The sequence below is a fragment of the Pituophis catenifer genome, unplaced genomic scaffold, assembly GCF_029215685.1.
Source record: "Pituophis catenifer annectens isolate HBS135680 unplaced genomic scaffold, rPitCat1.0.hap2 SCAF_1, whole genome shotgun sequence".
In the NCBI taxonomy this organism is placed as follows: domain Eukaryota; kingdom Metazoa; phylum Chordata; class Lepidosauria; order Squamata; family Colubridae; genus Pituophis; species Pituophis catenifer.
This window is the reverse complement of record NW_027256881.1, coordinates 241,117,704-241,189,792: the sequence shown is the minus strand read 5'-3', so window position 1 is coordinate 241,189,792 and position 72,089 is coordinate 241,117,704. Positions and strand designations below refer to the sequence as shown.

The window sequence follows — 72,089 nt, the reverse complement described above, 5'->3', positions numbered from 1 at the left end:
GAAATGTAGCAACATGTCACTAAGAAGAATTATTAACATATGGATTCTTTTTTTCCCCAGTATTCTTCCCCTTAACTGTGCCATTTGTACTTTGGAAGATGGGAAGAGCATAAACATTAAACACAACAGCAAAGTGGTTGATATAAACTATATGTATTAAAAAATATGTTCTCAAATATTATATTTTTTCCACTCTTGAAGGCTCGGGATCAGAAGGTGACTGGGGATCTGGAAGCTGCTCATCGCTATAGTTCCAAAGCCAAATGCTACAACATCCTTGCCACAATGTGGAGTGTGGTGCTGCCATTGGTGCTCATTGCTTTGGTGATTACAGGTGTCCTTCACCTTTCAAAGCTGGCTCAGGAGTCCATGGACTATTTGGCTTACAGACTTTTCCCAGAGGATGTTGAGGACAAAAAGTGAGGGGGGAAACAAGAGTTGGGTATAACTCAAGCACTGCACAATACAAAACCTCTACCTGCTTCTGATCTGAATCTTCTGGTTCATTACAGTAAAGCATTAAACAAGCCTAGGACTCCTTTCTCAGAAAATCCTGCAGATGTTCATCCTTGGTGTCTTTCATAAACTCTGAATTGTTCTATCTCTACCCTGTCTCACACTTCTCTTTTTTGAGGCTCTTTTCTTCCTAGCTTTCTGTACATTCTGCTGGATCTGCACATATTTTGAGTAAGCAGACTTGCAGAATTAAAAGAAAGCAGGTAGAAAAGGTAGCCTAATAAAAAATAATTATTATAATGCTTCTGGAAACTGATTTGTATTTACAAAAATAGCCTTGTTTCTTTCAAATTACTTGCTAGTATGTTTCTATCTATAGGCTTACTATCAAGATATATTAGCTAAAACAGATTTTTTAAAAAGCTCATCTAGGTTTTTTTGGTACCATTTATGTATTATTGACGGTGAGATCCCAGGACAAGCGATCTGGAAATGAATAGTTAATGGAGTTTGATCAATCTGGCATATGCAGAAAACCAATGGGAGGGTTTATTTTGTTCTTGTTTTTTTTTTTTTTTAACAAAGGTGTAACTTAAACACAATAATAAAATTTCTCAACCAAGAGTAGATCCCAATTGAACTTGGTGGTATTTTCTTCTTAATAGCATTTTAAAACATCGCACAGTTAATCTATACGCCAGAAAACTAAGTAATAAAATGTTTTACCATGCATTGATAGAATAGGTGGAGAATCTCTTACAAAAGTCTTTCCCAATTTACTATAATATTTGCTAAGTGAGGCTGAGGCAAGTCAGAAATATCTAAAAGGCATTAGCCTAGTTGGTTGCCAGAGAAAGAACATTTGTCAGCTCGGCTTTTTTAGTTAATATAGACTACAAGGTCAGCCACCATTGAATAGTTCTAAGGGTTTGGCATTGGTGGTGGTGGGCTCTCTTAGATGTTAGATTACTTAGGAGCAAGCCCTCAAATCTTCCTTAGAGCCCTATTTGGTTCCTTACCTGTTGTTGATGTCAATTTCTCTTTATATAAATAGTCCTTGATTTACAACCATTTGTTTAGTGACTGTTTGAAGTTACAACGGCACTGAAAAAAGTGACTTATGACAATTTTTCACATTTATGACCACTGTCATGTGATCAAAATTTGGACACTTGGCAACCAGTTCATATTTATAATGGTTGCAGTGTCCCGGGGTCACGTGATCACCTTTTGCGACCTTCTGACAAGCAAATTCAACGGGGAAGCCAGATTTACTTTGCAACTGTGTTAGTTAACAACTGCAGTTATTCACTTAACAACTGTGGCAAGAAAGGCCATAAAATCTTGCTTACAACTGTTTTGCTTACCAACAGAAATTTTGGGCTCAATTGTGGTCGTATGTCGAGGACTACCTGTGGTTGCTATTTAAGTATAGAACTGAGACAACACACTAGTCTTCTTTGCATTTCAGTGTTAATATAAGTAATTATTTTAATCTTGGTCATTTTTCAGCCTATGATTTATTCTAACCCAAATAAAAGAGAGAGGGAGGGAGAGAGAGAGAGAGAGAGAAAACTTGGATCACCTCTGTCTAAAAGTCCAGTGGACATGACAGCCGTGCTTAAAATCTGTAAGCCTTGAAGGCTCCAACTGTAATATACACTTGAAGGTATAAAATTGTACAGAATAGTGTGTGAAGCAGACGTGTTAGGGATATCTGCTGGAAGTGCTGTCCAAAAAAAGTGAAGCTGACACATAATTGTTCAAAAATAGTGACGCTGACACATAAAAAAGAACGTGGCTTTGATTATGTGGTAGTGGCAGCCATCTTGCCTCTTTGACACTCTTTATTCTTTCCCTGGAGATGCCCTTGAGAAGAACTATTGTTACCAAGTAGAAAAGAAAATCCTTGACTGTTTAGAACAGGGGTCCCCAACCTCTGGGCTGCGGCCCCACGGCCCACTACCGGGCTGTGGCCCATTTGCAACCAGGCCGCGTGAGCGGTGGACTGGCACACATGCATGCATGCGTGTGCACACTGGCTCGCTGCTTGCATGAGTTGTGCTGTGTGCATGAGTGCTGGCCTGCAGCTCACATGGCCTGGTTCTCCTCTACCTTCCCAGCCAGGCCGCCAAGCCACAAAGGTTGGGGACCGCTGGTTTAGAGTAAAAGTGGTTACTTCCATGTGTGCTTGTGGCTGCAATCTCAGAGTCTTTCAAAACTAGCTATAGGAGAGATAATAGAATCTACTGCAAATGTAATTTGGACTCAAAATCTATTTTTTCTAAATAGTCATGACTTAAATGGGCCTGTAGCTTTGACTGAATAACTTCCTTAACATACAATAAAGGCAATTTTAGGCAAATCAATCAATCATTTGTATTATACTTTTCTTTACATTATCAATGTGATGTGCTGCAATGTTGAAGCTGGATCAGGATACATCATACTAATCTCTGCTTAATAAAATGCATTAACGATGCACCTATTCTTTTTTTTTTTTTTTAATTTGATTTATATGCCGCCCTTCTCCGAAGACTCAGGGCGGCTTACAATGTGCTCAGCAATAGCCTTCATCCTTTTGTATATTTATACAAAGTCAGCTTATTGCCCCCACAAACTGGGTCCTCATTTCACCTACCTTAGAAAGGATGGAAGGCTGAGTCAACCTTGAGCCTTGGCGAGATTCGAACCCTGCAGTAATTGCAGGCAGCTGGTCTTAAGCAGCTTAATAACAGGGTGCCTTAAACCCTTGTACTACCAAGGCTCTTTTCAGATCCAGATGGAGCAATTTGAATATTTGTAGTGATCCACCAGCTGGAGACTGCTGCTGTATCCTCAGACATTTCTTAACCAAGTTTTTATTATAACAACTGGCATGTGTTAACTTTCTTTCACTTAGCAAAGGAGGAAAATGTAGTCCAATTATATTATTACAGAGATATAGTACTTGCATTTATTACCAATATAGAACTATAATAAAATAACTCAAAATTCATCTACCAAGCTCTTCTGCTTTCCCTTGCCATTTTGGGAGATGTTTTACAAAATGTCCATTGATTCACAACCTCTACTTAACATTCCTCTGAGGCTCATCCATCTTTAGATTCTTGGTTATGCCGAGGAACAAGGATTGCAATGTAGTGCAAAGCTCTGTAATTTACTAGTTTCTCTTCTCTTTTGCCTCGACCATTTGTTTTAAAAACACTCCCTAGCATAAAATGTCCTCTTTAATTTTGGATGCACATGGCCCCCACTAGTTTGTTTGCCCTGGCTATGTGTTAGCCCTTTGACATCCTGGGCTGAAAATTTATTGCATGGCTATTTCAGGATAATAGCAGAGAAGCTGCTGTTGCTGCTCTTTGAAGCCTTTGTGGCTAATAGCTACCTTGTTTACTATTGCTGGAACATCTTACCAAGCACCATGTTTCCAGCTGTTTTGCTGGATGGTGGCAAGGAACGTGTGAGCTGTGTTAAAAGCCAATCATTATCTCATTATTATCAGCTAAATGTTGCAATCTGTGGGCATGGGAAACCATTGGGATACACCATTTGCTAACAGCTCCTTTTCATTTTCTGGTGTCTTGACTGAGCAACATGGAAGAACTGGGTGGGCAGAATTTTCAATTTATTTAACTTCTAGGTTGATTTCTAGATACTGTATCTGTGTGGTCAATATTATTCTGGTGTATACAGGATTTAGAACTTCTGTTTAGTCAGGTTGCCTTTGAATGTGAGCTCCTCTTGTTCAGCATTTTATTAAGGCTGAAATCTTAGATACCCTTTTTTGTGAATGCAGTGGGGCTTCCTTCTGAGCAAGCCTGCAGGGTAAATGGCTGTTTATAACTAGAAATCTCCCAGAAGAGCAACTCACAGCCATTTCTACTTACATGCTCAACATATTGCCTTTTATAATGTCAACTATTATTACAAGATAGCAATCCTGAAATCACACTGAAAGAAATAACTTGCTGTGAGTGAGTGTTTTGATTTGTTCCCGTGCATTTTTAGAAGAATACAGCTGTTCAAGAAATAGTAACAATTTCAACAAGCTTAAATGTTTTTTTTCCACACAAAATCAATGGAGTTTAAAAAGGACTGACATTGGATTTTGCTTCACATATATCAAACTTAGATAAGTGGCAGAACTGCTATAAGTTACATGGAGGTTCCTGCTGTCAGTCATAAAAATTACCTTAGATGGGAGAAAGATTTCTCAAATTAAAACAAATTTAAAAGGCCATTTATAATGCTTCGGTCCTACACGTTACTTCAAAGTAAATAATCCTCCCTCCGCAGCTCAGTGAAGAAAAAGATAGACAACCTCCATTCCTTGAACCTGCCCTAAAGGGCTTCAGAACAGTTGTGGGCATTTGGTGATTAAGGGACGAGCATTTCCTCTACTAAAGACAGGTCCTGAGTTGCCGCCAGCCTAATTACAGGGCACTGAAGGTTCATTTCATTCCCTTGTTAAACGTTCCCACATGATGGCTTGATGGTCACAGCAGTTCTGTGCTTTTTATGTATAAGGTCTAGTTTGAACTTGTGGGATTTGTTTGGATAAAACCAGATTTTAGCAAAAGAAAAACTGGTGTGTGAATGCCTGTTAGAGAAACATGATACTGCTTGGGTAGAAATAAGTACGCAGCCAAAATAACAAGTGCCCATAATCTGGTATGAGCACCAGTTTACCTTTGTCACCAACTAACTGCAGTCTAGGCTGAAATTTCTGAAGCTGGCTTAAGAAATGACTGGGAGCAGCATGGCGAATAAGCAGTTTACCCTGCAGTACAGAACTGATAACCTGCTCAGGACCTGAATGCCATTTGTAAAAAAAAAAAAAAAAAAAAAAAAAGGATGGCTGTAATTCTTGTAAATATGATTGAGGGCTGCCTTTGGAGTAGAATAAAATAGATTAGAGCTGGAAGAGACCTTGGAGGTCTTCTAGTCCAGCCCGCTGCTCAAGCAGGAGAATATATACCATCTCAGATAAGTGACTGTCCAGTCTCTTCTTAAAAACCTCCAATGAGCGTCCACGATTTCTGTAGGCAAGCTGTTCCACTAGTGAATTGTCCTCACTGTTAGAAAGTTTCTCCTTAATTCCAGGTTGCTCTCTTTTATTAGTTTCCAACCATTATATCTTGTCCTGCTCTCTGATGCTTTGGAGAATAGTTTGCCACCCTCTTCTTTGTGGCAGCCCTTCAAATACTGGAATTCTGCTATCATGTCACCCCTGATTTTTCTTTTCTTTAGACTAACCAGACCCAAAACCTACAGCCGTTCTTCATATGGTTTAGTCTCCAGGTCTTTGATCATTTTAGTTGCTTTTCTCTGAACTTTTTCCAAAGTCTTAGCATCTTTTTGGCCAGCAAAATTGGTTGCAGTATTGCAGGTGTGGTTTTTTTTTTTTTTAATTTGATTTATATGCCGCCCTTCTCCGGAGACTCAGGGTGGCTTACAATGTGCTAAGCAATAGCCTTCATTCTTTTGTATATTTATACAAAGTCAGCTTATTGCCCCCACAACTGGGTCCTCAATTTACCTACCTTAGAAAGGATGGAAGGCTGAGTCAACCTTGAGCCTTGGCGAGATTCGAACCTGCAGTAATTGCAGGCAGCTGTTCTTAATAACAGGGTGCTTTGGACCACTGTACTACCAAGGTCTTAGTAGGTTTTTGTAAAATGGCACTAATACTTCATGTGATCTTGATTGTATGTCTCTGTTTATACAACCCAGGATTGTATTAGCTTTTTTGGCTGCTGCTGCACATTGCTGGCTCAGATGATCATCCACTAGGACTCCAAGGTCCCTCTCACAGTTACTGTTTTTGAGCCAGGTCTTGCCTAATCTATACTTATACCTTTGATTTTTCTTGCCTAAATGTAAACCTTTCCTTTTCTCCACATTAAATTTCATTTTGTTGGATATGGCCCATTCTTCAAGTTTGTCAAGATCTTTTTGGATCCTGAATTTGTCTTCTGGGGTGTTGGCTATTCCTGCCAGTTTAGTATCATCTGCAAATTTGATGAGTTCTCCTTCTATTCTCTCATCTAAGTCATTTATAAAAATATTGAAGAGTACTGGGCCTAAAACGGAGCCTTGTGGTACTCCACTGCTTACTTCTCTCCATGTGGATGTAGTACCACATGAGAGAAATAGACAAAAATCCATTATGATTTGTCCTACATGAGTGGGGGGAGGCAGAGAAGGAGAAAGGTTATCCTTGAATGTCGGAAAAGTGGACATCTCCCTATGAATCAATTTGAATAATCTGCATCTATGGGAAGTGCTTTGTCCTTAGCAAAAGAAAGTGACAGAAACTACGGCAAAATGCTTTACTAGTATAGTAACAACAGAGACAATATGCTCCACTTCTTTACATAGACGCTTTGAGTGTTCAGGAATTTTAAAATATCCCAAATGCAGCATAAGGGAATTTGTTGTAAGAGATTTTCATATAAAAATCAGCTGATGTTCATTTAGGATAAAAAATTCACCTGGAAGGCAATCTAAAGTCCATCATTGGAAAAGGAAAATGTCTAATTCCAGCGTGACAGGGAGCAAATTTCATAATGCACAATGAATAGCCATTACAAAATCTATATATATTAGATGTGTTAATTATGCACTTTAAGTCACTACTTGTAAGTGAGAAATGCAGTTTTGAGTCATGGAGTCTGATCCACTTGTAAAATATTTGGGATACTGGGACTCATTCAGAGGCTCAAAGTATTTGATCTTGTCCAGATCATTCTTCATTGCAAAACAACCTCCTTCCAGATTGAAGAGTAAGATATTGCTATATCCAAAGTTAGTATACATTAGCATTAGATTGTAAACTTTTGTCTTCTCCTACTTGGAGTATCCTGCAATTACAGATTTAATAAAACAATATTCTTTTCAGCTATGTCAGCTTTATTGCCCTAAATTAGGTCTGAGAGCAGTGGTGGGTTGCCCCCGGTTCGGACTGGTTCACAAGAACTGGTAGTAAAACTGGTGGGACGCCCCGCTCACCACCCCAGATGTCGTCATTGCTGATCTGCGCATGCACAGAAGCTTCACACCAGCGCGATCCCGTTGAGAACCGGTAGTAAAGGTAAGTAGAACCCATCCCTGACTGAGAGGACTGTTTTCCTACCACCTCATTAGTAAAAAGCTATACTTTGCTTCTCATTAAGGTGTGACTGTAATCTTGGAATCACTTCAGCTGAATATTTAAATCTAAATATATTTAGATAAACAAAGAGAATATATATATATATATATATATATATTGCAGTCACTAGCTTTGCATCCCATTTTTTTTCTTAAATTTTTTATTGAAAATTATTAAAAATTACAGAAAAAAGTATAGCAATATGGATAGAATTGCAGAGAGTAATATAATACATATAGAGTTTTAAAGTATCAATTTTCACCTAGAGATAGTACAAACCTCCATTAAACCAACTCATAAAAAAAAAAAAAATTATCCAGAAGAAAAAATTCTCAACTGCCATGCAATGCTCCTATAAATATTTACCCACGTTCACACTAAGATTAATATTTTACATTCTTTTTAAGATTTCTTTTCTTGTAGCCAAGCATACCACCTGTCCCAGCTTCTATATAACCCCAATTCTTGTCTATCTCGCAAAAGTCCAGTAAGCTTGTCTGCTTCTGCACAGTCCATGATCTTTGCGGTTAACGTAGCCTCCGATGGAGTATTTTTGGATTTCCATTCTTGCGCAAACGAGATCCTGGTTGCAATGATGATGTGGAGAGCGAGATACCAATTAGATTTGTTTAAGTTCTCTGGTTTCATGGCTAGTAAAAACATTTCTGGGTTCAATTCTATCCTACATCCTATGATTTCTAAAATCCATTTTTGAATTCTAGCCCAATATTCTTTTGCTCAGGGACAGGTCCACCAGCTATGAAAATAAGTTCCCATAGCGGCGTTGCATTTTCAACAAACCGGAGAGGTTCCCGGGAACATCTTCGATAATCTAGCCGGAGACAGGTGCCATCTATACAGCATTTTGTATATATTTTCCTATAGAAAACCGACTTTGTTAGTTTTAAGGTTTTCCCCCAAATTTCTTCCCATTTTTCAAGTTCAATTGAATATCCCAAATTTCTTGAATCTTGGGGAAAAACAAGATTAGTCATATAGATAACCATCCATCTACCCAGAACGCCAAGCTGCAAGCAAAACACAAAACATAGCCATACCATATAAATCCAATTTGTATGCTGCACAAAGCATTATAAACCCTTTCTTCTTTGTGATGCATATGGTAAAGAGCAAGAAAACCATAGAAGAGCACATTCTATGTAATTAACAACTTTTGCCCATTCAACACCATGCTGTTTATAGGGTGTCTTTTCCCTGGCTCAATACACTAAGTTTTTGTACTGGTTTATTTATATATTACTCCACCATAATTACAAATCATAAGTTTAGGAATTTTTTGTTACCATAACATTTTTACATCTTGTACAGTATACAGTAGTATATAATCTTTCTAGCTTGGACTACATCAATTAAATTGTACTACATCAATTAAAAAAAACCACAGTGTAGAACCATAAACACTGGTATATATTTTAAAAAGGTGGATAAAATAATACATCAAGTCTGGGTGACTTGAAACAGCTTTGATCAGCTAACATTGCAATAACCAGAAAGACAGCAGCTGACTTTTCAAGAGCCAAGTTGCTACTTCAAAGAGGATGTTTTTCTGATTTTTATCTTCAATTTATAGGGGATCTGGAGTTAGGGTCCAAAGAAGTTGTGCTGTCTGAGGAATTCTGGGAGCTGAAGTCCACTAGTCTTAAAGTTTCCAAGGTTGGAGACTCCTGCAAAAGCCTTGCTCCAGGCTTTAAAACTGAAGAGCAGGATTGCTGGCAGCTCATGATGGGATCAGACTGGGATAGCCTCTTGTGTGACCCATGATGAGAACCACAGTTTCACATTCTCCAAGGCTATAAAAATCCAGCTGCTTGGTGAGCTTCTGTTGAATGGTCTTCCTTCTTGAAGCAGGATAGTTGGGGGAGAATAGTTGCCTGTGGTTATTCCTTCAAGGAAGTACAGAATTGGCCACCAAAATAATGAGTACTGAAATTACTCTTATTGGAGGGATATGGTAATCTTGCAATTCTGAATGGGTTTCCATTCTCCCATGCTTTTATTTTAAGAGAGAACTAGGAAGGATTTGGTCTGAGAACCCTTACTCAAATATAATTTTCTGCTATGGAGGATTTCTTACCTGACCATTGCTTTGCCTGCCATTCTTCCTCAAGCTTATTCTCACAGCACGTTATATCTATGGGCCTCATTTAGCAACCACAAAACTTACTTGTATGTTTGTACGTGCACACAGCAGAAATAATAGCTATGCAGAAATGCATGCAATATATCTAAATATATATTTAACCTATCTACTGTAGTAATCCAGGCAATCTCAAGCAAGAAGTTGTGTCCACTGCTTAAAAGTGGATACTTAGAATCTGAAATGGATTGGCAACCTGTGGAGTTGCCAAAAGCATAGGAACGTGATGCTAAATAACTTTTGAAAATCTCCTCTTGATCATCATCAGTTTCTGAACCATTTTTAAAGGGAGCTCCATGGAAGATGGATTACAGAAATCTAAAAACGTTAAGAAAAAAACTACTTACTTTTTCTTCACCCGAGGAAGCAAGTGGAAGCCCATTTGCTGCACAGCAAATGAGCAAGATTGGACAAATGAAATTGCAGTTGTGTCTTCCTCCTAGCTGTACTGGAGAATGGAAAGACCCAGGCCTGACTACCACCCTGCAAACTGGCACCCAGTCTCCCTATGCTGGTCGCATTTCCCAACAGTGAATTCCCAAGTATTACTGAACCATATAGCTCACATCCCACATAGTCACTATAGTACTGTACAATCAAAAATCAGGAATGCTGCAAGCTATTGCCAACAACCCATCATGTCAAGGTTTTCACAGGTTAAGCCAGAGCAACCAGATGCAAATTGTTTTTTCTTGGATAACTTAGGTTACAGCTGTGGTTTGGGTGCCATCATGTGGTTCCTTTGTTGACTTTCAAAGGCTAAAAATAGATAGAAGTGATGCCTCCCAAATGCCTTTAAATAGCCTCCTGGTTGCTGTTCACAGAAGGCTTCTCTCACTGCTGAGCTCCTCTTGCAGACACTGCCCCATTATTTGGAAAGAAGGAAGGTTTTCTTCCTCCCAGTGAAGGGGCTAGATGGGATTCCTGACCTAAACCGATCCTGAAATCCACAGATCGCCTTCTGTGCTCAAAAAAGCCCCTGCTTCATTCCAAACATTCGCAACCCCCACAGATGTGCGAGTCCACACAGAAGAACGCCACAGGAGGTAAAAGAGGGCCAGTGTCACAAAATACAACACAAGGAGTTAGAACTCCCTCAGTACTGGTTCCATTAGGCAGGAAGTCAGAAAAAAATAGGATTGATGAACAACTTCAGGAGGAAGGAATATCTGTTTACAATACATGTTTCTCTTGAGACTGACTGAAGTTCAGAGCTTAAGGATGAAATGTCTGACTTAATTATTTGGGAGCATTTTCCCTTATGATTACATTTTAATGGGTGAATGACATTATTATGGAGATTTCTAGAGAATTTAATTTGCATATTCTTTTGAGATTGTTTAGTTTGGACCCAAGATAGAGGCTATCCAAATATGGATTTCCCTCCCTCCCCCAAAGATATTATCAGACTGAATAATGCCTCAGTGTAGATTTTGACTCCCACTAGGCATGAGTTAGATAGGATTAGATTCCAGCCTAATGACCACAGAACTGATACTGAAAAGCAGAGCTTTCACGTCAGTGAGGAAACATTTTAGGCGTTTCATGAGCTCTAGATCCTCATTTCAGAAACTGATTGTCGTAAATGTCTGGATAACAAGGAAAAATAAATTGGAAATATTGGAAAACCACAAGAAGGCCCTTCACAAACACGTTACCAAAGAAATGGAAATAACTTATATACCACCAGTTATTTACAATGTCATCTATTGTGGTAATTTGGCTAGCAAGATAATATTGTATTTTATAATTCTGATGAGTTGCAAAGAGAGAATAGTTAGTCCTCAATTTACGACAACAATTGAGCCCAAAATTTTTGTTGCTAAGGGAAAATTTGTTAAGTGAATTTTGTCCCGTTTTATGACCTGTTTTTGCCACAGTTGTTAAATGAATCACTGTAATTGTTAAGTTAGTAACATGGTTTTTAATGAATCTAGTGAATTTAGTTAAGTGAATCTGGTTTTCCTATTGACTTTGCTTGTCAGAAGGTCGCAGAAGTTGATCACATGACCCCAAGGCACTTCAACCATCATAAATATGAGTCAGTTGCCAAGCATCTGGATTTGATCACGTGACCATGGGGATGTTGCAATGGTTGTTAGTGTGAAAAATGGTCATAAATCAGTTTTTTCAGTGCTATTGTAACTTCAAACGGTCACTAAATGAACTGTTGTAAGTCAATGACTACCTCTAATGCAAGAATTACGCTGTACAAATGATGATATAAATGTTCCATGCCCAGTTGCATTGCTACAACACAATAATATTAAAGCAGAAAGGCATAATTTTTCAATAAAGTATCCATGGAATTTGTATTATCTCAGTCTGTATAACATTATGTACTGATTAAAGAAACATTTCTCCAGTAATATTGCTGAGACTTACAAATTAATGTCTCTGTAATATGTCAGTAAAGAAAATTATCAACTCTTGCTCGATAGTTTTTATAAGAGTCATAAATTTTATTTAAATTGTACCCCCCTTTTATTATTTTTACAAATAATTCAGAGAGGCAAACTTATCCAATACACCTTCCTCTTCCTATTTTCCCCACAACAACAACCCTGTGAAGTAGGTTGGGCTGAGAGAGAGAGCGACTGGCCCAAAGTCACCCAGCCGGCTTTCATGGCAGAACAGATTCTTTTTGAATCCAACCAGCAGTTGTAAAGAAGGACACACTTTGCCCTGAAATGAAAAGAAAGGCAGAGTGTGTAAAATCGTGATTGAAACCTCTTCCAGTTTCCATCCTTCATTTATGTTACTTCTCCATGTAGACCTGTAAGACAGAATTGGAGAATCTATACATTTCCAGCTGTTATTAATTCCTACTTCCATAAGCCACATTGCTGGCCAAAAGTCAGGAATAAAGCTTGTTGTAGTCCAGGTCCTACAAAATGCTCTCCCTTCTAGAAATTTGAATTTCAAAATTTCCTGTTAGCAACTGGGGAACACTGTTGCACTCAACATGATCTGGTAGGTCAGACAGATTCCATCCTGAAGAGCGTCTATACCTTTCCCCACACAAAGCAATGGGTACTGCCTAACATTATTTCTAGGTGTCAATATCTGGTGGCCTAGTAGATCTTAGCTAAGCAGGGTTCTTGCTATGCATTTTCTTCTAGGAGCTCTGGAACAACAGTTGGAACTCAAGGAATTCCATCAACACCTGAAGTTCTCAAGGGCTCCAGCTATAATTCTTTAACTGGGTTTGCTTTCACTGGATTCCCACATGGAAAATCAAGAGAAGATATAGAGCTATGTCTTATGAAAAGAGGGGAAATCATCAGAGAAATTGTGTCATAGATATGTTTGGCATTCACTTATCAGATTCTTCAGCTGTCCTGAACCAGTGACTACATATACTCTTATATAGACTCTGTTTTTCATCTATAGGGACTGATCTCAGTTTTTAGCTGGTTATGGATATAGATTGGCTCAGTTATAGCTTTAACAAATATGAATGCCCAAAGGCCATCCTGAGTGCTAGTCTAGTAGTGCTAGTGATATAAAGTTCTTAAATGTTCTTAAGGGACAATGTGGGGTATTCATATTATAGCCAACAATGTAACACCTTCTTTTAAGGACAGATGCTCTCCTGTTCTAGCCAGTACCACCTCTAGAACAGATAAGTGTAAATTGGGAGAAGACTTGGTCATTTTGATGGTGGTTTTCTCTTTGGTGAGGGTGAAATTCAGCTTGCTTCCTAAGTAGCAAATTCCAGTAATATTCAGCTGCTTTATGTCATCAGGATAAACAGGGTCAAACTTCAAGCGGCTTCTGGAGATCCTAGGAAGAGCAAAAAGAACTCAGTGGCTAGAATAGGGAATCCCATACATTATCACGAGCCTTGAGACAGGATACAGATAATGATACACGCTATCATTCACGATTACTATTCTTTCTTGAACAAGTGATTTTAAAGCAGAGTCCAAGAATAAGTTCTTCCAAAGCTTGATGGGAGTGGTAGTGGTGGGATGGCAAAGAAAATTATTAAGGTTCAAGTTAAATTAACTAGTTTTTAAAAGGAATGTTAAAGCCAAAAAGCCAGAGCTTAGAGTACATTTCCAGAAACTCTGGAGAGTTACCAGATCAAAGTTGATCCTACTGGCTAGAATGGCCAATGCCTTTTGCAACTTGATTTTTGCATTATCTATGCACATAGTATTCTGTGGAGCAACATGAGCAAAACAACACAAAGTACTGATGGAAGAGAATATTTGTAGCTCAGGGTTCAATTTTGACGTCCTTGGTGCTCTCTGAGCTTGGTTGTTTTCCTGCAGATGTTTCATTACCAAACTAGGTAACATTATCAGTGCACTTGGTGGGAAAAGACAATATTGTCTTAATCTCGGTATCCCTGCTTGAGGGATACTGGCTGCTCAGCTAATGGTATTTCCGGTTAGCAGAAACAAAAGGTGTTTGATTACTGCAGTTAGAAGCACTTGCCCATGCACAGCTCCTGCAGTGGGAAAAGCTTGTTCCCCCCCCCACCTTGACTTCTAAAAATAGTTATATAGTTAGTAATTTTAATACAATTATATATTTATACATGTGTGTGTAGTGAGACAGAAAAGGGACTTTTGAATAGATAGTAATCACTCATAGCAAGTGCTAAATGAATTCATTCTATCAAATGTTTGTATTGCTTTACAAAATATTTTTAGTCACAAAACTCGCACTATATTTATTTTTAGATGTGACTTTTCTAACCCATATCATTGCTATGTTTTTATAAGGACTTATTCCCAGTTACACATACCCTATATGCAAATTTTTCTGAACATATGGAGATACATTTTAAGTCAAATTCACAATAAGATAGCTAAGAAATAGATTATAAGAAACTCTAGGGTTAGGGAAGCAGGGATGAAATCCAGCAGGTTCTGACAGGTTCTGGAGAACCAGTAGCGGAAATTTTGAGTAGTTCGGAGAACCGGCAAATGTCACCTCTGGCTAGCCCCAGAGTGGGGTGGGAATGGAGATTTTGAAATATCCTTCCCCTGTCTTGCCCACCAAGCCACATCACACCCAACAAGCCATGTCCACAGAACCGGTAGTAAAAAAATTTGGATTTCACCACTGTAGGGAAGCTATGTCTCCATTCATTCTGCATCACAATATGTTCTGGTACATCATATGATTTTGACTAGGAAGAAAACTGTGATAATTTCTTTCACCATTCCTAATTTATACCTGAACCCAGCATATCCAAAAAAGATGGCTTGCAGAAATCCACCCATCCCGGTCAAGAAATTTACAGCTCCTGATCCATCAGAGTTTTCCACCCAGATCTAAGAAAAAGAATAATATATATACATATGTGTAGATGATTGTTGTCAAGAGTACAAGAACTTAAAAGACAGGAATAAAATGTGCCCAAATGCTTGACCTTGAATGGCTCGGTGATGTTGCTGAAACATTTGTTGATTTGTTGTTGTGCTCTTTTGATTTCCTTCAGCTCCAACCAGCCAATTGCAAACATGCTCTGAAGGGAGAAAGACACTGGTAACACTGAGGATGCACTCAATCATCAACACACCCCTTATTCAAACAGAAGCACTGCAGATGGGCAGGACCCCACATTTTTAGGACGGAAAGCACTTGCTCCCTTCCTCAAGGTCAGCTTTTTACCCAAGTCATGGCTGGCCCCTGGGGATCAGTCACAGGCTCATAGATCTCAAGATCATTCCTTCTGACTTCTGGGTCCATGGGGTACATGAGAGGAAACCCAAGCAAGACAACATCAGCTTGTTTCACTGGCTCACCTGTGGGAAGAGGCATGAAGCAAAGCTCTGAGGTGACCAAGATGTGGGATGGCAATCACCAAGTAAATGGAACCTCTTGTTTTCATACCACATTACCTTTGATGGCGAAGGGGATACAGAAAGCCTCTACTTATGTCAAAGAATCTTGATGTACAGGAAGCAAAGGTGCAGCTGCTGTCACAATACATTAACATGCTGAGAAAAGCTCACTTGTTTTTTTTTTTTTAGCCCTACAGCAATAAAGCTCTAGGAGCCTGCTAAAATGTCCATTTGAAGAAGCAACTTGCTGATATTCTATTATCTGGTCCACCAGTTTAAATACTAATTTAACCAATATGTGAGAGTTATCTCTTTCCAACTCATTCCCTCTTGAAGGGGTAAAGGTAAAGGTTCCCCACACACATATGTGCTAGTCGTTCCTGACTCTAGGGGGCGGTGCTCATCTCCGTTTCAAAGTCGAAGAGCCAGCGCTGTCCGAAGATGTCTCCGTGGTCATGTGGCCGGCATGACTAAACATCAAAGGTACACAGAATGCTGTTACCTTCCCATAAAATGTGGTCCCTATTTTTCTACTTGCTTTCGAACTGCTAGGTTGGCAGAAGCTGGGACAAGTAACGGGAGTTCACCCCATTATGTAGCACTAGGGATTCGAACTGCTGAACTGCCGACTTTTCGATCAACAAGCTCAGCCACTGAGCCACTGCGTCCCCTTCTTGAAGGGGTGGACAAGTCATAATCAAAAGCCACATGTAGTGTCAAAAGCCTGTGTTGCCTTTGACACAACCAATGCAGTCCTAATGGTTTCAAGCAGTTTCAGGCAATCAGAGGATTCCAGGGGATAACTGGAAGGAACGGGAAAACAAAGGTTTCCATTTCCTTCTGGCAAAGAAATCACTGTGTTCCCAAATATCTATGAAAGTGAGAATAGAACAATTTTGCCTTTTTTTTTTTCTCGGTGAGAGGAAAAGGAAAATCTCTTGGCTTTGCACTATTCTTCTCCTCATCCCCATTCCCCAAGTGGAAAAAGTACATCCCTGAGCAAGAATGCAAAAATATTGAATACTGGGCAAAAGATTAATTTGATGCCCCCCACATTAGCATGCAAGCTGAGTGATGGTTACATTTCCATGATTAGGTGAACACTTGATATGCAGTGCAGTTGGTTTTAAAGTTAGGATGAACATCTTGGTTTATTCTTCTGAATCCCTCACCTGGACAATATCCATCATATTCTGGATGATAACATCTGCTCTTATCCAAAGGCACTTTAAGTTTCTTCATAATCTCCTTCCACTCTCCGGGCACAACAAAATGCAACTGGGAGCCCAAGTCAATTGCAAATTTCAAGCTGAAATGGTGTGGAGGGAAAAAGATCTAGCTGAGTTAACCTAACAGAGAATTATAAATTGGAAAAAGGTTGACATTTAGCATTTTAAAAGACAACAGTTATTTTTCTTTGAGGTTGCTCCTGACTTGGTATTAAAGAGGTATTAAATTATTCCTCCCAACACATGTTTTAATCTCTTTGATGTCATACTTGCTTAATGTTTTCTTCTGTGAAATTAAATGGCATCCCAAAGGTACAACAGTATACATTTTGTTGCAGAAGACAAATCAGTTATATGCCACTTAAAGAAGTTTTGGTGACTTCCTCTAGTACTGGGGTAAAGACAGGCAGAATTTGTTCAAAAAATGTTACATTAAAAAGTATCTATACAAGGTTTGCAATTGTATTTAAACTTTTCTGCTTTTTACCAGTATTACTTGGGAGCAGAGTATTGATTTCTGAACAATGCTGTTGCTTTTTCATACATTTCAAAGAGATGGTGTCTAGTGAAACCAAGAAAATCAGCAGCAACATTTTCAAGTTTATCATCTGTGTATTTACATTCCTTTTTCTTTAGAGTGTCTTTAAATGAACATGGGGCCTGAGATCTTGGACAGCCAACACTCATGGATTGCTTAATTGGTTATTATTATTTTTTTTGGTACAATGTGGAAGATTAGATTGAACCCTTCCAAATTTGGAATGATCTGATTCCATAACTGGCCCACACTAGGGACATCTTCTCTGGCATTAACTGTTAGGGATGTAATGACAAAATCTAAAGCTAGAGAAACACATTTGTAGACAACAGTCACACTGATGAACTGAATTTTAAAAAGATTCCCAAATAATCCTTAAAGTACTTGGAAATTTGTGCTTCATTTTATATTATTCAAACCAATTAGAAGTTTTTCAATTGCATTTACAATTTGCATTTACAATTTGCAAAGAAGCAATATATATTTTATAAGACAGAGTATCCTTACAAAAAATATTACTCTATTTCTATTTGATTGGCCTCCTTTTCCTTTCTTTACATGGGCAGTATCTTTCTCAAAGGAGGTGAGGAGGGAACGAAAGGGAAAGGTTAATCTTAAACCATCGCTGCATTTGAAAGTCAACTCCTCCTGGAAACCAGAGAGTAAATTCTGTGTGAACTGGAAGTGGGAAGGAAGAGGGAGTTGACAAATATAGTGCACTTGATTTGGACTTCAGACCAGAAATTTCAGAACATCTTCCCAAGAGCTGGGCTGAAGAGATGAAACTCCCTAGCAAGACAGACAAAAAAATATGACACGAGGCTCAGCCTATGGCAATTATCCTTTATCTCCCTGAAGGATAGAGTATGCCAATGAGCTTTTAAATTACAGGTAGTCCTCAACTTACGACCACAATTGAGCCCAAAATTTCTGTTGCTAAGTGAAACATTTGTCAAGTGAGTTTTGCCCCATTTTGCAACTTTTCTTGTCACCATTGTTAAGTGAATCACCGCAGTTATTAAATTAGTAACACGGTTACTAAGTGAACCTGGCTTCCCCATTGACTTGGCTTGTCAGAAGGTCGCAAAATGGGATCTGGGACCCCACAACTGTCATAAATATGAACCAGCTGCCAAACATTTGAATTTTGATCATGTGACCACGGGGCTGCAGCAACAGTCATGTGGAAAATGGTCACGTCGTTTTTTTTCAGTGATGCTGTAACTTTGAACGGTCAGTAAATGAACTGTTGTAAGTCGAGGACTACCTGTATTTAAGTTTATAATAGATAACAAATGCATTGAGAAAGTGAATTCAATGTTAACCATAAAAAAGTCTAAAGTAGAAAAAAGCCAAAGGACATAGAAGAAAAGAACAGCAATTCTGGAAGAAGAGAAGGACAGTGAAGAATTTCCGGAAGGGGAAGGGCAGAGAAGCAGGATCAGCGATTCTGGAAATCTCTTACCTCCTCTGGGCAACTGCATTTGTATAGACAGAATTATCTACAGTGCAATGATATTCATCTGGGGGCATAACACCTGAAAGGAGGCAGACATTTTTAGAACTCAGCAGCCCTTCCATAGGCACCACTGTGATGTCCTCACGGTTAGGAATGGACACCTATAACCTGTCCAATCCTTTTTTTCCTCCCAGAATAACTGTTAGAATAAGTATTGATGGGTAAAGGTTGAAGGGTGCATTTTGGTTACAATCCATTTGGGCATTAAAAAAAAAAACCCTTTATTGCTCTTCCTTCTGTCTCCCAAGGTCATTCCCACCTATCATTACAAGTTCTGCCTCATCAACTGTAGCTGCTAGAGGACATGCACTGAGCTGGCTTCTATCCCTGCTCAGGAGTTCCCTTACACACTTACCAACAATGTGATAGTTTTCTTCCTCAGAGTTCCACACAACTCGGCTGCACCAGTATTGAGCAATGGCCTGGACTACATCCCAGCCACCTTCCTGCTGAAAGAGCTTCAAGTCCTAGAAGCGCATCAGGAGAGATTCCATTGACCCTGGAGTGACCCATCTGATTCAGACAGGCTAACCGGGTTTGCTGGCAAAAACAGGACCAGGACAGGAGGCAACAGTGGCTACTCCAAGCCCAACCCCAGCTACCTGAGTGATGCAGAAATATTGCTCGAATGCCAGCATCACATCTCCATTGATGTGGATCTCCTCGTCTCCATAAATTTTCTCAGGGCAGACCTCTCGGCCCGTTGCTGCACTCTCCCAGGGAAACTTTGCACCCTGCCAAAACCAAAACCAAAGCCAAAATAAAATAAAATATCTTGATAAACTCAAGGCATATTAAATAGTAAAATGTTTCCTTTCTTTGAGGGCTTTCAAATCCAGAGCATCCTTGTTCAGGAATGGGCAGCTTTTTCTTGCATGACAGAAGAGTCTGCTAGAAAACGGCCACTGGCCTCGTTTGCTCAATCCAGTTTCCGTCCTCAGTGAGGGAAGGCAACTTTTCAAAGTCATTCTGTGCCTTGTTCAGTTGACAAAAAATAGTTCTTGCTGTTGTTAAGTTGTGGTTCCTCACAAAACTCTCCACTTGGGTCAAATGGGGTAAAAACTCATGGGGGAGGGGTTGAATCGAGCACCTTCACTATTCAGCGACATGTTCATAGGAAAGAAGAGAACACCGGGAAGATGGCACACGAAGGCCATTGTCTGGATCCAATAGGCAAGTCAAGAGGTTTTCTGTTGTGATGCCAATACTGCAGGTTAGATGTTGCCAGGCTTTATAGCCAGTCTGGAGCAATGGTTAAGGCATCAGGCTAGAAATCAGGAATTTCTGAGTTCTAGTATCCCCTTAGGAAGCAATCTAGTTGGGTGATCTTGGGCCAGTTGTTTATTCTCAGCTCTAGAAAGAAGGCAATAGCAAGCCACTTCCAAAGTCTTGCCAAGAAAACTGCAGAGATTAGTCCAGAGAGTCACCAGGAGTTAAGACTGTTTCAAAGGCATAACTCCCACCCCACCTCTATAGCTTACCATAAGATTTACTGAGACTTAAATTAACTGATTTTAAATCCTCGGTATCAAGTAGCACATTTGAAAAATGCTTAACATACTTGTGCCCTCTGAATCCCTGTATGTTACACAAGCATCACTGGAGTTTTAGCAGCCAACTTCTGAAGGAAGTCTGCTCTTCAGAATTATGACCTTAGAAATTGTTACTACTGTGTTCATTGTTCATTGTTGTTTAAGCACATTGCCATAACACTGAGCACTAGAAACTTACTCCAATAGCACTAGCATTTAGACTTATATATTGCTCCATAGTACTTTATTGCACTCTCTAAGCGGTTCACAGAATCAGTGTATTGCCCCTAACAATCTGAGTCCTCATTTTACTGACCTCAGAAAGATGGAAGGCTGAGTCAACCTAGAGCCGGTGAGAATCAAACTGCTGGCAGTCAGCAGAATTAGAGTGCAATATTGCATTCTAACCACCATGCCATTAGGGCTACAACAATTTATCTAGCTTAATTTCAAATTATATATTCATGTGGTATTACTGCTGGTTGGTCTAAATTACTTTATTTAATAAATTCTAGACAACGCTAGAAACTCACCCTGAATTTTCCATTGTGCTACTTCAGAAATTCTTCCATAAATTATTTTCAAATTAGTCTGTTGAAATTTGGAGCACCTGGCCTGTTCTAACCATTTATGCTTTCTGAAGAACAGAGAAGAGATCCCTGACTTGTCTTCAAAGCAAGGTCCGAATCCGGAAAATCTAACTCCTGAGTCATCTAACTTCTGAGAAAGAGTTAAAATCTCCTCAATTTAGACACCACTCCCTGCCCTTTTACTTCCAGTATGTATGTATGTATGTATGTATGTATGTATGTATGTATGTATGTATGTACGTACGTACTTATTGGTTCGATTTATATGCTGCCCTTCTCTGGAGACTCAGGGTGGCTTACAATGCGTTAAGCAATAGCCTTCATACTTTTGTATATACCTGCTTAGTAGGGCTTTCAGCCCCCCCAAGCGGTGTTCTTTTTTATACAAAGTCAGCTTATTGCCCCCACAATCCGGGTCCTCATTTTACCTACCATCGAAAGAATAGAAGGCTGAGTCAACCTTGAGCCTGGTGAGATTTGAACTTGCAGTAATTGCAGGCAGCTGGTGCTACTTAACAGCACTTTAGTCTGCTGCGCCACCAAGGCTCTTCCCCACTTCAGATTGAAAGAGCTGCTTCTGAATATCATCAAGGCTTTCATAACTGTTTAGAGCCACTCTTGTTTCAAAGGAGTTTCTGCTGCTGTACCAGAATTTTACTTTTGTTTTTTGAAAACTTGCCGAAATGCTAAAATTAAAAACCATTCAAGTCAAGGGGAACCTCTGTGTGGATCCCTGCCATGACTAAAGGAAATAATGAACGAAACTGGTTCCAAGCCTTCTGTGGAAAGAGATGCCGTATTTCCTCTTGCCTATGTAAGTGGCTTCTACCTTGTATCCTTGTTCCCGTGCATTGTGTAGAGCTCCCTCTAGTGTTTGGATCCTGTATTTTAAGATAGCACAAGCCGCTTCTGGATAGAAAAGCAGGATGTTCGGATAGATCCAGGTATCCTAGGTTTAACAACAAAAAAGGACAATATATGTAAATATTGCCACCAAATGAAAAAGATCTGCAAATTAGAGTAAAGCCAGCACTTATTCCTTTCCCATAAGGGCTCCCCACTTCAGATGAGGGTGAGATGGAGAGCGGGAGACAAGTTTCTTCAACCCCACCCTCAAAACAAAATCTGGGCCCTAGGAATGATGTTGCTTCAGTTTAAAAACTAAACTAGAGAACCACATGATGAATATTCTTCTCTGGGGCAGGAGGCTGGTGGAAAGTTGGTATCAAATCCTCCTCAGGAGACTGTGGAAGAAAAAATGATGGGCCCAGAATCTTAAAGTGAATATGCATAGTTAATTCCAATGCACATCACAATTTAGGGGACAGTGTTTAAAGGAGGAAGTGCAAGAGCAATAATAAAAACATGGGATTTCACACGCCAGATGAAACAATTGGAAGGTTAGCAAAGCTTAAGTTATAAAGAAATGGATAGAGAGGGAGGGAGGGAAGAAATAGAGACAGATCCAGAGCCAGGTCATTTGCTAATAAAACATTGCAATTTGTTGACCATTTTGAAAAGATATTTTATTTGAGAAGCAGAGACTGTGCCTCAGGAGAGAACATAAATAATAGCCAAATTCAATCCATGACCCTCCAATTAAAAAAAATCTCTTGGTTAAAGACACACATACATTGTATCCCATCTATGCCAGGTGAGATGAACTAAGTCTAACTTTCTATCTTCACTTTCCAGATTGAGTCACATATTTAAACTCACAGTTGATTGCATGGTACTTACATCAACCTGCAACAGAGAGAAGCAGAACTGGGCAAAATTTACAACACCTTTTAGTCTTTGCATGCACATTACAGAAAGCTAACAATAGTTGCAGGACAGAAGATGACCAGGACGTTGCCATCCAGGCAGCATCTTCTCAAATTCATCTCTGCTTCATCCAGCAGTAGAAAACTGGGGCGGTTCCCTTTGCTCACCTGGTCCCAGAAGACATGGCCCCAGTAGTCTTCACCGGATGTGCCGTTGGAAAGGCCTCCTGGGCTGATTCCAGAGAAAGGGACATTCACAGAGCCCAGAGGAGGAATGGCACTCAGCAGGTAATACAGGCAGCCATATATGGCCTGGCTGAAGGGAAGAGGCCCGTCCACATCTACACAGCAGCTGTCCCAGAGTGCTGCCCATGCCTGGGTGTGAGACAGATGTAAGGAACCAGAGCCAATCAGGGACATCCCTTCACAAAAGGTCTTTTGCACAACCTCTTCAGACTCTGCTAGGGCAGTGAGGAACTCCCATCTCTGCTCCTTCTGGTCTCCAGGGAGGGTCACTGATTGGGGCACCGGGGTCCAGATCATGTGTACAGTAGGCTGGGGGCCACCCTCTACTTCTGGGACCAATGTCTTTCCATATAGATAGCTAAAGAGAAAGAAAAAATGGGAATCCTTATGTTTCTCTCTGGATATTAGAGGATCTACTAAACAACAGAAACATTTTATACTGGAATTTTATACTCATTGAGCACAAAGACTTTGCTTTGCATACCTTTTGAACTCTAATCTAAACCTTTTCCATCTTCCCATTCTCCTTATTCTTTGTATTTCTGCCTATACCTTTTAAGTGCAGTGGCCAATGGTTCTCTTCTCCCTCAATCACTCTGCCTTGTAGACCAAGCTAGTTGGGATTTCAAGAAATTGTAGAGCCAGCGTATCTGGAGGACAGCAGGTTAGGGAAGGCAATGTTAGACAAAGTCCACCTTTTCTTATAATCCAAAGCACCCTCTTAGCATGATAGGGGTTTCCTGACAGCCTCCCTGTGTCCTCTGGAGGGAACTGCATTTATTCCCTATTCAAAACCACAAGAAAAATGACCAAGCTTTGTTATTGAAGTCTTTCAATGCTTGGCCAGGAGCCACAGAAAACATTCCTACAATAATACTCACTGAGCTCCCAGGAAATCTGGCCCTTTCTGCAAGTCCAGGTCTGGACTCTCTGGTTTGAACTGGGTGTGGAGATTCACTGTGATGGGTTTAGTTTCGAGAGCTGATCTTGTGATTGTTATGCTGAAAGCCAGAAGGTGGACAAGAGACTGGTGGGCATAGACTGTGTGAGTAGCTGTATATTCTGAGCACTGAGCTGTATGGATATACGTCCCTGCAGACGGAAGGAAAGGGTCAGTTTGAATGCATACCCTAAATTCTCATGTCAAATCTATTTTGCAATTTCACATAAGCAAAAGGGTCTGGCATAAGAAATTGAAACATGGCAATATAATCCTTCTGTTATTTGATGAACTGAAATATGAAAGGGGATCTTTGGGATTGTCTGCCTAACCATTCAATTCAATTCAATTCAATTCAATTCAATTCAATTCAATTCAATTCAATTCAATTCAATTCAATTCAATTCAATTCAAGGACTGAAAGGTAATCCATTGTTTTGTAAGTGTCACACAATTGGTCTTTTGGATCCAGAGAGAATAAACATACCAGGGAATAAAGAAATTTTAGGATTTATTATTAACTTAAGCTAACAGCTTTGAAAGCTTAACACAAAAAACATACAAAGCAAGCAAGCTGATATCCAAATTCTTACAAGCTGTTAGGAGCTCCTTAATAAGGACAGCAGTGATACCCCATTGGGGGGGGGATTTTCACAGTACACTGTGCTATTCTGTGCAGAAGCTCCCAGCTTAACATCCAGTACTAGAGTTTTTATTAACTTGACATCGTGACTTTATATGACCCTGTTGCTATGGTATCCAGCCTGCAAGACCTGACCTGGACAGGGTGGCAAATGACTCTGGGATGGAAGCTAAAGAGTCTGAGACTTTTATAGATAAGAAAAGTTTTGCCGCTATGGGAACATTTGCCCCTTCACCTTTGTTCAACAACCAAGAGTGAAAAATAAGCAGGTTAACAGAGAATGAGCTCTACATTTGTGACAACTTTTCTTAAGTATGTCACAAGAAATCAAAATATGTTATTAAATTCCACAAAATACAATTGATTTTCCATATTGCTACCATATCCATTTTCACAGAAAGTGAAAATATTCTCCAGATTTTGAGCACTCTCGTATCTTAAAAATTCTTGCCTTCTTTCAGGTTGAAGGTTTTAGGAGGCTTCCCCGTTGGACAAGACATGCTGGACAACTCATGTCAGCCTGTTGCTAATGGGGACTACTTTGCTGCATCTGGAGATCTAGTTGAAGAGGCTGTTTTAAAATCTGCCTTTCAAAATAGGTTCATTTAAGAGATTTTCAGATTCCTTTATGAGATAGGAAGGGATTCAAACTTCAGAGAACATAGCTCAGTTTGAAATTTCTATTTTCCACCCCTTTTTCTCCTTTTTAAATCTTAGGTTTACATTGTCTTTCAAAACAAAAGCTAATTTCTATATTCAGCATGTGAAAGGAAGAAAGCTGCCCTGACAGGGTAGCAAGAATGTATTAGCCATGGAAACAATGTAGATGAGGAGGGTGGCATTGCCACTTACCTATCCTGGTGTCCAAAGAGAAGGTCTCCCTCAAGTCATCAGCCCCATCTACATCCATTTTGACATTAAGGGGACTGGGGAGATCAGCCCGATGTGTCTGCCCAACTTCTCCATTGTACACCCCATTAACATGAAGGATGTCCCTGTAGACTCGGGTGCCCAGATAGGCATTGGTCAATGTTGGGAGGAGCCTGGCATCAGAAGGCAGAGCATCTGTGGTAAATACAGCAGGGTCTTCACACACTTCTGCCATATCAACAAGAGGGAGGGAGCAATGGCTGGAGTTCTAGCTGGGAAAAAAAAAATAAGGCACACAATATATATATTCTATCTTAGTGTTTCTCACCCTTGGGAATTTATGGGTGGATTTCAACTCTCAGAATTCCCCAGCTACCTGGAATCCACCCATCTTAAAGTTCCCAAGAGTGAGAAAGGCTGCTGTTTGCATGGCATTGTGCCAAGGGATGGATTTCCATGCCCATCCTCTCTCCCCCCACCCACCCCTTGCTCTGGCACTCAGAGCCTGGCACTGAAGATCAGCTTAAAATCCACATGGAAAGAAGGACTCAGATGGATCCATTCTGTGTGGTAAGGGTGTAAAGGAGAGGCAGGCAGGCAAGCCTCCACCAGCAATTCCTGATCAGCTAGTAGGGACTAATGGGAAATATAGTCCAAAATTTCAGGCTGCTGCTCTCTAGGGAAGAAAAGAGCCAGCCCATCTGCACACAAATATTCCAAAGGAACGGAGGAAGTTCTGAAAAGAGGCGCCGCTCATCAAGTCAGAAGCGGGAGGACATCACCTGTCCGGCCCAAGTCAGTCCGTCTAGCCCTCGATTACGGGAACTCCAAAGCTTCAGAGACGAGGAAGTGCGGCAGCTCCGACCCTCCTTCTTCTCTCCAACTCCGGCCAAGCCGCCAATTCGGACACCCACCCACCCCCGCCACCTCTTCCGCCTGGCGAATTGGCTGCTTGGTCCTAAATCCGCGGGGGGGGGGAATAGCTCCAGGCTGAGGAAGGGAGTTTCTTGTAAAAACTCGCCACGCCTTCCGGGCCAAGGGACAGGCGGAGCCCCGCCGTCTCCCCACCTACCACCGGCGTCGCCCCTTTTCTGCCCTTTCCATTTTGTCTTTTTGACACTCTCCCAGTTTGTGTCGCGAGGGGGCAGCATCTGACCGTGCAGAGCCAAATCTGCAAACTTCCGAAGAATTTTCCCTTAGGAAGAGAAAAAGTTTTAAAAGTCTTTGAAAAGAGTTGCGAGCCGAGCGCGAAGAATCCATAGTGTGTTTCCCCCCCCATGTTTAGCTGGAAAATGCCGACCTACAAGAATAAAGATTGGCACCCAAACCATCCATATCACAGAAAGGTAGACAATAAGTCATAGAGATTTTCTATACTGTGAGAGAGTAGTTTCCTTGAAACCTGAAGAAGGAAAGGTAACACATCTGCACTTTCTCATCGTTACTAAACAATAAAAAAACCAATGTAGAAAATCAGCACCCACCCTCCTAGAAAAATGAAATATTTTGGGAAATATTAAAAAGGCAGAATATTGTATTTCCCTAAAGGAGAAATGGAGAAACGTATTTCTTTTAAAGGCAGAAAGCAAACACTCTTTCCTAAGTAGCCCACAGCAGATGTCAGCCCTTAAGCGAGAAAGAGATAGCTCTATTCATAGGTAAAGCAAATACTGCAGGCAGAAATCCATTCAAGACAGGATATTCTGAACAAAGGCAGAATGGGATTAGTCCTCACTCAAGATCTAACACAGGACAAAGCCATTAAGCCACAATAGGAGTCATTGCATCATCTCAGCAGTCCAAACTTCAACCAAACATAGCTCAGAGAAACACGACCCCTATATGACCCCATAGGAATCTGACAACAGCCAATAGAATACATTTTCTTGCACAGGAACAGGAAGCTCAAATACAAATCTCAAAGAAGGTATAAAAACCCATGTGGTTCTGCTCCATCAATAAACCATCTTTCCAATTAACCTCTATGTTTCCAGTGCCTTTATCCCAGCTTGGAACTGAACCAGATGGATATTTCTTCCAACACCAATAAATTTACTTCAATATATAACCATGAAGGAATTCAAATCTTGTCAACAATTACATTTGTAAAATGTACAGATACAAATTACATGAAGAAAAGTTTACATTATTTATATGCACATTTGCTTTTGATTAATTTTTGTGTTATTTTTCTGATGTAGCTTTGTTATAAAAAGTTAATGTCAACCCAGGCAATTTAATAAGCACAGAACATTTAGAAAGAGTGTGTTAATAGTTGTGATTCCAGATCGGAGAAAGCAACTAAAAAGCAATAGAACAAAAAGTTTAATAAAATCTGTTACTAAGGGCAATTCTGTATGGTAGCCTTATTTCCCTGATCCTCTCTGCTGTTTCTTAAAGACAACTTCAGAAATTGCAGTTTAGATTGGATGAGTTGGCAGCCAAATTGGATTTGTGTTTGTTGGAAGAAATATCCATCTGGTTCAGTTCCAAGTGGGCAGAAAGACACTGGAAACATGGAGGCTGATAGGAAAGATGGTTTAATGGTGAAGCAGAACCACTAAGCATGTGTGATTCTAGGTAGGTGACCACATGGAGTGGAGAGTGAGAGGTGTTTATACCCTCTCTTGGGCTTTGAACTTGAACTTCCTGTTCCTGTGCAAGAATATGTATTCTATTGGCTGCTGTCAGACGGCCATGGGGCTATGCAGGGGTCATAGCTGAGATTGTTTGAAATAAGTTTGGTTGAACCTTGTTGGGTGATGCAATGAAGGGGCTTTTTGTGCAGTTTCTATTGTGGTTGAATGGCTTTGCCTTGAAGGATAATCCCATCACCCTGGAGCTGAAGGTCTTTTGTTTGGTAGATAGGTTGGTCCAGTCCTTCTCAATGGGCACCAAATATCTTCTGGAAACAGGAAGCTCTGTGTTTCTGTCTTTAGAAACATGTTTCTCAGCTTTAATTCGTTCAAATGTTTTTAATTTTGAAATATTGTTAGACATAAGGATTTGTTAACAGATAAGGCGGAATTGAAAGGGAAACAAGAACTGGAAGAACAGGGAATTGAAATGGATTGGTATATATATATGCAAATACAAACAAGATATGAAAAAGATGTTAAATGACATGGTTTTTACTTAGAAAAGACTGAGCTGGATAAGATACTCACAGGATCAGAGAATAAATTAATTAAAAAATGTTACAATTTTTTACTAAGTATAGAATTAGAGGAAGAACAAGTAAAAGAAACAATGAAGTTTGGGCAAAAAATTTTGGATGTTCAATTGATTTAGATAAATGGCAACAGTTATGGGAAAGAAATTATAAACTAACAATGTCCACTGCATACAAGAAAAATCAATATAAAATGTTTTACAAATGGCATGTGCCCCCTGAGAAACTGGCAAAAATGTTTAAAGATAAATCAGCTAAATGTTGTGTTGCAATATTTTCAGGATCAGACTCAATAAATTTAGTAAGAGTTAAAGGTTTAAATATTTCTCCTTTTATTTACATTAGGCATTCTATATTCACTGAATATTCACAGATAGAAGCAAGGAAAATGGGTGCATACAGCTCCTTATATATACAATGGGTGGAGCTAGATATGGGAGTGGTGAATTATGAATACATTAAGAAGTGAAGAATAAATTAACCCCTGATACCCCGTTCATATACTATTTACACATTAGAGAATAAGGCATTTACATCTGACAAATCCCCCTCTAAATGCCGATTTGTTATGCTACACCAATTACATTCAGATTCAGGACAGTACAAAACATATAACTTAGAAGTCAAGTATTTATGCTGCTTGGAAGGTAAAGGCTTTGTCAATATGTCAGCTAATTGTTCTGAAGTTTCACAATGCACTGCTTTAATAAATCCATCCTGAGATAATTGTCTCACATGTTTAAATTTTATATCTATGTGTCTGGACCTTTGCCCAATGGCGTCAGATCTAGATATTTCAATAGCTGCTTTATTGTCTTCATGCATAACAAAAGGTAAAGCAGGTTTTTTCCAAACATCTGAAATTAAATCATTAAACCATACAAGGTTATTTGCAGCTTTAGATAAACAAACATATTCTGCTTCTGTCGTTGAAGTGGCCACTAATTCTTGTTTACCAGTGTACCAGTAAACTGGACAGTCATTTAAGAGGAATATATAACCAGATGTACTTTTTCTACATGAGGTGTCTCCAGCCCAATCCGCATCTGCGTAACATGTGAGCTTTGGTTCTTTATTATTGTTAGGTTCTAACATTAAACAAAAGTCTAATGTATTTTTCAGATATCTTAATATTCTTTTAACAGCTTCCCAGTGGTACATTGTTGGCTTGCTGACATGTCTGGATAATAAATTGAGGGGTAAAGCGATATCAGGTCTTGTCCAATTAGAGATATAAAGAAGTGAACCTATGACTGATCTATAAAACGTGTTATCTTTGAATTCAGGGGATGATTCATCAGCATTTCTTAGAAAGTCAGTCTGCATAGGAGTACCACAAGGTTTGGCATCACTTAGATTGCATTTGTTTAAGAGCTCTATGATCTTATCTCTCTGAGTAAGTTTGAATCCTCTTTTAGTCTTATTAATTTGAACACCAAGATACTTATTTACTTTGCCTAAAGATTTCAATGAGAAATGTTCATTTAGCTTAGTTACAAATGTTTCTCTTCTCTCTTTATGTTTTCCTATGTATAAAATGTCATCCACATAGATCAATACAAACTCTATGTAATCATCACCCTTTTTGACAAAGAAACAATTATCAGCGGTGGTGGCATTGAAGTCCATAGTTTTAAGTACTTTTACTAAACAATCATATCATCGTTTACCAGATTGTTTTAACCCGTATAAACTCTTGTTTAACAACCAAGTCTCATTCTTGTTTGTGTATTGACTGTGAGGTGCTCTTACATATATTTCCTTATCTAGTTTTGCGTGTAGATACGCAGTCTGTATGTCATATTGGAATACATCAAGATTGAGTGCTGATGCTACTACTAGAGCTGTTTTGACACTCTCAGTTCTTACTGTGGGGGAATATGTGTCAGTATAGTCCTCCGGATATTTCTGTGCATAACCTTGTGCAACTAGTCTAGCTTAGTATAGGGTATTGCCTCCCTCTAAGTTTTTAATTTTATATATCCATCTAGTACCAATAATTGTTTTATCTTTTGGTGCAATTGCAGGTGTAAATACGTTTAATCCTTGTAAACTTTCCATCTCCTTTTTCATTGCTAATTCCCATTTTTCTTTTTCTTTACGAGGAAGTTTTAACACTTCCTCATATGTATTAGGTGTAGTTGACTCACCATCCATATGCATTATGTAATCTTTGTATTTATTTGGCATCTGATTTCTGGTGTTTCTAATTGTTTTTTCAGGTTTACTATTATTGTCATGCAAATATCTTGCTTCCTTTTTTGTTAGTGTATCTGTCTTTATTTTGTGTTGGCTATTTGTCCATGTTTTGGTTTTGTTTCTATGTTTGTTGATATTTTGCTTTTCTATAGTCCCTTTCTCTTGAGATTTTGTATCTTTGTTGTTATTTGGAAATATTTCATTAAGATGTATTTTAGACCAGTTGGCCTGCTCATGGAACACAGCTGTTCTGGAAACTATAAATTTGTTATTATTATCAATGAATCTGTACCCTTTAGTGCCTGTCTCATATCCCATAAATCTGAGTCTTCTGGACACGTTTTCTCCCTTTCTTCTTAATTGCTTAGGTATGTGTACGTCTGCAGTGACTCCAAATATGTGCATGTGTGCCAATTTTGGTTTCCTATTATACATCACTTCATATGGTGTCTTATTTACAATGCTGGACCAGGTTCTATTCTGTGTGTAATTGGAATAATGTAGGGCTTCTGACCAGAATTGTTTGCTTAAGCCAGCATCTTCCAATGTGCATCTAATCATGGTTTGTAATGTTGAGTTCTTCCTCTCTGCAATTCCATTCTGAAACGCAGAAAATGGACTAGATGTGTAATGTAACATTCCTTTGTCCTTCAACCATTGGGAGAATTCTTTAGACATGAATTCACATCCCCTATCTGTCATGATTTGTTTTATTTTGATATTGTGTTGTGTTTCTATGCGTTTATAAAATTCTTTAAATTTCTGAAAGGTTTCATCTTTGTGTTTTAATGTATAAACAAATCCATAGCGACTATAATCGTCCACTATGGTCAAGAAGTAACGTTTTCTATAAGTGATTGATGGAGTTAGTGGACCAACTAAGTCCATGTGTACTAAATCAAAAATTTTGTTGGTTGACCTAGTAGATTTTCTTGGCCTGGGGCTAGTTTTTAGTTTTGTAGATTTACATACTGAGCATTCCAAATAGTTTTCACAATTTTTAATTTTAACACCTTCTGCGTGTTCAGTCATTTTTTGTACTACAGGGAAACTGGCATGTCCTAACTTCCTATGTAAGATGTGAGCACACTCATCATGAATTGGCTTACCTATTTTTGGTTTTTTTTCATTATGTGCATCTTTGTGATCATGAGATATTTTACATTCATCATTGTCACTGTTGCTAATGTTTTCATCATCTACTTCAATACAATCTTCCATATTTGAATCAATGTTGTGCAACCATTTTTCCTTTGTTATTAGATAAGGTAGGCCTCCTTTAATCATCACAGTGCCTATATCTAATTTATTTTTCTCCAAAGTCGCTTTTCCTTTAGAAAAAACAATGTTAATATCAGAATCCCTGCTTAGTTTTATGGCACTTAGTATGTTATGAGGTATTTCAGGTATTAGTAATACCCCCTCTATTTTTCCTAGGCCAGGTAAGGTTACATTCCCTCTACCTAATACTTGAACTTTTTCTTGGTTAGCTACCTTTATTACAAATTTATCTTCTACAAATGAAGATAATATATTTTTGTTATTGGTGGTGTGATTAGTTGCTCCAGAATCAATAAGCCAATTATTGTTCTCATTCTGCTGTATGTTAATGTTGTCTTGTTTATTTAACCCATTCAGTGAACCAGATTTTCTATCCTTTGAATTATCTCTGCCCCCTCTATTCTCTTTGTAATTTGGTGGGCTTCTATATCTATGTTTATCCATGGAAGGCTGTCTATAATTGTATTTGTTTCTATATTCTGACCTATGTCTTTCTTTTGAAATTTTGGGGCAATCTCTTCTATTGTGTTCCCTGGATCCGCAGTTGTGACATCTAAAAGTCTCATTATATTTTTCTTGAAAAGCTACTTTTCTATATGGTTTGTGTTCTATGTGATTGTTAGAACGATTCCTTCTTGAATTGTCTTCTGCTATTAACTTATTGGATAGACTTTCTATGGATAAGTATCCTAGATTGATTGTGTCTAAGTGTGACATATAATTATCCCATGATGGGTCAAGTGAGTTGATGATAACACTTTTCATTGTTTGGTCTGAAATCACCTCCCCCCTTAAATGCAGTTCAGCTCTTATTTTGTTTAAAGATATTAAGTGCTCACTTATGGAAACCCCTGGTTTTATCCTAGATGAAAAGAAATCTTTAGACATCCTTGTGGTAGTAGCTACACTGTCACTGTGAAACAAATTGAACATGCATTGAATAATTTCTGAAACAGTCAGATTTTGCTTAATGCTGTGATACATTGCAGGAGATACACTAGAAATTAATAAGAAAAATGCTCTATGGTGTAAACAGTCTAATTTTAGAGTCCAAGGTCTTTTTGGGGGACTAGTGATAAAAAACAGTAAGTTTTCTTTCATAAAGACAACCTGGAGCTGCTGATACCATTCTTGTAAATTAATGCCATCTATCCTCAGCTTTGGGAAGTCACTGGGTAAATTTCCGACATTATTAGGTCCATTACTTACAACCTGAGGTAGTCCGTGGTCTCGTAAATGCTGAAAGTTACAAAATGGCATGGGGATGCTCGCAACGAGCCTGCACGGTCTTCTCAGCAATTCATGTCTTCCCGGACCGTCTGCGTAGTCTTGCGCATGCGCGTTGTCCATTTCGTCCCTGGAGTCGTCGTGAGAGGTTCTCGTCGTTGCGGTTCGCTCGTTCTGCTCCTCTTCAGACGAATCGGTCTTTGGCTCGATCTTGGGAGTCCTGACGATGGTGGCTGCTCTTCCTCTTCTTTTGAGAGCGTTGGTGCTTGCTTCGGTCTGTGGCGTGGGGCGGTATCGGCAGGGCTCTCTGGGTTCGGGCGTCGGCTCTCTTGTAGTCAGGATGGGAGCGGGTAGGTCTTGAGGCACTGGCTTGTTCGCTCGCTTCTTAGTTAACTTTTTGTTAATTTTTAGTTTTGGCCCAAATGCAGCAAAAAGCGTTTTCATTGCTGATTTTATCTGATTATTTGTTGAATCACCTTCACTTTCCGATTCTGATTCTTCTGAGGTGTTTGAATCTTTTTTTTTTCGTTTTCTTTGTCTGATAATGTTTTTCGCGCCAGAAATTTTGAATTGAGTTTTCTGATTGGCTCTGCTTCGCTCACCCTGGAGGTCTGTTGAAACCAAGATGGCTGCCATTCAAAATTTCACGCGGGATCACCGTTTTTCTTCTTCACAGTATTTTTTTCTGCAGTCATATCACTCACTATTTTTGGGTCTTTTGGTTTTTCATTAGTGATGTGCTTCTCTCTCGCTGCTCCGCTGTTCTTCAGCATATCTTGGAGGTTCGCGATGAGGCTTTCATCATTCTTCTGGCTCTTTAATAGTTTTAATATCTCTGACCTGAGTTCGTTGTTTTCTATTTCGATTTCCTCCCGATCATCATTTTCATCTATTATTTCTTCGTCTTCAGTGATATATTCTTCGGATTCTCTCGAAATCGCGTTTGTGGATTCGTCGATTATTTCTTGGTCCGTTTCCATTTCTTTGCTGTATGCCCTGGTGTTGGACCTATCTCTCTTAGACATTTTTAAATTTTTTTATTGAGTCAATTAACCATCTTCTGCTACCAGATTGTTGCAATATTTTCAGGATCAGACTCAATAAATTTAGTAAGAGTTAAAGGTTTAAATATTTCTCCTTTTATTTACATTAGGCATTCTATATTCACTGAATATTCACAGATAGAAGCAAGGAAAATGGGTGCATACAGCTCCTTATATATACAATGGGTGGAGCTAGATATGGGAGTGGTGAATTATGAATACATTAAGAAGTGAAGAATAAATTAACCCCTGATACCCCGTTCATATACTATTTACACATTAGAGAATAAGGCATTTACATCTGACATGTTGGAAATGTCACCAGTTACCAGGCTCTTATTACCATATGAGGTGGACATGCCCTGAAGCAAAGATTTATTGGAATAAAATTAAGGTATGGTTGGAGGAAATGATACAACAACGTATGGATTTAAAATCAGAGCGGTTCCTATTGGGTATCTTACCAGAGAAAATTAGTAAAGTATATATATATATTTAATTATACATGTAATAACAGCAGCAAGGATTGTTTATACACAAAATTGGAAAGCAGAGAATATACAACCGGAGAGAGAAGTAATTAAAAAAAATTAGATTGTGCAGAAATGAACAGATTAACTATGATGATAAAAGAAAGAGAAGATTCAGAATATTTTAAGATATGGAATCAATTTTACTATTGGTTAGAAAAGAAATATAAATAAGCTTTAAAAGAGATTGATAAAAAATGTTATAACTAGAATACTATATTACTGGAAAATTTTTGTAATGGACTTCGTGAGAACAAAGATAGAAGAGATAAGAGATGAGAAGTTTTTTGGAGATAACACCGAGATGTCACATGGAAGAAATGAATGATGTATTAAATGTTTGTTTGTCTCAAAAAAAAAAAAAAACCTTAAAAAAAAGTTCACTTAAAGCTTTGTAGAGACAAGGCATCTTCAAGGCTTTTAAGCCCAGTTTTTTATGACCGATTAAGCTAAACTGCTATGAAACTTTTCTTCTCTTGATGCAGCTGCAGAGGAAACACGACTCACACAATAAGCTATAAGGAAGAAGGGAGGGGCACATTTGAAAATGAAAGTGCTTTTTAACAGAAGGACTGAGGACAAAGGTTGATCTCTCTGTTTACAAATTCAGAATCAATTTAGCTTTCAGCCTCCTTTACTTCACTGCAGAATGGTAAGCCTCACATTTAAAACCTTAAATATGGGAAGGTTGGATTTTGAAGTACATATTTGTGTGATAGATTTGTCTTGGAGGAACCAGTACTTGGTCAAAACATGCAGACTTTACAGCTACTGGTAATTTCTGTGGGGATGAAACGTATTCTTGAAAGAAAGGGACCGTTCAGTTGAGCTTTTTTTAAAAAAAATAATTATTTATTTTGTCAATCATATATAAGATAACAGGTAAAAGTATAAACATAATTTGGATACATGAAAAGATTAAGTAAAAAGGAATATTAGGACTGGGACAGTAGGCACGCTGGTGCACTTATGCATGCCCCTTACAGACCTCTTAGGAATGGGGTGAGGTCAACAGTAGACAAGTTTAAGGTTAAAAGTTTTGGGGGTTTGGGGAAGAAACTACAGAGTCAGGTAGTGCATTCTAGGCATTGATCACTCTGTTACTGAAGTCATATTTTCTACAATCGAGTTTGGAGCGGTTTACCTTGAGTTTGTATCTATTATTTGCTCGTGTATTGTTGTGGTTGGAGCTGAAGTAGTCATTGAAAGGTAGGATATTGTGGCAGATAATTTTATGTACTATGCTTAGGTCAGACTGAAGTTGCCATAGTTCTAAGTTGTCTAAACCCAAAATTTGGAGTCTGATGCCATAAGGTATTTTATTGCAGGTAGAGAAATGGAGGACTCTTCTCGTAAAATATCTCTGGACTCTCTCGATTATATTTATGTCCGATATGCAGTGCGGTTCCAGACAGATGAGCTGTATTCAAGAATTGGTCTAGCAAATGTTTTGTATGCTCTAGTTAGTAGTACAATATTACCAGAGAAGAAGGTACGCAAGATTAGGTTAACAACTCTTAATGCCTTTTTGGCAATGTTGTTACAGTGGGCTCTGGCACTTAGATCTTTAGAAATATGTACTCCAAGGTCCTCGACAGAGTGAGGGTCATCTACAAGGTCATGTTCATCTAATTTGTATTTTATGTTTTGATTTTTTTTGCCAATGTACAAGACAGAGCATTTGTTGGTTGAGATTTGAAGTTGCCACTTGTTAGACCAATCTGACACATAGTCAAGGTCTTTTTGAAGGGTAGTTGCATTGTCGGTGGTGTTGAATAGTTTAACATTGTCAGCGAAGAGAACACAGTTGCTTTTAATATGAACACGAAGGTCATTTATGTAAAGTATGAAGAGTGTTGGACCTAAAACACTGCCTTGGGGAACACCACTATTAACATGTACAGGATTTGATAGAGCGCTTCCTATTTAGACCACTTGTTGTCTGTTTGACAGGAACGCAGTTATCCAATTATGGAGGGGTCCAGAAATGCCATAGGATTTTAGTTTTAGAAGTAATTTGTCATGTGCCACTGAATCAAAAGCTTTACAGAAGTCCTTATAAACTGCATCTATTGCTTTGCCCTGATCTAGATGTGTATGTGTATATGTTTTTGCAATGTAGTAGTTGTAGATTACAGGATATTTTTTTTCTGAAACCAAGTTGTTTGTTAGAAAGTAGGTTGTTTGTCTCTAGGTGGAGGGTAATAGATTGGTTAATGACTGATTCCATGACTTTGCAGGTGACGCAACATAAAGAGATTGGTCTGTAATTTTCAACTAGGCTAGGGTCTCCCTTTTTGAAGATAAGGATGACCTTGGCTTGTGACCATTGGTAGGGCAAGGTGCTGGTACTGAAAGATTTTTCAAAAATTATGCTTAGAGGTTCTTAAAAAATACTTTTTTAAGAAGTATGCACATAGTCCATCAGGTCCAATAGATAGAGATGGTTTTAGATTGCGTAGTGCCTTTTCAACATTTTCTTCTGTAAAATCAATATGTATAAGATCACTATAATTGTTGTAATTGTTTGTAGTACAATTGGGAAATATTGGGTATGTGTTGTTGCTGTTTACAAAGACTGAGCCGAAGAATGTGTTAAAGAGATTGGCTTTAACGGTTTCGTCAAAACAGTCTTTGTTGTTTGGTCCTTATAGGGGTGGGATGGATCTCGAGTCTTTAAGTTTGTTTTTTACAAAATTATAGAAGCCATGGGTGGATTTTGTGCGTAGAAGGTTTTCTTCTTGCTTGATGTGATAATTGGTGCATTCAGTCTTTATTTGTTGGCATAAGTTTTTGTAGTGGTTTTTGAAGTTAGCTACGTAGTTAGTTTTGTTTTTTTGCCAAAGATATTTTTTTCAGGATTGTAATTTCCTTATTGTTATTGGTAGTTTATGTTTTCTGGTTTTGTGGAATATTAGTGGTATGTAAAGTTTAATGATTCTTTTGACTTCACGCAAGAAAATGTTGTAATAGTCATCAGCAGTAGTACAGCCAGAGAATAGAATTTGCCAATCAAGATATTTCATTGTCTATGAGATCATAGTTGGCTTTTTAAAAGTTATAACTGGGAATCCCATCATTATGATGATTTTTGAGAGGGCGTAAATTGAGACAATCATGCTGTAGTCGCTGTTGGAGAATGGTTCTTTTATTTGTAGTCCATAAATTGAATTTAAGCTGTTGCAGAAGATGAGATCGAGGTAGTTGTTGAGTCTAGTGTTGTTAGTTACTAGTTGCTCAAGTCCCAGATTAGTTACAGTATTGTACAGGGTTGCATGTATAGGTTCAGTTGTACATTCATTTAGGGTCCAATTAATAAGTGGTAAATTAAAGTCACCAAGAAAGATTATTGGGTGTGGGCAGGAGGCTGCCCAGGTTAGTAGTGAAGTTAACTTGTTCACATGTTCAATGTCATAATCTGGGGCTCTGTAACAAAGTAAGAATCGAAATATGGTATTTAAGGACAGGTCGCAGACGATGGTCTCAGGAAGAGCAAGTTCCCATGTAACTTGAATATTTTTTAGATGTAGGGACTTTTGTAGAAGATAGCAACACCACCTCCTCTACGGATATCACGATCTGACCGGTAAACATGATAGTCTCTTACTGTAGTAATGGAGTCAGGGAGGGATGTATTCAGCCAAGTTTCAGAGACAAATATAATGTCGAATATAGCCATATTTAGTAAGAGGAGGAATTCAGGTATTTTATTTACAAGGCTTCTTGCATTAAGTAGCTTGCATTTAAGATCAGTAGTAGTTGTTAAAGAGGACATTAGGGGTGTGCGTGCCTAATTTTGGATGGGGGGGTTGGATGGAGGAGGATTGGGTGTTAGGATGTGGGTTGTGGGACTTTCTTTTGATACAGTCGGCACAGTTGTCGATGTATAAATCAGCATGTCCTTGGTCTTGATGTCTTTTAAGTTCTGACTGGAGTTCACGGGAGCAGATTCTTTGCAATATGGATAAGTCGGGACGTGAGCAAAGTTTGTTATGACTGATGTTGGTTTTGGCGATTGAATTTATTGTATGTATGAATATGTGTTTGATGGACTCATTTTTGCAAATAACTCTGCAAAATCATGGAGCTACCGAGCCATCATTGTATTTGAATTTAGGGCCATCTCTTGAAATTTCAATGATGTCATCAGGGGAGATGTTTGGCTTATTGGAATTTCTTATAATGTTGTGAACCTTAGTGATATCATCAGTTTCATCGTTGTCATCCAGGCCAAATAAAATAGCGTTTGGACGTTTTTGTTCATGTTCAATGGCGTCTTTGATAATTAAGAATATATTATTTGGTGGGCTTGAATTAATTGCTGGGTTGATGGTTACTTGTGGTTGTGATTGAGGTGGTTGTTGTTGAGTTGAGGTAGTATTTTGAGGTAGTGGTTGTTGAATTGAGGTAGTATTTTGAGCATTTAGGTATTTATTTATCATTTTTATTTTATTTTTTTCAAGAGATGTTAGACATGCTTGTAAACTTGCTTGTAAAATTGTTTCTAAATGTGTTACTAAGCATGCATCTATGGAGTCAATGGATGTAGATTGGACATTTTAAATGTCTAGCTTAGGGAAACATGATGGACATTGACAAGGAAATGTATCTGATGCTTGTATGAGATTTGCTATTTGTTTGGTTAATTTTAAGCAGGTGAGATGGACATAATTGTCACATGTATGGCATTTAATGATATCTTCATTATTATTGATAGTTGCAGAACATTTAAAACATGTACAGGAGTTGTCTAGGTCGTTGTTGGTAGAGATGTGTTTTTTTGGGAGGTTTTGGTAGTGGCTTTTTTGGATCTTTTGCTTGGCATGGTCGATTTGTTTTGTAGATGTATAATCTATTATTTGCTGGTGTTGCTTACTTAATCTCTTATTTGTTTCTTACTTTTAAGGTACTTTCGCCTTAATTTTTATTTCGCCTTAATATTAATGTTTGGATCCTCAGGACCTTGGTGGAAAGAAAGATCCACATGTATTTATATATGAGTGGAGCAGGTGTGGGAGGAAATCCTTGTGGGAGGAAAAGATCTCCGTGTGTCCAGGTAGCAGTAGGGTAGCTGGAGGGAGGATGGATGGACTCAGAGGCTAAAGAAAGTGGGGTTGGCGAAGGAGGGTCCTTGATCTCCACCATCGGCCTATAAACATGTGAAGGCTTCTCAGAAGTTCTGCTTGGCTCAAGGCCTGGCTCTTCATACAGGAATTGTACTTGATGCTGGGATGAGGCCCTTTCTGTTTCTGGCTTGTGAACTTCCAAGGCATTGTTTCTGGGAAGGGTATATCTAAACACCAGGGGTGTCAAATTCAAGGCCCGCGGGCAGCATCCGTAGGGTTTAAGCATCCATAGGGTGCTTAAATCTGGCCTGCAGGGCTGGACTGGAAATAAGAAAGGACCAACTGGCGGTGCTTCTGCCAGCCAAAATGGGCTGTGGGTAGGCTGTGATGGGATGTTTTCGGCCTGTTTTCAGCCCCCTACAGCAGTCTGGTGGCCGAAAACAGTCTACCGGGGGGGGGGGGGCACATTTTATATGTTTCTTTCTCAGCCCCATGCACTGTATCTTCCTTCCAGTTGGCTGCTTTACACATGATTCCTGGTTTCATCCAGTTTAAAAATATGGAACAGGCCAAAGCCAAAGAGTTTGCTCACTTATCTGTGGCTGTAATGTAATTTGCTTGGTTTGACTTACAACTGGATTGTGTTATCTCAGCCATAATGGTTTGTAAACAATATAGTGAGCCTAAAAACTTAAAATACAGAACATGATTGATGTAGGATATGGTAGCATGCACAATCTGGGTCCTCATTTTACTGACCTCGGAAGGATGGAAGGCTGAGTCAACCTTGAGCCAGGTGAGATTCGAACTGCCAAACTGCTGGCAGCTGGCAGTCAGCAGAAGTAGCTTGCAGTACTGCATTCTAACCACTGCGCCACCTCAGCTCTTGGTAGAATATTGGTAGTCACTTATTTAAGTATATAGACCTCATTTCAGCCAGCCTTTTTAGATAATTATCACTCTGTCAACTCCCCATTTTAGGGAATGTTGTGCCAAAGGCAGTGGGATGCAGCTAGAATCATAAAGGTCATTGCGTCCAATCCTCTTCTCAGTACAGAATTCATCTGATAAGATGTCCATCCACCTTCTCTATGAAACTATCCAGCAAGGCGCAACCTCCCTACAGAGGGCTTTGGATGAAGCAGAGTATTTGCATCTCTTGTGGTCTGGGTTCAGGAATGGAATTTTCAGTGGTTGGTCTTATGATGACCTAAATGGAATTGAATATTTGGGGAACACCCTCTACATCTTTATGGTCTCCTTTTTGATAATCAGAAGAAAGAGTTTGTAGTGTTTTTGCACCTTCCAAATAGTGTGGCTCCAAACAGGGATGTGTTACTTAAAGACGAATCTGTCTGCCCATTATGTGCAAGGCAAAAGGTCAGGGGAACCTTGAAGGATAGGCATCCTGGTTATAGCTTGCATCTCAGGTCAGGTGGAGTGCTGTCTATGTTTTAGGAATAAACTTGCCTTGAATGTATGAAATAGGTGACATACACAAACCTGTACAAATGAAATCATAAATAAACTGCTGTGCCTTTGTGAAATGTGCTAAGCAGTTTAAATTTAGTACTGTTCCCTTCAAAGCTTGTTTTACATTTTAGTTTAATTCTCTAATTTTAATTTTAGATTGAATATAACCCATCATAGTTGACATGAGTAACATTGTGGAAGAACGTCTCTCCAATGCATTGAATGAACTCATTGAGGATCAATTTAAAAAATTTAAATGGAAGCTAAATCATATTAATTATGCTGGAAAGCAAAACATTCCTAAGGGTCCATTGGAGAAAGCTGATAAAGAAAATGTTATAGATCTCATGATTCAGTATTATGGAGAAGATGCTCTAGAGGTGTGCATTGAAGTCCTTCAAAAATGCAACAGAAATGATCTTGCAAAAAACCTTGAAGAAACTCTACAGAAAGGTAAGAAAACCCAATATATTACAGAAATGTTCTCTCCACTTAAGATCAAGTGGCAATAAAAATCCTTTGTGATTTGTTTCCCATTGAATCTTGTTCAACCAATGTGTTATTGTTGACTAGGATTGGCAGTGACTCCCTGGGATTTCAGAGTGGGCCTTTTCTCCTAGTCTGAGATTCCAGGTCTTGAGCTTGGAATCAAACCTAAGGGAAGCATCTGCACTATCACTCAGCTTGGCATTTTCCTATCACTGCTAAAGTAAACCGATAAGCCAAGTTCAAGCCAAAGAAGTTACAGTTGAGAAGTTAGCCTAAATGTAGATTTAAAACCTTAAAAGTTGAATTTAGTCCATCTTTTTTTCAGGACGGTTGCTGATACAACATTAAAGTATCTTACAGGTGGTGATGCTATTGTTGCTATTAAGGAAGAGAGCAGGGTGTGTAATGCTGGGTGGAGCCAAAGAAGGGCAGCGTTATTTCATAGGAGCCTCAAGTGGAAAGAAATTGAGAATTGACTTTGGGGAAGGATGGCCTCCAAATATCTAAAATCCCAGTACACATTTCTACATCAGGAATCCTAAACTGGAGAGCCAAGAAGTGTTCCAGAACCATTCTTAATCGCAAGAAGAAATCCTATTTCTGCCTTGTTGCAGCCTGTATGGCTGCTTTAGTTTGCCTGACACTATTGGATGGCATCAGATTGGTCTATGCAGAAACAGCAGCATTCTTTTTTTAAAAAAGTTTTTTATTTTTTAATTTTTATAAAAATGTCAAATCAATGTGTGAACAGTTTGGCGCCATACATTCCAATGCATATGAAACTGATCAGATTAAACATTATTGTTACATTCAGTCAACCTATGTATTTCTAATAACAATACACTCTATATTAGATTACAGTCTATCATTATTCAATTATTCCACCTATTTCTCATTATTACTTTCATTTTATCAAATAAAAATGTATACATTAATATTCCCTTAATTTCTATAACTTATTCTAGCTTTTAAATCATGTCATCCTTTATTAAGAAACTTTTCTTTTCTTTCCTGTCTAATTTCTAATCATGTCACCTGCCTAGAAAAAAAAAAGATTAGAGAGGGAGAGAAAGGAAAAAGCAACTCAGAGCAGCAACAAAAAAGAGGAATCATCCATCCATCATCTCTTGCTCGCTTCATACTTTGATAGCTATGTTTTAAAAGAAAGAGAGGAAAACGGAGAGGAAAGAGAGGATAATGGCAGTGATAACAGCTTCCTTGGATGAGGGAAGCTTTCCTGCCACCTTGAAGGAGGTGGTGGTTAGGCCGCTCCTCAAGAAACCTGCCTTGGATCCAGCTATTTTGGGTAACTTCCATCCGGTCTCCAACCTTCGCTTTCTTGCGAAGGTAGTTGAGAGCATGGTGGCACATCAGCTCCCGGTGGCCTTGGATGAAACGGTGTACCTAGATCCGTACCAATCGGGTTTCAGGCCCGGATACAGCACAGAGACGGCATTGGTCGTGCTGGTGGATGATCTCTGGAGGGCTCGGGACAGGGGTTATTCCTCTCTTCTGGTCCTATTAGATCTTTCGGCGGCTTTCAATACCATCAACCATGGTATCCTGCTGCGACGCCTCGAGGGGTTGGGAGTGGGAGGCACTGTTTTGCGGTGGTTCTCCTCTTATCTCTCGGGTCATATGCAAGCAGTGTTGATGGGGGGCAGAGGTCGGTCATGAGGCCCCTCACTTGTGGGGTGCCACAGGGGTCAGTCCTCTCGCCTCTACTGTTCAACATTTATATGAAGCCACTGGGAGAGATCATCCATGGTTTCGGGGTGAGGTATCATTAGTATGCCGATGATACCCAGCTTTTTATATCCATCCTAAATCAGCCCAGTGATGCCCTCGATGTGATGTCCCAGTGCCTGGAAGCGGTGCGGGTCTGGATGGGGAGGAATAGGCTTCGACTCAACCCTACCAAAACTGAGTGGCTGTGGGTATGGCATCCCGGTCTGATAGAGAAGTTCCATCTTTGGCTATGGGGGCGAGGTACTTCCCCCTGTAGACAGGGCACACAACTTGGGTGTCCTCCTGGATTCATGGTTGAGTTTAGAAGACTATATAACAACCGTGACCAGGGGAGCATTTGCCCAGGTTCGCCCGGTGCGCCAGTTGCACCCCTATTTGGACCGGGATGCCCTACGCACAGTTACTCATGCATATTGTCACCTCCCGTATTGACTACTGCAATGCTCTCTACCTGGGGCTGCCCTTGAGGACCACTTGGAGGCTTCAGCTGGTACAGAATGCGGCCGTGCGGGTTGTGATGGGAGGATCCCAATACGGCCATGTTACACCACACCTGCGTGACTTGCATTGGCTGCCGGTTGCCCTCCAGGTGAGATTCAAGGTGCTGGTGATGACCTATAAAGCCCTACATGGCTTAGGCCCAGGATATTTGTCGGACTATCTGCAACCAGCAATAGCTTCCCATCACCCAGTGCGTTCTCACAGGGAGGGCCTACTCAGGGTGCCGTCAGCTAGACAATGTCAGCTGGCGACCCCCAGGGGTAGAGCTTTCTCTGTGGGTGCACCCACCTTCTGGAATCAACTCCCCCTCGGGCTCCAGTTGGCCCCTGACATACGCACTTTCCGCCGCGAACTGAAAACATAGTTGTTTAACCTGGACTGATGGGGTTCTGATTATTTTAATGTGTTTTAATATGTGTTCAATATGTATTTTTCACATGTTTTACTTGGGTTGGGATTTCTTGATTGTTGTGAGCCACCCTGAGTCCTCGGAGATAGGGCGGCATACAAATCAAATTAAATAAATAAATAAATAAAATGGAAAGGCGAATCAGAACAATAAAGATAAAAATCATCTACCCATTGTCTCTTTCCCGCTTCAATACTTTAATTGTTATGCTTTTTTTTTACTTGCCTCTCACATTCCTCTCTTAAATCTCCATCTATATCTATTTCTTGGATGTCCAATTTAAGTATTCCTCCCAACTCAACCATCTTCCACTGCCTAGTTTCTAAGAATTCTACCGAGGCCTCTACCTCCATTTCTAACATATCTTCCAACACTCTTAATATGTTTTCCCCCTGGTTTAATTCATCAATTACTATTATTTCCGTTGTTTTCTCCTCTTTGTTTTCTTCCTTCTTCACTTCTTTTTTTGACTCCTCCCTTTCCTGGGCATCTTGGTCTGTGCTCATCATCCTTTGTATAGTATTTTACATTTTTTCCATAATGTCCTTAAATCCTTTGTCCATAATGTCTTTTGTATTTTGAAAGAGTAAATCCATCTCCTGTATAATTCCACTCATTTCTCCTTCTTAAGTATCTTATTTTGTTTTTAAAAGGGAGTTGATTTTTGTCCAACAGTCCAAGAACTATTTATTTGGTTTTTGAATTACCCTTCAAGGAGTACACTAATCCGAATTCTTTATGTCCCATAGGTTAACACTCTGTTCCATTTAAGTAGTCTCAGAGGTTCTCAAAAGCCCCTTTATATCCTCTTTGTAAATTCAATCCTCTAATATAATATTCAAATGTCTCTTTGGTTGAGTCACTTCCTTGTAGTTTCCCTTTTTGTCAGCAGGTGGCACTCTCCACTTAGATTTCAGTTTACTAATCCATTGTCGTTTGGATTATACAACAAATGTAAAAACAGAATAAGTTTTGTATATAGATAATTCCAATATGTAAAAAATGCTTTCCTAGTACCGCTTCTTCCCAGGTTAGGAGTCAATTTTCTGGTTATTTCAGAATCTATTATTTATTCTCCTGCAGCTTTCATTTCTGGTTAGGTATTTCTTCAGGACGTCCCAAAATGCTTAGGCACCACTTTAATACATAGTTCTGGGCAAATGGTTCTGAATTATTTCTTGGGGTTAAATTTAGAACAAAAGAAAAATCCTCTCCCCCAGTTCCACCATGGCTCATCTTCTCTCCAGGATCAGTCTTAGTTGTTATTCTTTGGTTGTCCAAGCTTTGTAGCAGCCCTCTTTAGGCTGCTGCTTCTTCTTCCTGTGGCTGAGAGGGAAAAAAGACCCCGGCCAGACAGGAGATCTGCAACTCTCCCCGACCTCATAGGGTGCCCCTCTTTGCTTCACCGCCCCTTCAGGGCAGCTTAAGCTCCCTCCAGAGCCCACAAACAGGAAGAATTCAGCACAGGGAACACGGGGACCTATTCCTCGGTGTCTGCATCACCGCAATGTCAACCGGAAGTTCTGAAACAGCAGCATTCTTGAAGGAGGGCACAACCCAGATTACATTTATCTGAAATATAGTGTAAAGCTCACTCAGTTAAAAACTCTAATGCCCGAAAGAGACATATACACAATTGGAAAAACCAAAAAAACTATTATCCACATTGGGAGCTTGATGATGTGATAAAAATGATATGCAAAATTAACCAGTGAGCATTCAGACCCACATCTTGCTTTCCAGAAGAAAGGGATGAGAGGAAACTCAGGAGTGAGGAGTCAAGTTAGGTCTACTTTAAAAGGAGGCAGCTAAGGTGAACTAATCATTCTCCTTCCTGACAAGGGAAGCTTTGCTACATAAAAAGAAGAAAATTCCTGATGTTTCCTTATTGGTAATCTGATTTCAAACTTTACAATATGTTGTTTCTTTGCTTCACTCAGATTTCACTCTGCGGATTCCTCAGAAAATTCTCCCACACTGTCAGTCACCCAGTGCACGTTACACAAGTTAGCCTTGTGAGGCGTTTGAGCCAGTTAGCCTTGAGAATGTGGGTGGGGTCCTTGGGGGTGGGTGAGTGAATCCTGGCCTCTTTTATAACCATGTGCCTTTGGTTGGTTAAGGCCTCCCAGGAGGCCACAAGTAACTGAATCCAAGAGATGGAAAGTGATGGTTGATGGGAGAGGATGATTCCATTTGCTCAAAAGGAAGTGACAGATCACCCTCTCTTTATGAGCCGTCATTGGCTCTAATGGCACTGGATAATTTTGCTCTAGTCTGCAAATCTCCCTTTTTAGGGAAGGTTCTTGAGAAAATGATAGACTTGCAGCTTTGAAGAGCACAGGAGGAAACAATTTTCTTGTGTTTCAGGAAGAGATATAGCTCTGATATGGTATTGATTGCATTTATGAATGGTCCCAGGACATGGGTACTATATTTGTCCTATCTCTACTTGATCTGTGGATGGCTTTGATACTATTGAGCATAATAGGAGTTCTGTTGGCTCAGCAGACTAAAGCAGTGTTATTAACTGTTATTAACATTCAGCTGTCTGCAATTAAAGTAAGTTCGAATCTTGCCAGGCTCAAGGTTGACTCAGCCTTCCATCCTTTCTAAGGTAGGTAAAATGAGGACCCAGTTTGTGGGGGCAATAAGCTGACTTTGTATAAATATACAAAAGTATGAAGGCTATTGCTTAACGCATTGTAAGCCGCCCTGAGTCTCTGGAGAAGGGTGGCATATAAATCAATTTTTTTAAAAAATAGAAAAATTAAAAAAAAAATCCTTTTGGCTTAGTGTCTTAGAAGCAAGGAAAATGGTTTAATGTCAGATCCTCTTCCAAGCAACCAAGAACTGGAAGAGAAGGCAAGAGCACAGTTACTGCTGTAAATTTCACCATTTTGGGCCATTCAAGTCTGCCTGTAAAAGAAAAAGCAGAAAGTAAATATATAGTAAAGTATAGCAATTATTAGATTAAAAAAAATCTAATTTACATTATATATGTAGACATTCATAGAAGTTATAAAGCCATTCATTTACCTTTTTTAAAAAAATGCTCTATGACTTACCTATTTTTATAATGTGTATTTCACTAATTAAAGTTCATCTTTAGTTGCAGATGTTGATGCTCACCAACTTGTAGATTCATCAGGTAAGGCAGGAATCATTCAAAGGATTACTGAAATTATATGTAAAGTTAATTCAGTTCCTCCCCACTCCCTCTCCATTTATGGCAGTACTGTCAAACTTGCGGCCCAAGGGCCAGATGTGTCACCCGCTGGCCACGCCCAGTTTAGCGAAGGGGAAAAAAGTTGTGACACGTCAGGTGACAATGCCGTGATGATGTGAGTTTGACATCCCTGATCTATGCAAACTACTGTGAATATTAATCACCCCAAAAATCTTGATGGGAAAAACTCCAGGTGATTTTGCAGTTCTGACCATGAAAAAGGAGAGGAGGGGAGGGGAAGGGAAAGTTTCCAATACTCCTGCCAGTTTCCCAAAAGGAAACTGAATGGGGAAGCCAGTAGGAAGTTGAAAGTCATTCCCACTGTCACTGCTTTTTTGTCCTCCTGTGTCATTCTATTTCTCTGTTTAGGTAAAGAAATTTATCTAAAAAGATGCCCCAACAAGGCAGAGGTTATCTAGTATTACAATATAATTGTCCATTTACAATTTCTGTTTGTACACAACTTATTCAGAACTTGTAAATAACATGCAGTCTTCTGTCCATTAGCTAATTGAGGCCATAAATAGTTTTTTGCAATCTTAAACAAATTTAACAAATTATTGGTGACCTTTATAGCTAGCTTCCAAAAAACCAAAGTCAAGGAGGAAGCTATGATTGCATCACTTACCGATTGAGATGATGGTCCCAATTGCAGTTGATACCTGAGGACTACCTATAGCTATAATTACTGCCAGTTGAATGCTAAAGTAAAAATATAGTTATCCTTTAACAAAAGAAATAATAAAATCTCATGATTATCATTCCTTCATTGGTCTAAATTTTTTTAAAAAACAAACCCAAGCATCTATCCAAATCTTCCATTTTAGAAATAGTAATTTTACATCTGGATTACTGCATTGCATCAATCTAGCATAAAAAAGAGGATCAAAATACAATTTTCCAGAAATAATATACTATAATATTCAGCTTGATATAAAAGGGATAGCGGTTATCTAATAATCTATTATGTTTTGAAGGCAGTGACATCTAAGTAACTAAAATGCTATATATAAATACCCCAAAAGGGCCTGGGAGAGAGAATTTATGCTGAATGAAGTTGCTCCAAATTTGGTATCATCAGTAGATATGCATATTTGTATAATTTAGAATTTGGGAACCCAAACCCCATTTTTTAATAACAATGGCATCTTTTTCAAAGATATTTTGAAAGAAGGATGATAATGCTGTCGAGAACATGGTTTGGAAGTCCAGTTGTGTAGCCGGCAGTGCCCCCCCCCTGTGCCCTTACACCTGTTGTCGGACAGAGAGTCGGCCCCGTTGGTGAATGGGGCACAGACCCATCCCGAGCAGAGGTGGAGGGTTCATCAGGTTGAGGCCCCCTTTCAGCCAGGACTGGAGTCGCTGGGGTCTGAGCCAGTTCAGCCAAGGTTGCAATTGCTGAGTCTGACTCCCTTGATGTAGAGGGAGCAGTGCTTGCTGGTCTTGGCCCCCTAGTAGGGGTCATAGCCAACACTTTTTGAGCTTTGGCACACTGCCTCTCCAGCACCTTATGGCATCTTAGTGCGTCCCTATCTTGGAGGGACATCCCCTTATCTGTCTTGGACTTGCGGCTGGAGCTTTCAGACCACTTCCGAGGTCTCTTTTTGACTGATTTAGCCCCCTTGCGAGTTGGGCTCAATTCCAGCTCCAGGTCTGATGAGAGAGGGGAGTCAGACATAATATGTTGCCGGAGAGAGTAACTGGTGAGAAAACCACTCAAGGTGTTATGGGCGTTCTGCCCGTTAAACGGGTAACGGCTGCTGAGAGCCCGGAGGTCTCACCAGCTGACCACTGTTGCGAAGGCACCCCAAATAGATAGGTGCTGCTGAGCCCCTATAGGCAGGGAACGGCCCGCAATCCTGCTGCCAGATGCCGAAAGGAGAGGCCCATCAGGTAATTAGTGCCCAAAATGGTGGCCCGAGGGTCCGTCAAGATGGCGGGCGCCATGTGGTGCGAGGCTTGGGGTGCCGGATGTAAGCGGCGGACTTGCACTGGCGGCCCGAGGGTCCTACCAGATGCCGCGCTTGCTTGCCGATGGATTAAGGCTTTTTCTGTAGTGTAGTGGCAGATGGCAGGGCTAGCCGGGTGAGCCGTGGCTGCATGCTGCCTTTCCCTGGCCTAATTAGGGAAATTTGGAGCCGACCGCTCCCCTCTTCACTCTGGTACTGCGGAGGCTGCCTGCTCTGAGTGAGGCTTTCTTGGCTAATCTCCCAGCAGCTTTTGAATGTGGCACCGAAAGGTAGAAGATGCAGCGTGGGCGGCCCGAAGCTCCGAGCCCGACGCCCAGCTGATTAGCGCTGCCGCTGCTCTCAGGGGCAAAATGAAAGCAAAAAAACCCCGGGGAAAAGGAAATAATCAAAAATAAAATAAAGACCTAAGCGCCCCTAGGAAAGGGAAGAAAACTAACACAAGAAGGGAACAAATACCTTAAAATCCAGGAGATCCCAAAAACACTTCAGCGTTTGCCAACAACTGAGTGAAGACTGGGGTATCATGTGATTGGGGGTGTGGCTGGGCAGCGAGGAAAGGGAAGTCTCTTTCTTTCTTAAAGTAACACTCAGTTGTTTGCCAAAGGCTGAAGCATTTAACCCATTCATGGATAGTGGGAGCAGCGCACAGGAAAATACAACTCTCACTTCTAGGACGAGTAATAACAGTAAAATCCTACGTTCTACCTAAATTCAACTTTTTGTTTCAAACCGCCCCAGTGAATTTATCCAAAAAGTTTTTCATGGAGTTAAACCAAATAATAACTAAATTTATCTGGCAGGGGAAAAAGCCACGGATTAAAAAAAAGATGATGCAAGAGATAAAAGAAAGAGGAGGCCTGGGCCTACCATGTTGGGAGAACTACTACTCAGCCGCTCTGTTAGCCTGGGTAAAAGAATGGATTATTTTAGGTAATAGTCGTCTTCTTAAAATAAAAGGTTACGACCTACAACAGGGTTGGCATATGGCACTTTGGAGAGATAATACTCCACAAAGCAAATGGTTCACCCGACATTACATAAGAAATATTTTAATTCGAAACTGGGAAAAAGTTAGTAAAAAATATTATATTAAAACACCATGCTGGATATCACCTCTAGAAGCATTGACATACCCCAAACTTTATAACCCTGCGAAAAAATTAATATATAAGGACTTGCTGAATGTACAAGGAAAATTAAAATCTAAACAGGAATTGAATTCCCAAGAACTGCAAGTGGATTGGTGGACCTATCTACAGATTCAATCTAAATATAAAAAAGACAGAGATAAGAAAGGTATAAACATTGACTTACAAGAATTAGACAAAATCCTGATGGGCCAAGAAAAAGGCATGATTTCGAAAACTTATAAATTGTTGATGAGAATAGAGATAGGTGACGAGATAATTAAGGATACAATGATTGCCTGGGGGAAAAATTTTGGGTATTCAATCCATTTAGAAAAATGGCAAGAGCTTTGTTGGGGGAATATGAAATTAGTAGTTTCTACGGCATACAAAGAAAATATCTACAAGATGATATATAGGTGGCATCTCCCCTCCCCCCCGATAGACTAGCTAAAATGTTCACTGGACAGTCTGCTGAATGCTGGAAGTGTGGGTTTGAGCGTGGCACCTACTACCATCAGTGGTGGACGTGCCCGAAAGCAGTAAAATTCTGGGGGAAAATAAAAAAATGGCTTAATGAGATTTTAAATCAAAAGATTGAATGGCGAACAGAGACATGCCTGCTCGGCTCCAAACTGGAAAATATTAAAAAGACTCATGGTATCTTGCATTACACATTATCACAGCGGCGAGATTGACGTACACTCAATTTTGGAAAAATCAAAATATCCCATCAGAGGAGGCAATTATAAAGAAGATTTTAGAATGTGTGGAAGCAGATAAATTGACTAAAAAACTAAAAGATAGAGACCAAACACAAACATGTTTATCCTGGGAAAAATTATATGTTTGGCTAGAGAAGAGGAAAACATAACCCAAACTAGATGAGGAATTGTATCTATTGAGAAACTTATACTATACAAGTAAAGTGAGGTCGGATAGACCTAATTGATTTATAAATGTATACAAGTTGTTCTGTCTTCTCCGGAATATAATATAGATATACTGTACCGAATACTAGGTTATTAAGGTACTACTTATAGGTACGCTTGTTTTTGTTGTGTTGTCTTGTATGTTATTTATATGGTTTGTTGTCTTCTGTTTTTAATGAAAAATGTAAATAAAGATTTTTTTTTTAAAAAAAAGAAGAATCCAGAAGAAGACAAGAAAGGGATCAGTTGAGAGTAAACCAACCAAAAGAATACAAAATGTATTCAACTGCCTATGTTGTAAAACGATGTTTTGCTAGTGGGGCTAAAGGGCATATAGCTAAGTATTGTAAGAATAAGAAAATGTCTGTTAGGGATAATAATAGACCCAAGAAGGATTGTAATTTAGCTATATCCAGTTCAACAACTGATGTTAACCAGGATTGGTGGGTTGTTGATAGTGGTGCTTCTTAATCTATTACTAAGAATAGAAACAACTTTGTTAAAATGAATAGGAGTAACCAACATGTTAGATTAGCAAATGGTTGGAAGATTAAGGTAGCTGGAGAGGGTGTTGCACGTTGGTCATTTAGTAATGAACCATTGCCTATGTTATATATTCCTGGGTTAAAGTATAATTTGCTCTCTGTTAAATCATTATTGCAAGTTGGGTTTACAGTAACGTTTAAAAATGATACATGTATAATTGAAAAAGATGGAAAGGTTGTTACTGCAATATTAGAAAATGATTAATTTATTTTGAGAGAGAACCCAGCATTAGTGGCAAATGCTAGGTCGGTGTACAGTAATGATAAACCACATGATGAATGTATTCATCAGTTACATCGAAGACTAGGGCATATAAATTTCAGGTCGTTAAAGAAAACAGTTCAGCTATCTGAAGGTATAAAACTACAATCATGTAGTAAGTATTTGAACTGGAATGCCTGTAATCAGCAAAAGAGTAAGGTAACACCAGCAAATCGTTATAATGGTTTTAATACCAAAAAGCCATTAGAAGTTGTGTTTGTAGATTTGATTAGACCCAAGAAACCCAGTATTGGAGGTGCCTGCTATATTCTGAGCATAGTAGACCATTACTCTAGGTACGGATTCTGTTATCTTATGAAAACAAAATGTGAAACATTCCAGCATATAAATAACTGTCTGAGATTTGTTGAAAGGAAATAGAAATATAAAGTACTGTGCTTGGTAACAGATAATGGTACGGAATTTACTAACCAAAGGTTAGAGAAATGCAAGAGGCAGGTATACAGCATAAACGGTCTGCAACATATAGACCACAACACAACGCTTATGTTGAGAGAAGAGGTCAAACATTACAAGCCATGACTAGAACAATGTTGGCAGATTCTGGTTTGCCTGAAACTTTATGGGGTGAAGCTGTTATGTGTGCTAACCATGTATTAAACAATGTGGTACATTCATCTACTGGTGAAATCCCATTTACATTATGGCATGGGAGGAAACCAAATCTTAGTTACTTACACACATTTGGAGCCCCAGCTTGGGTGCCTATTCCATCTACTGTGAGAAGGAAGGAACAACAAAGAGCCAGAAAAATGTTTTTCGTAGGCTATGATTCAAACCATAGGTCTTTTAGATTTTGGGCACAGGGAACTACTAGTGTTTACTGTAGTGCAAATGCAAAATTCCTAGAGCACCAAGGTTGGGAGAAACTTGAGTGTGCAGATTATAGACAGGATGACAATAATGTTAGCATTGAGCATCAAATGAGTAATGATACCCCTGATGAAGATATAGATGATGTAAAAATTTTTATTAAGGTTGAAGAAGAGGAGGTAGTTTTAGGGGAGGATGGAAATGAATCATCTGCAATGAGTCCTGTATTGCCTAGGAGATTCAGTAGGGAAAGACATCCACCTGATAGGTACAAAGCAACAGTAGTTTGTCAAGTTAACATAGAACCTTCAAGTTATGAGGATATCAGAACGTATCCTGAAAAAGAACAGAATGCTTGGAAGGAGGCAATGAGTAGAGAAATAAACTCATTAACTAATTTGGGTGTATATGAGGATGTTAAATTACCATCTGGAGAGAAATTGATTGGTTGTCGATGGGTGTATAAAGTAAAGAAAAGTATAGATGGGACAGTAACCCATAAAGCTCGCCTTGTAGCTCAAGGTTTCGCTCAAACAGAGAAGGATTTTGATGAGGTGTTTGCTCCGAGTTTAAGAGCTAGCATGTTAAGAACTATGCTAGTGTGGGCGGCAAAGAATAAGTATATTATTAATCATATAGATGTGGAGACAGCATACTTCCATGCTCCATTAAGACATACTATTTATATGAGGAAGCCGTTAGGAGTGAAAATAAACGATCAAACTGATTGTTGGAAACTAAAGAAAAACCTATATGGTTTAAAACAATCAGGGTTTGAATGGAACCAGTGTATAGTTAAAGAGCTGAATAATATTGGTCTTCAGGAAGGTGTAGCAGACAAATGTCTCTTTAAAAGAGAAAATAATGGTGTATTATCATTTTTGCTATTGTTCACGGATGATATAATGATTGTAACCAAGACTGACAAGGAAGCAATGGATATTGTTAAACAGTTACAAGAGAAATTCAAAATTAGACATTTAGGACATATTAGACACTATTTAGGTCTTGATATTGTGCAAACAGCTAGAGGGTATAAACTATCACAGTCTACCAAGATTAATCAGATGTTGAAACGCTATGGCATGGAGCTATGTAAGCCAGCTAAAATGCCAATGGCACAGGATTTCCAACATGAAGAAATCCAAAGTCCTGGATTTAGTAAGGAGATCTATCAATCGCTGATAGGGAGTCTATCGTATCTCAGCAATTGGTCGAGACCTGACATTTCATATAGCGTAAACCAATTAGCAAGGTATAATGCAGAACCAACAGATAGGCATTGGCAGGCTGCAAAGCGAATATTAAGATATTTAAAGATGACAATGCATTATGCATTATATTTAGAATCTAACCGTGATCTTACATTGAACGCATATGCTGATGCTAGTTTCGCTACTGATTTGACCACCAGAAAGTCTACATCAGGTATTGCGATAATGTTAGGTAATTGTTTAATATGATGGAAATCTATAAGGCAGAAACATATTAGTTTATCCACAATGGAAGCAGAATTTTCCTGCTTGTCACTAGTATGTACTGAGTTAATTTATTATAAACAATTAATGCTAGATGTTGGATTAAAGGTAGAGTATCCTATTGTAATTTATGAGGATAACCAAGCTGCTATAAAAATGGCAACAAATTTAGCAGTTAAGACAAGGTCAAAATATACTGATATTCGTTATTTAAATGTTCGGCAGAGTATTCAAAGTGATATGGTTAAATTGGAATATTGTATGTCTGAAAACAATGTTGCCGATAATTTCACTAAAGCGCAGAGTGCAAGAAAACATAAAATGTGTTGCGAAAGCTATGGCTTGAGAATTTGAACAAGTATATATTAGCCTGTCCAAAGGGGAGAATGTTAGGATGTGGTGTAAACCTAACAAGTTGTTCAGGCAATATATGTGTTCTATAACTGTAAATGAGTTCTGTAACTTTAAGATGTAATGCTGAGTAATTGTACTGCTGAGTCATTGTAATTGACTGCTGATTGACTGCTGACTGCAATTATCATAATTGTACTGTTGAGTCATTGCACTGCTGACTCCGCTTATCTTAAGTGGATAATTACTAGTGCAAACTGTATATAAGAAGAGAGCTGAGCTATAGTCATTGTTGAATGACTTGTTGGTTGGGACTGTTACTATCGTGTGTGAAGAAGCTCTCATCATGGATGGATCAACGGCATTGAATTGCTGTTCATTACCTACTGCTGTTTGTATGGTAAGAAGATTTCTGTAACTCCAGACTGAATGGCTAAAGACTTGGATTGATTAAAAGACTATGCAATTGTTTTTTCCATTACAAAGTAAAATCTTTGTTAAACCAGTTTGTATGTATTGTATTCATTTGCTCTCAGTACCGTTTCTCTGTGCAGTTGCTCTGCTGGTTGGTTAACACACCAATATCCTTAACAACAACCATGTTCAAAGATGCCTCCTTCCCAGGAGCAGTGGGTCTGGCGAGATTAATGTCAGGCACAGGCAATCAGAACAGCTCTGGAAATTAGATAAAGAGGTTTCTTTATGGTTGATTCAATAGTTCACAAGAATCTCACCAAACTGCAAAGCTTCCCTTGAGAATGCCTGATATAGCCTCTCCCCCTCCCCAATAGAATCCAAAGCGAGAATATTTCTTAACTCCCCCTTCCTTTCACCTTTAGAATCTATCACAATTGTGAAATCATGGGTCATTGAGTATCCACTCAATCCAAGCCATTCTGGAATTGATCTTTGATAAAATAAAGGGATTACCTCCATCAGAAAGGTTTGTGAAAAACGTGCAGTTTTAGCTGTTTGGGAAATGAGAAGGGGAAGGCTGGCAAAAAGAGAGAAGTATTAGCTGCTTTGCAAGGAGGGGAGGTGAAGGCTAAATGAAAAGGATAAAACCAACAGGGAACAGTGCTCTTCCGGTTTGGCACCGCAGCAATTCAGTCGGGGAAAACCCCTGACTGTCGAACTGCTGCGAACCTGTCCTGAAAAGAGAGGGACACCTTGGACAGCCGATAGGAACAGGCAAGTTCTTCAGAGGCCGGAGGAAACCCTCTGAGTCGGTAGTGGGGATGTGGCAGCCATGGCGGCTGCTTTGAAGCCGGGGCAAACCAGAAAAGCACTTTGCAGGAGGAAGAAAGAGGAAAAGAGCGAAGCGTTTGGAAGCCGGGTGAGTGACACCAACCCAAATCTGAAAACCTTAAAAACTAAAAGAACAGAGACAAGCGGATGATTACATGATTGACAAAATGGAGAATTGCCAAACTAAGTGAAAATGTTTTGTGGATTGCTTTCGGCTTGAAAGAGAAACAATGTGTCTTGCTATTTAAATTGGATTACTTTGAAAATAACCAAGAGTGTTTGACTTTGGGGATTCCCAATCTGTCTACGGGTGGTTTATTGATGGAAAGAAAGAAGAAATACAACGGAACTATTAAAATTGAAACTAGCTGGCGCAGGAACCAAAGAAAAGGGCATGGCAACAAAAGAGGGGAAGTTGATGGAGTTTACATGGAACAGATGTTACAAAAGAAGAAGAAGAAAAAGTTTTTCTTTAAAGAGTTTTAAATTTGACAACATTGAATTGGATATAGAATACTAATCGACAGATAGGGAAAGGAAGAAATAGAATATACTTGGTTGTGAGTTAAGAACAGAAAACAGTTTGATTAAAAATGGAAATGTAATATTTAAATGTTTTTTTTTTAAATTTAGCAATATTGAATTTGAAATGGAATATATATATATATGTATATATGTATGTATTTCTCTTTAGCCAGGTTCTTCCTATGTAAACAAAGATTTTTCTGCAGCCCTAGTTCAGTGAAATCACAATTCACTAGTTTCTAGGCTTTTTTTCTGGCCGCAGAAAAATCTTGGTTTATATAGGAAGAACCTGACTAAAGAGAAATACACATAAAGCATATGAAAGGAAAGAAATATATATATATTTGGTTGTGAAATAAGAATATAAAATAGTCTGATTAAAAATGAAAATATAATGTTTAAATGCTTAAATGAAATTTGAATATTAACAGGAGGTGCTTATAGAATAATAAAGAAAACTGATATTAAGGTGGATAAAAATGATACTTTTACAGAAAAATATGAGTAAGTATGTGTATAAATTCAAGAAAAATTTATAGTTTATATTTGATGTAACATGTCTCTATTCTAAATTGATGGGAGACATTGAGGAGAATATGCTGAAAAGCAGCTTATACAATATGCTGTGATTTAGCTAAAACAATAAAAATGGAGTGGAGGAGAATATGCTGGAAAACAGCCAAAACAAGAAATGCTGGAAATCAGCCAAATAATAGTTGGAGGAATGGAGAAGATTATGCTGGAAAACAGCCAAAATAAAAATGCTGTAAATCAGCCAAACAATAGATTTAGGAGTGGAGGAGAACATGCTGGCAATCAGCGGGAGGAATGGAGGAGATTATGCTAGAAAACAGTCAAAAGAAAAATGCTGTGAATCAGCCAAACAATAGATGGAGACGTGGAGGAGAATATGCTGAAAATAGCCTAAAGATAAAAATGTTGGAAATCAGCTGGGGTGAAAAAGTAGACGATGGATGATAATTAAATAATGTCAACTGAGTTTGAAATGACTTTATGTAACATGAGAAATGTAATTGATGATAAGGCTAAGAAAATTAGATGTAGATTAATAGAGGTTAAGATAGAGATTTGATGAAATGGGTCTTGAAATTAAGAAATATATATGGAATTTTGATTTATAAAATGATATAAAAATTAGAATTGTGTTTATTTGGAAACTAAAGATTGCATATAAAAAGGAGCTATGTTTATTTGGGAACTAAGATTTATGGTGATACAATAGAATGCTAATTGTTTAGATTAAGATATTAGAATTTGTGACAAAAATTAGTGGTTTGACTTTTATTTTTAAAGATGTAAACGGATGAAATTTGTAATTGAGCTTGTTAAACAAGTGTAAGCAGTTGTACCTATTTATGACCAGACCAAATTCTCGCTCTCAAAGATGTATTTTATGTTTAAGATGTTAAAAAAAATAAAAAATATTAAAAAAAAAGGATAAAACCAATAGAGAAGCCATTATGCTCTAGGGCAGTGATGGCTAACCTTTTTGCCATCATGTGCCAGGAAGGGGGGGCGGGGGAGGTTCATGAGCGTGCATGTGCCCACTTCCATAATTCTATGCACCCCGCCCTGTGCATGCATGCATGACCCCCCCTCCCTGCCCCCTGCTCCTGGCACACAATGGCCCGGTAGGCCTGTTTTTCTTTCTCACCTGGCTCCAGATCCTCTCTATGTATCTGGGGAGAGCAAAAACAGCCTTCCCCACCCCCTCAGAGGCCCAAAACAGACAGGAAGTGGCATTTTTTGTTGTCCCCAGCCTCCAGAGACTCCTAGAGAGGCTGAGCTGGTGTGCCAAGTGACATGGCTCTGTGTGCCACCTGTGGCACACGTGCCATAGGTTCGCCATCACGGCTCTAGGGCCTGGCTAAAAAAACTCCCTGCTGAAATCCAGGAGGGATTTTCAACCATGGAGGATTTTCAGCTCCAGATTGCAAACAAAGCTTCTGCTCGGGGGCTAAAAGTTCTCCAAGGCTTGGATTTGAGTACCTGAATTACCTGGACCTGAATTATGACTGTACTTGTAATTCTATGTGACTTGTGGTGCTGAATAAGTCTATTATACAAACATTTATTTACTGTTTCTTAGTGGACATCATCACCCATATTGTGCTAGATTTATTTTTTGATTTCTTCTTTCCTACCTAAATATTTAACTGAACAATAAAGAGGTGTGCCAATATAAGAATATTTTTTCTTTCTTTTTACCCACAATACAGTAATCCAACTAAAGAATTTCATTTTAGAAAATATAATCTGTGAAGATTCTTTCAATCATAATCGTAAAAAGTGAATATATGAATTTCTTACAAAACTACAATATGTCACTATTTATTCCTTTCAGTTTGATCAGCACAACTCAAACAGAATAATATTTTGAAAATATATCCAAGGAAAGGCAGTTAAGTTGCCATATAAAACATTCCCTTGAATTCCTATTAAAATACAAACCATAATTATTTTCAAGAAATAATTGTGATTATTTTGGATGCTGCAGGTTTTCTAGAGAGATCCTGAGTGAATCTTTCAGCAGGCATGTTGCAGACGTATTCAGGAAAAACCCAAGACTGAGAGCATTACACATGGACGTCCAGAATCTAGATGACAAAACAATGGAACTACTCTGCAATGGTCTCAAGCATCCACAATGCAAAATAGAGACACTGCAGTAAGTGAGTTCTTTTTCCTTTTAGGTTGATCTATCATTTGAGGGTTAATTTTCTGTAAATATATCCAGGGAGAGGCACATTATCTTCCGTTCCAATAAAATACATACCTGCCTCGCTTTCAAGAAATAATTTTAATTCTTTATACTATTCTCCACAGGCTTGGTGGAGAGATCTCGACTGCATCCTGCGGCAGGCATCTTGCAGAAGTACTCAGAGAAAACCAGAGATTGAGAAAGTTAGAACTGACCTTCAAAAGCCCTGATGACAAAACAATGGAACTATTGTGCGATGGGCTCAATGATCCAGAATGTACAGTAAAGGAGCTAAAGTAAGAAATGCATATACCTCTCAGTTTCAGCTGCACAATCATTTTTTCACTGTTATTCTTCTGGAAATATATTCCGGGTGAGGCAGTTCAGTTGCCTTACATAATCACAGTCACTTCAAGTCCTGTAAAAATACATTCTATGCTTGTTTTTCAAGAAATAGTTATAATTTTTCATACTCTTCTTTGAAGGCTTGGCGGAGAGATCCTGACCATGTCGTGTAGCAGGCATCTTGCAGAAGTACTCAGGAGAAACTAGAGATTGAGAGAGTTAGAGCTAGCCCTCAAGAACCCAGATGCTAAAACAATGGAACTACTCTATGAGGGGCTCAAACATCCACAATGCACAATAGAGATATTAGAGTAAGTGACTATTTACTTTCAGTTTGATCAGCACAAAAGTCTTTTGATGTTAATATTCTGAAAATATATCCAGAGGAAGGCAGTTCAGTTCCTACATGATCATATTGTGTTCAGTCCTTGTAAGAATACATTCCAGCTTGTTTTTCAAAAGATAATTGCTATTTTTCTCACTCTTTTCTGCAGCCTTGATGGAAAAACCCTGACTGAATCGAGCAGCAGGCATCTTGCAGAAGTACTCAGGAAAAACCAGGGATTGGATGCATTATTATTGTCCCTCAAGAACCCGGACGACAAACCAATGGAAGAGCTGTGTGAGGGTCTCAAACATCCAGAATGTGCAATAGAAATGCTGCAGTAAGTGACCGTTTTTTCAATTCAGTTTGATCTTCACAACCCCTTTTTGTGACTGTTAATATTCTGAAAATATATCCAGGGAGAGGCAGTTCAGTTGTCTTACATAATCACTTTCCCTTCAATTCCTATAAGAATACATTCCTGTTTGTTTTTCAAAAGATAATTGCAATTTTTCTCACTCTTTTCTGCAGCCTTGCTGGAGAAACCCTGACTGAATCGAGCAGCAGGCATCTTGCAGAAGTACTCAGGAAAAACCAGAGATTGAATATATTATTCTTGTCCCTCAAGAACCCGGATGACAAAGCAATGGAAGTGCTGTGTGAGGGTCTCAAACATCCAGAATGTGCAATAGAAACGCTAGAGTAAGTGACTGTTCCTTCAATTCAGTTTGAGCTGCACAATCATTTTTTGACTTGTTACTTTTCTGGAAATATATCCATGGTGAGGCAGTTCAGTTGCCTTACACAATCACATTTCCTTCAATAACTATAAGAGTACATTTGACGCTTGTTTTTCAAGAAATAATTGTGATTTTCCATACCCTTCTTTGGAGGCTTGCTGAAGAGATCTTGACCGAATCCTGCAGCCGGCATCTTGCCGAAGCACTCAGGAGAAACCAGAGATTGAGAGAGTTATCCTTGTCCCTCAAGAACCCAGATGACAAAACAATGGAACTGCTGTGTGAGGGTCTCAAGCATCCACAATGTACAATAGAGACACTGCAGTAAGTGATTTTCCCCCCTTTCAATTTGATCTGCGCAACTGTTTTTTGATTTTTAATAGTCTGGAAATACATCCAGGGGGAAGCACATTCTTTTCAATTCCAATAAAATACATACCTGCCTCGCTCTCAAGAAATAATTGTAATTTCCGACTTACTGTTTGACATTGCAGCGAGACAGTCGGGGAAATAGCGGGCTCTGATGAGCCCCGCAAAAACCCTGACTGCCGAACCACCACCAGTGGGTCTTTGGACCCGAACTGTCCTGCAGGGATGGGGGTGAAAGAGAGGCGCCTCGGATGACCAAGAGGAACAGGCAAGTTCCTTGGAGGTTGGAGGGAACTCTCTGCATCAGCGGTGGGGGGCAGCAGCCATGGTGGCTGCCATGAAGCTGGGACATACCAAAAGAAGAGATGTGCAGGAGGAAAGTGAAAAGAACGGAGCTCTTTGAACTGGGTGAGTGACACCAACCTAGGCTTGAAACAACGCTAGAGCAATAATTATAATTTGAAAGACCCCTAGCCTAAAAATAGCGGCTGTGGATTACTGGGGCATAGAAGATCTTGAAAAGTGACTTTAGAAGGAAAAGATCCGCAAGGCAAACTACTTTGGTTTTGAAGTAATTGCAATAAATAAATAGTGAGCCTGGAAAGAATTTGTTTAAATTAGATTTGGATTTGGAAAAAAGGAAAAAAGAATTTTAAAAGAAGAAATGGATTGAATTGGATTGTTATATAATCACAACAAAATGGAGATGTATTTGACGAAGGGAAAGTGTGGATTGCAGAGTAACACCTTCCATTTTAAAAAGAAACACTGTAATTTGTCATTTGTCTTGGAGCATGGTGAAACTACTGAGAAACAGCCGTGAGTGGTCGGGACTAGAGGTTTTCTCTTTGTCTACAGATGGTTTTTTTGAGGGAAAGAAAGAGGAAATACAATGGATTTTTTAATAAAAGAAGGAAGTTGATGTACTTCTCAGGAAATATAAGGAACAAAAAGAACTAAAATGATACATGAAGAATTAATATTGGGAACACTGAATTTGAAATTGATTATAATTTGACAGACAAAGAAATGAAGAAATAAAATATTCACGACTAGAAAGAAGAACAAAAAATAGTTTGATTAAAAAATGAAACTGTATTGTTTAGATGTACACTAATTATAAAAGGAGGTGTTTGTATGGAAAATAAAATAATGTGACTAAAATAGAAAAATGAAGTAAAGATGGATAGTTTTGATAAAAAGGAGCTTTCTGTAGATGAATAAGAAAATATATGAATATGAGAAAAATCCAAGAAACTTTATTGATTTCATATGTGGATATGTTTGAGGTAAGAATTAAGCCTCAATGTTAAATTGTAAACAAAGCTGAGAATGAAAACAAGATTAGATATACTGAATTAGAGAATGCTAATGAATATGAATAAGTGATGATTATAAAATAAGGTGATTATATTGGGTATAACAGTAAAATTAAAGAAACTTATGTTGAGATTAAAAATGACTATATTGGGTTTAACAGGAAAATTCAGAAGATTATGCTGGGATTGACAGCAAAACAAAAATGATTATACTGGGTTTAACAGTATACTGGGTAAAACTTTGATGATTCTGCTGGGATTGACAGCAAAAAATAAAGTGATTTTACTGGGTTTAACAGTAAAATTCAGAGGATTATGCTGGGTTTGACAGCAAAAACAAAAATGATCATACTGGGTTTGACAGTAAAAAGAAAGATGATTTTGCTGGAAATAATAGTAAAAATAAATGATTATGTTGGAGTCAACAGTTAAAATAAAAATGATTATGCTGGGATTAAAAGTAAAAGGAGGACTAAAATGAAGATGATGTGCTGTGATAAATAATTAAAGATAAATATGTTGGGATTATTTGCTAAATTAGGATTATATTGAGATAAATAATAATGAAGATGATTTGTTGTGAGTAATTGTTAAGATACTGTTTAAGATAATAGTAATGATTTATATTCTTAAAATACATTCATTCAAATAAAAATAAAAAGATAATGAAATGATATTGAGTTAGGATTTAAAGATTTAAGTAACGGGTTTTTGGATAAGGGGATTATAAAATAGAATTTAGGGAAACAATTGTGTAAAACATTAAGTTGTGTTATTTGGAAATTAATATTTGAGGTGAAAAAATAGAAAGGTAATTGTTTTTGAGTCAGTTATTGTGAGCTGGTTTTTTTACTGTTTTATTTAAAATGTTTTACTTTTTATTATTATTATTTTTACAAGATGATAATTAGTGGAGATGAAATATTGTTAAAGATGAATTAGCGATTGTACCAATTTATGACTGGATCAATGCTTCGTTCTAAAAGATGTATTTTATGTTTATGTTTTTTTAAAAAATATTTTTTTAAAAAGAAATAATTGTAATTTTCCATACTATTCTCCGCAGGCTTGATGGAGAGATCTTGACCACATCCTGCAGCAGACATCTTGCAGAAGTATTCATGAAAAACCAGAGACTGAAAGAGTTAGAGCTATCCCTCAAAAGCCCCAATGACAAAACAATGGAACTACTATGCAATGGGCTCAATAATCCAGAATGTACAATAAAGAAGCTAAAGTAAGTAACAGTAACAGAGTTGGAAGGGACTTTGGAGGTCATCTAGCCCAACCTCCTGTACTAGGGATTCGAACCACCGAACTGCCGACCTTTCTGATCGACAAGCTCAGTGTCTTAGCCACTGAGCCACCTAGTCAGTTTGATCTGCAAAATCATCCTGTAAAGGTTAATATTTTGGAAATGTGTCCAGAGAGAGGCAGTTCAGTTTCTATACATAATCACATTCTCTTTAATCCCTATAAGAATACATTCCATGCTTGCTTTTCAAAAGATAATTGCAATATTTTTCACCCTTTTCTGCAGGTTTTCTGGAGAGATCCTGAGTGAATCCTGCAGCAGGCATCTTGCAGAAGTCCTCAGAAAAAACCTGAGATTGAGAGAGTTAGACCTGTCCCTCAAGAACTCAGATGACAAACCATTAGAAATGCTGTGGGATGGGCTCAAACAACCAGAATGTGCAATAGAGACTGTACAGTAAGTGTGTCAGATCTGCCATCATGTCACTTCTGCCCTGCTTCACTTTGATGGCATCCTGCCATAAAGAAGGGGGAGTGGGAATTGGGGGTGGGGGGTTTGATAGAAACCAGACTTGCCAACCAGAGATAAAGTTTGAAAGATCCCAGGAGGCACGCATGGGAATGGAATACAAACACCCACCAAAGAGATGCCAAATTTTAGAATTGTTATGAAAACACCTATTGAGTACCATTGGACATTAACAAAATGATCAAGGGGGGAGGGCCTGGGAGAAGGGATAATCACCAAATTTATACATGAATATTCAGATCTTGCTTTGCTTATCCTGCAACCACTTTCTTTAGTAAGACTATACCTTTCACCACAAAATGACTCAAAGGTCTTTCTTGCCTGAATGCCAAAATTTGGACAGGCCTGGCAAAGAGATTGTTCTTTCAGTTTCCTCTGCATATCATTTTTTTTATTTTTAATATTATGGAAATATATCCAGGGAGAGGCAGTTCAGTTGTCATTAATAATCACATTCCCTTCAATTCCTATAAGAATACAAATCAGAGGTGGGATTCAGCTGGTTCGCACTGGTTCAAGCAAATTGGTTGTTAATATTTTGCGCAGTTCAGAGAACTGGCTGATCCCACCACTGGCTGGCCTCGCCCCATCCCAACCCTCCCCTCCCAGCCACTCCTTATCTCACCTCGTCCACCTTGGCCAGTACCTAGAGTCACATCTGCTGCCCAGCTGCTTTCTGGCTCCTTTGCTCACTTGTTTGCCCAGACCACATGGCCCCTGCGGCCCAGCTGATTTCCGTGCCTCACCCACTCTGCTCACCATGGCTGCCCACGAAGGTAAGGCGTTTGGCCGAAGGGCCACCTCAGGGTGGACACAGCGAGGCTTGGCTGCCTTTCGGGCTTGGCTCTCGCCATTCTTCCGCTCTCATGCCGCCCGCTTGCCCTCTGCCTCTGGGTGGGATTCCTTGGCCATGTGTTTCCTCCTGACTTTGCTGGCAGAGCCCCTTATTAACTTTTAACAAGAATCAGTTATTCAAACTAACTGTAATTTCCAGCCTCCCAGATAAACTCTGCCTACCACATGGCTACCTCCTGCATGTTCTTAGTGTATCCTTTGGGATCAACCTATTGGGATCTTTAAATATGTGTTAACTCTTGATTTTTCCCATTGGATATTAATTTGAGACAATGTAATTTTGATAGTTTTCTGTCCCCTGATAGCTTTGCATGTGATTAATATTAAAAAGCCATTATTATATTTTCTCATTCTTTTTCTAAAACAATAAAATTAATTAGTTATACCTAATGAGATTGATCCATTATAGTATTGAGGGGGGGAATTCTTACTCTAATTACATGTCTGATCCTAAAGGGTCAAGAGGTGATACTATAGAATTAGTTTCATTTTGTCAGATACTTATCCAATGTAATATGTAGTTGCATTATACTTCAGAGAAATAGTAACCAATCAATAAGTCCAGAATGTAAAAATCAGTTCAGAACACATTTGAAATTAAATGACTTACAGCACTATAATTTGATTGTATAATTTGACTGTAATAGTGCCAGTTTTTAATGTCAGTATGCCGTTTCTTTATTTCAAATATGATAATTGACATAGAGATCACTCTCATGCTACCTTAAAATGAAATAAAATACAATAAAATACCTTATGCCACCAGACTCCAAATTTTGGGCTTAGACAATTTAGAACTACGCCGACTTCAGTCTGACCTAAGCATAGTACATAAAATTATCTGCCACAATGTCCTTCCTGTCAATGACTACTTCAGCTTCAACCACAACATTACATGAGCAAATAATAGTTATAAACTCAAAGTAAACCGTTCCAAACTCGATTGCAGAAAATATGACTTCAGTAACAGAGAGGTCAAAGCCTGGAATGCACTACCTGACTCTGTAGTTTCTTCCCCAAACCCCCAAAACTTAAAACTTAAACTGTCTACTGTTGACCTCACCCCATTCCTAAGAGGTCTATAAGGGGCGTGCAAATATGAGAAAGCTGTTTTCCTAATTTATTTTGGGTGGGGGGGAGATGAAGATCAATTTGAGAAACAGTGGGATACCAAGGATAAAATACACACACACACAAACACACACACACACACCAGTTAAATTGTAATGATAGCAAATCTTCCCAAAGAGACTGGAAATCAAACTTTTTGATCAGACAAAACAACCTAGAATGAGTGAAAACAAATCACCCCTGAAATTAACTAGGATGAATCAGATTATAATCTCATTATTAGGGATTTCTGCTGGGAGGTTAACATACTTTTTTTAAAATTATAGGTTGAATGGAAAATACATTATACAGAATGGAAAATGGAAGGAAACAGCTATGGTGGAATCTCCAGCTAGAAACCAAGGAGGAGTGAAGAGACTGGCAAGCTCAGAGTCCTTGCAGAGCAGGAAGAGGCGCAGACCTGACCACTTTCAGAATCCCTAAAACCCTAATTTGGTTGGCATCTAGGACAGGTTGCTGCGCCAAATCACCATGGCCAAGTTGCCATAGCCACCTCACCACAGGACAAGAGTTACACTAATCAAAGAAATGGTGGAATAGAATCATTTAAAAAAAGGCTGCAAAAGGAGGGACAAAATGAAATGTGAATGACAAAAATGAAAATATTAAAAAATATTTTAAATAATTAAATTGAATGGTTTAATTGTCCTGCTACAAGTTGGCTGGATTGAGTTGACCATGGCATTGTCCGTGGCGAGTTGGCTGTGACAAGTTGTCTCAGTTCAATCTGGTTGTTGCCAAGAGAATGCAACCTATCCGATGAAATTCTCTTATCAGCTCAGGGTTCCTTGCGTCTGACAATGGCTAAGCCTCTGGATGCTGTTTCTTCACGCTTGCTTATTTGATTGATCTATTTTTATTTCCATTCTGAATATGGTAAGGAAGAGTTGGAATTTAATATACAGGTAGTCCTGAACTTATGACCACAATTGAGCCCAAAATGTCTGTTAGTAAGTTAGATGTTTGTTAAGTGAGTTTTGTCCCTTTTTAACCCCTTTCTTGCCACAGTTGTTAATGAATCATTGGAAAAACTTGGAATTTAATAGATATTTTTCTTATTTGAAGGAACATTTTGTTCGCTGATTTTTGCCTTGATTAGTTTCTGATTTACCAGTGATTTTGACTGTGCTGCAATTGCTTCATTTTGTTGTAACTATTGGTCTGCTTCAATCATTATAAAATGTAATTATCACTAGAACAGAACATATTGAGTTCAAAGTTGAACTCAACATGTGTGTATGATTTTGCATACAGTTTTCATAAGTTTTCTGTTACTTGTTGCTGGTTTGCCTTTCACATCAATAAAGTTTAAACTTTTTTTAAAGTGCAATTCAGCATATGAGGCTCCTTTTGTGGAACAGTGGAGCTCTCACCAATATTCCTTGATTAACGTACACTAGTTCAGTGAATGTTCAAACTTACAGTAGTGTTGAATGAGAGGTATTTACAAAGGGTCCTTGTAATTGCAACCATTGTAACATTCCCACAGATACATGATCACAATTCAGATACTCTGTTCACAGTTATGACATTGCAACATCCCATGGTCACATGGACAACCTTGGTAACCCTCACTACTGTGTTCCAAAAAGCAACTGACACAACCAGCAACACACAGCTGGCAGGATCAGAGTCCTGTGGTATCCAGGGATCTTCCTGCTTCAACCCAATTGCTTCTCCAAGGATCAAGTGGAAGGGATGAATTGCTAAGTGCTGGCAGTAAAGGATTTTGGCCAGCAGTTCTCCAAGATAGTCCATGGAGTAGACAAAGGGGCCAGTAGTTGAAAAATGGCTGTAAACAACTATGGCCAGAAAAGCTGCTTAGAAAACCAGTTCATGCTCACTAAGCAGAAAGCTGGCGAAAAGACAAAACAAATCCACTGAATGAAATCTTACCAAGTTCTTAAGTTATTATCTGTGAGAATCAATGCTCATGCTAGATTCCAAAAGTTCAATCGTGAGATTGATAGCAATACTATAGTATCACACACACATAAAAACAGGAAGAATTTTGGAGGTGGATTGACAGGGAATACAAAAGCTGCATTATATCTGATCTAGCAAACACAATACTTCTCCCATGGAGTTGAAGGTGAAACAGGAGGGAAGCATTTTCTAGGCTTGTATGAGCAACTTGGGATTCACTTCAGGACAAGAACTTTCTCCTTGTAACTTCCTTCAAGTCATTAGCCCCCTCTATCTCTTTCAAAGTGGAGAAAAAGAATCTGTGTCCATAAGCTCTTCCCTGATATTACAATCTCTGTAGGAGACTGAGAAAGCACCCGGAAGGCTGCAGAAGATCTTAAGTGAAGCAGCGGCTGTGTGTCTCCACTTAAACCTTTGTGGAAGAAAGGCTTCTGTTAAATATGTAAATAGGGAGTGAAGCTGGGAACAAAGGCTTCACTCAGGTCCGGGTTAGCCAAGACATTAGCATACCCGCAACTCATTGGTCCATTTGAGCAGCAGGAAAATAAAGCGATGGCAGTGGCCAGGCTGCCTGACAGCTCCCTTTAAAAGAGGGTGCTGTCGGCCAGCCAGCTCAGAAGTTATTCCGAGCTGCTAAATAAGGAGCTGAAGTCAGTACCTGGAGTCCTGCCTCTTCATTCGACCCCCCCCCCCCGCAACTAACACTGGCAGTGAAGGTGGGATAATAAGAGAACAAAGGACAATCGAGCTGATCTGAACTGGACATCCACATGGCATTCGCCATCATCGCAGCATCTGGACATCTACATTGGCATCCAAGATGACCTCATATGCCCCACCTGCTCCATTCAACCCAGCTAAGGAATCGTGGAAGAAATACATTTTCAACTGTTTCCTGGAAGCCAACGATCTATTGGGTCTATCAGATAACAGGAAAGGGCACTTTTCCTAAGTTACTGTGGACCCAAAGTCCTTGATATGGCTGAGGCAGTATCAAAACCAGCTGACTTACAGATGGTACTGTGGCCGACCCTCCAAGAATCACCCAGAGCCCATTACGCACCCATACCCTCACCAATGATGTACAAACACAACTTCTACCACAGAAATCAAGAGGAAGGGGAGATGATTAATCAATACATTGCTGCTTTAAGAAAAACTGCGGATTCCTGCAAATTTAGCAATATAGGAGAAGCAATGATGGATAGACTGGTCTTTGGACTGAGAGACCTCCAATTACAGAGAAGGCTGCTATCCCAGCCTAATCTCACTTTTAAAATTGTGTTAGAGGAAGCTAGAGCCTCTGAAGCAACTGATAAAACAGCAGCAGCTATCAAAAAAACAGGACACACAAACAGGTCACCAAGAGCAGCCATGGTACATCAGGAGAGCTGGGAGCCCAAGGACTCCACCGATGAAGATGATGAAATCCATCGCCTGCGATTCGAACGGAAGACAGGAAAGCCAGAGACGTGAGACAAATCGCCGTTGTATGCCAGCTGTGGGGTAAACCATCCCAGAGCGAGCTGCCGATTCTGGGATGCAATTTGCCAAAGATGTGAGAGGAAGGGTCACATCACAAAAGCTTGTTGAGCCAACCAGCTGGCCATGTACCGGCCCCAGCAGACCGCGTGGCAGGCAGAAAGCCAAACAAGATCCAGGAAAACACAATTTCCAAAGAACAACCGCCGGGAAAACCAAGCCGCAGACACCAAAGAAGCACATCAAACAACCATAGGACACTCCAGTGTGCACAAATAAAAAAAAAATCCATATCATGGTATGCATCGAGGGGTGCCCATGTGATATGGAGGTGGACACGGGGTCATACCTGACCATTGTGTCCTGGAAGACAGTCAAAAAAGCAATTCCAGGACTGGAAAAGAAACAGCTGGAACTGTAGAAAATGATTTTAAAAGACTATCAAGGAAACTGTGTCCCTGTCCTAGGGAGCAGATCCTTTCAAACCAAGTTTGAAAAGTTCATCGGACAGCTGCAGCTGACCGTAGTGGACAATGAACTCCCAAGCCTGCTGGGACTGGAGTGGTTTGAATCTCTGGGTTTAGGAGTGACCGGCATCCACACAGTCCAAGATGACAGCTTCAAGGACCTGATGAAGGAATTTGCAGACGTTTTCGATGGAACTTTGGGCAAGTAGATTGGAAACCCACCTCTTTCAAGCTAGATCCTAATGTAGCCCCCATCAGAATGAAGCCAAGGAGGGTCCCCTTTGCTCTCCGGCCCAAAATAGATAGTCAATTAGACAAACTAATTGCTCAGGGAATTCTGGAGCTAGTTGATCATGCTAAATGGGAGACCTCAATAGTCACCCCAATTAAACCAGATGGGTGAATTCACATCTGCACTGACTATAAATGTACCCTAAATAAGGCTTTGCAACAGAGTGCCTACCCAGTACCGGTTGTCCAGCATCTACTGCACTCGCTGGGGCAAGGCAAAATATTCGCAAAACTTGATTTAGCACAAGCCTATCAGCAACTGCCAGTGGACAATGCCACCACTGAAGCACAGACTATTGTCACACACTGAGGGGCATTTAAATGCCGCCTGTTTCAATTTGGGGTGAGTATGGCACCAGGGCTTTTCAAAACCATAATGGAACGCCTCCTACAGGGCATTCCAGGGGTAGTGCCTTACTTTGATGATGTCTTCGTGCTCAGGCAAGAAACCCTATACCCCTTCAGACAAATGGTTATCCAATCTTTTCTTTAAAGCTTCCAGTGTTGGAACATTCACAACTTCTGGAGGCAAGTTGTTTGTTCCACTGATTAATTGTTCTAACTGTCAGGAAATTTCTCCTTAGTTCTAAGTTGCTTCTCTCCTTGATTAGTTTCCACTCATTGCTTCTTGTCCTACCCTCAGGTGCATTGGAGAATAGCTTGAATCCCTGTTCTTTATGGCAGCCCCTGAAATATTGGAACACTGCTATCATGTCTCCCTAGTCTCCAGTCCCCTAATCATCTTTGTTGCTCTTCTCTGCAGTCTTTCTAGAGTCTCAACATCTTTTTTACATCATGGCAACCAAAACTAGATACAATATTCCAAGTATGGCCTTACCAAGGCATTATAAAGAAGTAATATGGTGATGATATTATGAAGCCAGGTATTTTGGAGAATGCTTATAATAGATTGAGACAAATTCTACTTTCTCATCATCCAGACACTTTTTTAAAAAATTAAGTATTATTAAAAATTTTATTCCTACCTACTCAATACTATGTATGTTATAGCTGCAAGGATGCTGTAGAGATCATAGTGGAAAGCATAGGCAGCTCTTGCAGGTAGTTCTCACTTAATGTACACTCATTCAGCAATTTTTCAAAGTTACATCAGCTCCGAATGACGGTTAATTATGATGCAGAATAAGAATAAGACAATGCAATCCATCATCTTAAGCATTTTACTGTTTATATTTTTATTTGGCATGTATTTGTGTTAAGGAATCGCTAATTCAGAGTGGTGGTCTGAA

General features: G+C 39.2%; 2 protein-coding genes and 1 pseudogene across 2 annotated transcripts in view; 2 read left to right on the top strand and 1 right to left on the bottom strand.

Moving 5' to 3' along the window:
• IFITM5 (interferon induced transmembrane protein 5) overlaps nucleotides 1-423 on the top strand; it is a 1,813-nt gene extending 1,390 nt beyond the window's left edge. Inside the window, exon 2 of the mRNA XM_070957357.1 lies at nucleotides 202-423. Within this exon, the coding sequence (XP_070813458.1) occupies nucleotides 202-423 (222 nt within the window). The remainder of the gene's footprint in view (nucleotides 1-201) is intronic.
• Nucleotides 424-12,304: 11,881 nt separating this feature from the next.
• On the bottom strand, nucleotides 12,305-25,824 carry PGGHG (protein-glucosylgalactosylhydroxylysine glucosidase). Its single transcript, XM_070957356.1, has 13 exons — nucleotides 25,430-25,824; nucleotides 23,876-24,086; nucleotides 22,917-23,352; nucleotides 21,812-21,931; nucleotides 19,463-19,594; nucleotides 19,216-19,327; nucleotides 18,807-18,879; nucleotides 16,747-16,883; nucleotides 15,402-15,535; nucleotides 15,160-15,255; nucleotides 14,964-15,061; nucleotides 13,342-13,556; nucleotides 12,305-12,455 (listed from the first exon to the last, which is right to left on the bottom strand). Exons 1-13 carry the CDS (start codon nucleotides 25,680-25,682, stop codon nucleotides 12,394-12,396), a joined length of 2,079 nt encoding a protein of 692 aa, XP_070813457.1. The 5' UTR covers nucleotides 25,683-25,824; the 3' UTR covers nucleotides 12,305-12,393.
• Nucleotides 25,825-43,124: 17,300 nt separating this feature from the next.
• LOC139310720 (ribonuclease inhibitor-like) lies at nucleotides 43,125-67,259 on the top strand (annotated as a pseudogene).
• Nucleotides 67,260-72,089: the final 4,830 nt, after the last annotated feature.

Excerpts from the sequence above, each read along its gene's own strand:
- PGGHG (XM_070957356.1), bottom strand. The coding sequence starts at position 25,682 with ATGGCAGAAGTGTGTGAAGACCCTGCTGTATTTACCACAGATGCTCTG. Across the intron at positions 19,595-21,811 it reads CACGGGAACAAGGATACAAG|GGTGCAAAGTTTCCCTGGGA; the intron begins GTAGAAGCCACT and ends TGGTTTTGGCAG. Across the intron at positions 18,880-19,215 it reads AGAAAACTATCACATTGTTG|GTGTTATGCCCCCAGATGAA; the intron begins GTAAGTGTGTAA and ends GCCTCCTTTCAG.